The 72,089-nt window shown below is 43.9% G+C and overlaps 1 protein-coding gene across 1 annotated transcript; it reads left to right on the top strand.

Moving 5' to 3' along the window:
- The first annotated feature begins 51,548 nt into the window (after positions 1 to 51,548).
- On the top strand, positions 51,549 to 52,394 carry bhlhe22 (basic helix-loop-helix family, member e22). The gene has a single exon (XM_041190530.1). The coding sequence runs from the start codon at positions 51,549 to 51,551 to the stop codon at positions 52,392 to 52,394; it is 846 nt and encodes a 281-aa protein (XP_041046464.1).
- Positions 52,395 to 72,089: the final 19,695 nt, after the last annotated feature.

The raw sequence follows: 72,089 nt of genomic DNA, 5'->3' as shown, positions 1-72,089 counted from the left end.
CATGCAGGCGAGACACCATTTCATGCCAGATTGACTCAACAACTGGGAACAGTCTGCACATGACCAAAGCACTTGGCACCAAAGTCTCCACACTTCAGTACAGAAGCTGGAAGAGCTGTCTTCAGATTGCCACAGAAAAGTACCACTACAGAAAGGAGCATTCAGGCAGTAGCCCATGCATCATGAATAATGACCTATGATGCCCCCACTGCAACCAACAATGCCTTGCTTGACCTGGTCTGTACTCCCGCCTGTAGACTCACAACAGATGAGGAGTAGATATAATCATTGGCAATGATGCAGAGCCAAAGAAGAAGAAATGGAGAAACTGAATACATTGTATCCATATTTGGCATTCATAGTAAATTAACAAAGGCAATAAGTATAGTAAATAGTTTTGTGCCACAACAAAATGAGCTTTATATACTTATAGCCATTGTTAAATTTTAGCATGGTGACAGTAATAAAACCTAACCCAGTCTTTTCCCAAGGATTCTGATGATTGTTACCATAACTTCAGTGGAAGATTGGAGGAAGCAATGGTACAACAGATAAAATGGCAAAAAATGACTTTTTACACCATTTCTTCAGAGTTTCCACTAATCTTCAATCAAAGATACAATGGGAGATTGGGCAAGGGCTATAGAAATTGCAGGTGAATAGGATTGTTGGAAGAAAGTTCAACAAACTAACTGTTTGTAAAAGCCAGTGATTACAGAGAGAATCCTCCCTCCCTGACCAAACTGACATTTGAAACTTCTGCTTTCTTTTGGTTTGTAAACTATGCCAGAGAGAGATATATATATTAAAATGGATGTGTTAGAAAACTGCTTTGTCAACTCTGGAACATGGATTTGAAAACAAAGCAAGACTAATGGAAAGAAGCCTCCTCTGCTCATTCTAAGGATTCTACACAGTGTGACAACACATCCAATCTTGAGCAGATCAGTCAAGTTTGATGGTTGGCCACCTGGTAACTTGTATAACTGAAAAGTAAATAGCAAAACATCCAATTTCTATTATTGCATTTATAAAAGGTACTGTGCATACCTTTCTCATGGACATGTAGAGCATTTTTGAAAGCACAGGACATCATTCTGAGACCTGCCATCCATCCAGAGCCCTGTATTAGGCCTTACCCTAACCCAACATGAAATGAATTTCATCAATCTCCACTCAAGCCCTTGTAGAATTTGACTTAGAGCACAAAACTTGTCCTAATTTGGCATTAAGATTGGTAATTTCATTCCGAGAGCTCTCAAAGATGGAAGTGGGAGAAATTTAGACAAATATATTGGTGAAATCATGGTGCTCTTCTGCAATTGAAGCAATAGCTATAAATTGTTCCAGGGAACTTCATTCTGGAGCTGGTTGCATAATATCTGACCTGGGAATGTTCATCCCTACACCAGATGCTTGTTGTGTGCACGTCAGCTGAGGACAAGTGTTTTGCCCTTCATGTTAAATATTCTGTCTACATGCAGAACTAAGCCTCACACAGGAGTTTCCACTTAAATTGAAATATTAGGGGGCTGCCAGAATCAGAGAACATCTGCTCCAGCATTTGCCATTGCCTTCAGAAAGAAAGAAAGAACAGGAGAGTAATTAGCAAAAACAAAATGTCGATTTTAAACACAGTCAACACTAACACGCTTATCACATTCCTTTCAACAATAATTTATTGAACCATGAGATTGAAGACTCAATAACAAAGGCTTCATAAACAAACAATCACCGTCAGGCCCATACAGTCTCACCACACTCATAGTTGGATTCATTCCTGTATCCCCATGTCCTGGCTTAGGCAAAAGAAAATACAGAAATCTGCAGTCAGTTCACGGGGCAGAATATTCATCTCGCCGGGCAGGCGCACGACCAACCCACTCAAGCGTGATATGACAGGCGTTGACGTCAGGTGAGCATCCCGACATCAAAACGCAGTCAGATGATGGTTTGGTTGGCAGGCGCACGCAGGAATCGCCAGTGCGCCTGCCGACAATTAATAGGTCTGTTAAGGCCATTAAATTATCAATTAAGTTAAACTTTTCGCTGCCTGTCCAACCTTACGGTTGGTGGGCAGGTGAAAAGGCCAAGCAGCCTTTGCAATCTTTAGGAAACCTCATACAGAGGCGGGATGAGGTTTCCAAGAGCAAATCAAAATAAAGTAAGCAGTTAAAACTTAATTAATAACACGTCCCTGCTCATGACAGAGTCACATGAGGGGACATGTTTTATTATATTTTACATGCCTTTATTTAGCTTTCTGAAAAGTTTCATCTCCCTGAAGCAGCTCTGTGCCTCAGAAAGATTTGCAAATGCACACGGGCGTGCATGAACTTTGCGCTCGCACTCTCCCTCCGTCCACACAGGCAGTGCTGAGCGCTGCTGCTTGCATTTCACATTGGATAGGCCTTAACTGGCCGGCCAGCATGAAATTGCAGTCCAGCCTCGATCGCAGGTGGCAGTCAGCTTCCCAACCTCCCCTGCCCACCCCTGCCGAGCCCGCCCGACAAGGGCTAAACTCTGCCCGTGGAAATCTGTCAAAATTGCTTACGACCTCCTCAAAGGCATTCTGAGGCCCCAACCCATTGGTTATTATTCAAAATTTTACCTTTCTTGCGATCTTGTCATTTTTCAGAATTATATCTTCTTGAAGAACTGGAAGGGGTCAGAGCTCATTACCCCCTTTGATTGGTGTTCCACAAACCAATGATCTTCTGGGAAAAATAAAACATCCACCCACCCAACCCCAATATCTGCTTTCCCAAATTAAATCACCTCAAATAATCTATCCACCTGCATGCTGATTATTTTATCTTTATTCATGGGATGGAGATGTTGGCCGGGATTTTCACGCCCGCCAGCATCGGGCATGTTCGGTGGTGTGAGCGGACAACATGGCGCAATCGGTTTCACGACAGCGTGAAACCAGTTTGCGATCGTCCTCTCAGCCCACCAATTACAGGCCATGTTTCCCGCCATCAGACATCAGGAACTTCATTGTAGCACATCAGCTTATCATTATAAGGCCAGCCCACCAGAGTCATCCCTCCCGCTGGATCGTCCGCCCACCACCGACAACAGCACTTGGAGGGCTGCACTTCACTCAGGACTTCGAAGTTTGTTGGCCTACCTTGCTTCAGTCAGCACTCAGTCATCAGCACCAGGCTTCACAGACAGCACCACATCACCTGTAGGGGAGCTCTACCTACCAGATCAGCCATAAGCCGGGGCGGGGGGGGTGGGATTTTCAATGGTTGCAGGGCTAGGGCTTGATTGGCGAAGGGGGAGAAGTGGCCTCAGGCAAGGGAAGAGGCTGCAGGATGAGAACTGTACCGGAGAAGGAAGGTATCCCAGGGTATGCGTGTGGGCACATGTTGATCTGTGCAAGTGGTCTCAAGATGGTGATGCCTGAGGAGGCAGTCTCCAGAGGAGATGAGGCCAGATTGACATGTGAGGGTGTGTGTTTGAGAATGGGTGGTGATGTCCCTTGAGCTGGCAGTGAGTGAGATGCCAGTGAATGTGTGATGAGCTTGAGTGTGTGAGTTTAGAGTGATGAGATGGTTGCCATACCCTGGCTGCACGGATGAGATTATTCATCCTCTGTCTACAATGGATGGCCTACCTCTTCTGTACAGCATTGGCACTGTCCACCGCTGCCATTGCTTACCAAGCCAGGAGTGGTAATGCTGCTGCCTTTCCTACAGCCAGAGAGGGGGTAGAGGACATCACAGTGGGCCTCCAAGGTGTCCAAGAGGCACTCGAGGGCTGCAGTCTTCTTGCCTTTTGGGGGCCATGTCTTCTTTGCTGCAGTCCTGGGCTGGAAGCACTGACTGCGGCTGTACTTTAAACGTGGTGCCTGGCATGATGAAGCGGCGAGGTGACAGCGTGGCAGGCAAATAAGAGTCTGCCCGCCATGGAAACGGAGTGTTTCCCGGGAATGCATGAGTAATGCGGCGGGTTTGGGACGATACAGTGTGAAAACCCACGATTGCTGCTGGCAGGTAAAACATCGTTTTACCTGCCCGCTACCGCACTTAGTGCAAATCTGGGATGATTCCGCCCAATGAAAGACAAACATTTACTGCCCATCCCTAATTGCACTTCAGAAGGCGGTGGTGAGCTGTCTTCTTGGACTGCTGCAGTCCATGTGGTTTAGGTACACCCACTGTGCTGTTAGGGAGGAAGTTCCAGGGTTTTGACCCAGCGACAATGAAGGAATGGCTATATAGTTCCAAGGCAGGATGGCATGTGTCTGGGAGGGAAATTTGCCAATGATAGTGTTCCTATGCACCTGCTGCCTATGTTCTCCCAGGTGGTAGAAGTCACAGGTCTGGAAGATACTGTTGAAGAAGCCTTGACAAGTTGCAGCAGTGCATCTTGCAGATGGTACACATTGTTGCCAGTTGTACTGGTGATGAGGGAGTAAATGTTTAAGATGGTGGATGAGGTGCCAATTAAACAGGCTGCTTTGTCCTGCTGGCATCAAGTTTCTTGAATGTTGCTGGTGCACTCCTGAATTATGCCTTCTAGATGAGGGAAAGTCTTTGGCGAATCAGGAGGTGAATCACTCACCACAAAATGCTCAGTCTCTGTCCTGCCCTTGTAGCCACAGTACGTATGTCACTGGTCCAGTTGAATTTCCGGTCAATCATGACCCTGAGGATGTTGATGGTGAGGTTTCAGAGATGACAAAGCTGTTGAATGTCAAGGGGATATAGTTAGATTCTCCCTTGCTGGAGATGGTCATTGCATTGGTGGGGCATGATTGTTAGTTAGCACTTATCAGACCAAAAGTTAATGTTGTCCAGGTCTTGCTTTATGCAGGGACAGGCTGCCTCATGGTCTGAAGCATTATAAATAGACCTGAACATTGTGCAATCATCAGTGAACATCCCTACTTCTTACCTTATGATGGCAGGAAAGCCATTGATGTAGCAGTTGTAGATATTCAGGCCCAGGATACTACCCTGAGAAACTCATGCAGGAGTGTCCTGGGGCTAACATAATTTGCTTCCAACAACCACAGGAAGCTGAATAAATCTGGTGGAGCTTGGCATTACAGCCCAGCAAAAGTCTTCAGAATCAGTGTAGCTTGTTGCCCACTACATAACATTGCAATGAAGGTAAGTTTGTTGCTTCAAAGGCCAAGGAGATGATAACAAAGGCAAGAGGGAAGCACCTGAATCTTCAGGATAAGGTGGGTGAACTTGAAGGAGAAATGTGAAACAATAAAGCCAGCAACCGGAGAAAGGAGAAAATAGATAACTCATTGTAGTCTAGCTATATTCACAGAACAATATTCACCTAAACTTGCCCATAACTATCTCTTAACGCCATGTCTACTATTGTACTAACTTATTTGAGCCATGAGGTTACTGATTGTGATGGTATGCAGATGGGCCACTACGGATGGCCCAAAACGTCTTGTGGATGTCAAGGGCAGGATGTTTTCACTCAGCATGTGGAAACTCGCCTGACATGCCCGAGTATAAAGTAGCGTGCAGTTTATCCTAACACGATCGTGCACTTGCGCGATATTTCGGTCGGTGGGTACGTGCAAGAGTCAGCAGTGCTGGCTGACAATTAAAAGGTCTATTAAGGCCATTAACATCAACAAAATTACCTGGAAAAACTCAGCAGGTCTGGCAGCATCGGCGGAGAAGAAAAGAGTTGACGTTTCGAGTCCTCACGACCCTTCGACAGAACTTGAGTGACTCCGAGAAAGGGGTGAAAGGGTCTGTCAAAGGGTCATGAGGACTCGAAACATCAACTCTTTTCTTCTCCGCCGATGCTGCTAGACCTGCTGAGTTTTTCCAGGTAATTCTGTTTTTGTTTTGGATTTCCAGCATCCACAGTTTTTTTGTTTTTAAGGCCATTAACATGTTCATTAACATGGATTTTCCACTGATCATTCAACATTACAGTTGACTGGTGGGCAAATCAGCCAGGCAGCCTTTGGATTTTTGAGGAAACCTCATCCAAGGCTGGAGGCTGGGATGAGGTTACTGATATTAATTTGAAAAAATGTTTGGCAGACCTAAATGTTTAGGTGAGTGCATCTGATGTGTGGACATTTTTTTCTGCATTTTAAAATCTTTATTTGATGGTTTTAAGTTCTTCAGCTCCCTGAGGCAGCTCTCTGCCTTCAGGAAGCTTTCATTGTGCGCTTCCCCATGCCTGGTCTGACTTTAGCGCTCACCCTCCTCCTGCCCCCACTCCAGCAGTGCTGAGCCGTTTAGTGTGTGTTTCACACTGGCTGGCCATTAATTGGCCAGCCAGTGTGAAATCACAGTCGGGGGCTGATCACGGGCAGCGGGCCGTTTCCCAGCCGCTCCCAGGCCCACCCACCGCACTCGTCTAACCACCTCAAAATTCAGCTCCAAGAGTTTGTGGCTACTAGATCTGTTCTTAGTTTGTCCTACTGAGCACAAGGCTGTGTTGCACAATCCAATATATATGGGGGAAGCTCAGGGGGCTAAGTGACTTATGCCTGTTCTTATGTTCTTTTTGTGGAGATAAAACTTTGTCTTCACAAGGACCGTCCAGTGGTCACTCCAAAACTATTGTGGATATATGTCTGTGACAGGTATAAAAACAGAATTTGCTGGAAAAACTCAGCAGATCTGGCAGCATCTGTGGATAGAGAAACAGAGTTAATGTTTCAAGCCCATATGACTCTTCTTCAGAGCTAAAAAGAGGTAGAAAAGTGGTGGAATTTATAATGTTTAAGGGCATCTGGAGCAGGTGGAGCAAAATAGAAGGTCAGGGATAGGTGGGAGCTCTATGACAGGTTAGGACAATGCCATGTATATTTTTCCCTTAGGTGATAGTTTTCTTCGAGTGGCTGATTATGTCTAATTATGTACAGAAAATGAATCGTCCATGCAGGCATTGATTTAAGATAATAAATAAATTATAACATGCAAAAACATAAAATATATTGGTGTTTTTGCAGGACAAATTACTCAAGTTTTGCATTAGCATTCTGTGCAATTATTAAGTTACTCAATTTAATTGTGACCTTTATGTTAATTCTGTTGAGTATTTTTAATGCACAATATTTTGTTAGTATTTGTGAGTTTTGCATTGCACATTGGAAAAATATTAGACCAGATATTGCTGCAATGGCTTGGTGACAAATGACATTCATTGAATCTTTTACCTCACCATTCACAATGCAGTAATTTGTGCTGCAGATTGCTGGAATGTCAATCTGATAACACTGTTACTGTTACAACTGGCACCTTGTGAACACTGTGCCAAATGCTTATCGCCTTAACAAATGTAACAGAGATAGAGGGAAAAAGATGGAGAAAGAAATTTGGTGAATTAAAAATATAGGGGCAGAAAGAGGGTTAAAGAGGGGGAAAGAAAGGGAGTGCTTTAAGAGAGAGAGAAAAAAGTGATAAAAAGGAGAAGTAATTAAAAAAACAAACAAAGAGGGTGCTATAACCCAGTTGTGTTTGGAAATTATATTGATCTTTGAGAAGTTAATGAATGGTAGGCTAGGAGTAAGAAATGCATAAACATTCTCAACACATGAAGTATAGAACCAACAGCTCGATCCTTCATGATCAGGAAGAGTGGAACACTCAACAGGTACATCATTGCACTGCTTTCAAAGGAGCATGGAAATTGCTAGACAAGGTCCCTCTAGATCACCTTTTAACATTGTAGTAGCAGCATAATACAATGTCAATGAAGTTGTTCACTAATCATAGCAATCAATCTCTTTCAATACACCTATAGCCTATTCTTGCTCGGGAAAGGTGGGAAGAAAAGAAAGTAAGATGGGTGGCTGTATCGATTAAGGATAATATTACACTACTTCTGTGAGAGGATGCCTTGGAGGGGTCAACGTCTGAATCTAGAATTAAGGAACAATAGGCATGCCATGCTATTACTGGATGTATCCTACTGACCACCAACTAGAGGGAAAGCTAAAGAGGAGCAAATTTGCTGGGAAATTATAGAGAGGTGAAGTGATATTGGGGAATTTTAATTATGCTAACATAGACTAGGATTGTAATTGTGTAAAAGGCAGAAATGGAGAAGAGCTTCTGAGGCCTGTTCAGGAGAATTTTCTTGATCAGTATGTTTCCAAGCCAACAAGAAAGGCATTGCTGGATCTGGTTCTGGGGAATGAGGTGGGTCAAGAGGATCAAGTGTCAGGTGAGGAACATTTAGGGGACAGTGATCATAGTATCATAAGGCTCAGGTTAGCCATGGAAAAGAACAATAACTAATCTAAAGTTTAAAATATTAGATTGGAGGAAGCCAATTACAGTGCGGTGAGAACAGATCTGGCACAGGTAAATTGGAATCAAAGATTGGCAGACAAAACTGTAACAGAACAATGGGCTTCCTTTGAAGAGAAGATAGTGTGGGTAAAGATCAAGCTATGTTCCCATGAAGGGGAGAGGAAGGTCAAAACCAGAGCTCCCTGGCAAGAGAGATAGAGGGCTGGACTTTTATTCATTCATGAGTGTGTGCAAGGGGTCATGTGACCAATTTAACCTGGCCCCCCCCCCCCCCCCGCCTCCCCCAACCGGGTCAAAGTACTGGTTTCCTGATGCAAATCCAGCATGCTCTGAGATTAAAAGATTGCAATGGGGGCTGGAAGAGGCAACCCGCCTGCTTTATGCAAATGGCCACTTGCCAATTCATTAAAGGACCAGTTGCAGATTTTCTTTCTAAGGTGCGGTTTGACGCACTATCAGAACCAATACAGAAAGGAGGAGGCAGTAACACAGCACGGAGCTGGAACAGTGAGATAGCAGCAAGAGGCAGCATTGAAGAGGGAAGGCTCAAAGAAGGCCTCCGTTCACAGGCAACCAGTTGTGCTCGGTGAGAAGAATTATCTTTCACATCTCTGCACTCTTGACAAGGGCATTTAGGGAAGTTTGGGAGGTTTGGGAAGTTTGGAGGGGTAGGTGGGTTACAGGGGTGGTGTCCTACTAATGCATCTCACGGAATCAATGATGAAAGGTGAGGGGGTTCAGAAAGTGTCCATATTGACAATGAAGGAAGGCCATTAGAGTAAGAGGAATCAAGCTCTCTGGTCCAACCAGCAAGCACAGGCACAAAAGGGTGAGGAAGAAGAGACAGGAAGTTTCCCAGAGTCTCAGCCTTCCACAATCTTCTTCAGCATATGTCATTACTCTGCCAGCCCTCACCTCCCATTCTTCTAAGTTTCATCAATATGAAGTGGGACACACATGTCAACCTTAACACAACAACTTTCCCAATCTTTTATTGCTTAACATTTCACTATTATTTACATCAGAAACACCCAAGTGACCCACTAAGTGACATGACCAATGCGGTGGCCTGTGCTCACGGCCTTCCTGATAAGATGGTTCCCCCTGTGGCAGAGAATGGGGTGAAGGCAGACTGCCCACTAGTGCTTCTCTGGGACTGAGGTGCCCGTGGAAGTTGGCCTCAGCATGGAGGTGCCAGTGGGTGACCTCCAAAAGCTGCTGCATTGGCAGCATTGCAGGGGCAGTCTCCGATACAGGGCATGACTCCACAGTTGCTTCATTTGTCACAGGGATCCATCTCCCATACTCTTCATCTCTGCTCTGCTGAGCAGGATCCTCTGAGGGGGACTGGCTATGCCTCCCCTGAATCCTCTAGCTCTGAAGTGATGTGTACTTCAAGCTGCGTCACCCTCTCTAATAATGCATGAGGACCCACTGAGGTGTGAGTGTGTGCGCTGGTGGAGGGTAAGATGTGACGTTGCAGCCTCCAAATTGTCTTCCTCCTCTGACTCCTTGGCAATTTGTTGTTGCGTGTAGTCTTCACACTCTGCAGTTGACCCTGTGGAAGACATATGAAAAAATGGTGATGAGAGATCGGGACAATCACCAAGTGCTTCTGCTACTTAAAATAGTGAGATGACCACAATGACAGCTCATTGCATGGAAAACATTGTGATGCATTCCCTGAACCTGCAGATGTTCAAGATGTTTCACTCTGTCTACAGTGGACCTCCATTTTCCCAACCCCAGGGTTCCTGGTCAAATCAAACCCATCTCCTCAAATTATGTCAGTACTGTGAGCTGTGAAACCACACCATCCAGGCATGCCATTTTATTGTCCTTGGCGTTTAACTCCTGTAAGATCTGCAAGGTGAAGAAAGATGCAGTTAGGACAATTCCTCTCTCAAGATTGGTTGCTTTTCATTTGCATATAGTGACTGCTGGCAAGGAGGTATACAATCTGGGTCCTTCTATGGACTCATCTATCCAGACTAGAGAAGGCCATCGAAGCATTTCCAGCACTGCACTCAGTTCCACGTCACATTCCTCTGCTGCTGACTTGGTGAGCCACCTCCGGCCACGATTTTTTGATGAGCCTTGCAAGATTTCCATTGCCACTGGTAGGGAGCAGGATGCTTCTGCACTCAGTCACTGTCTCTAACAGCACCCTCGTGAGGCATAAAAAAAACAGGAGGGTTGCTCTGGCTAGGGGGCCCTCCCTACACATTGTCTTCTGCCTTCCATTTTCTGGATGAACACTACCTCAGCAATAGCTGCTGCTAATTGGTCGGCAAATGGACCAATTAAGTGATTTGAAAATTAAAGTTGCAACATGTGTGTTGCCGTAGCAGTGTGGAGCTGCGACCTGGAAGTCATCGCAACGTCAGGGTTTCGACTCTGGAATTGAAATCCTGCCCAAAGAGTTAGGTGAAGCAGAAAAAGGGGGCATGTGACAGAAATTAGATTAATAATAAGTACAGGTGAGAACCAGGCTGGATATCGAAATTTCAGGGGAAAAGTGTAAAAGGAAATCAGGGAGGTAAAAAAAGAGTATGAGGTGGGATTAATATAAAAAGTAAATCAAAAGTCCTCTCTAGGCATATAAGTAGGACGGTGAGGTGAGGTAGTAAGGTGAGGACTAGGGTCGATTAGGGATCAAAAAGAGGATATACACATAGTCACAGAGGACATAGCTGAGGTACTAAATGAGTACTTTACATCCATCTTTACCAAGGAAGAAGTTGCTGCCCAAATCGTGGTGAAAGAGGAAGTAATTGAGACACTGGATGCACTAAAATTTGATAAAGCAAAGCCGTTAGAAAGGCTGCTGTACTTAAAGAGGATAAGTTGCCAGGACTCGATGAGATGCATCAGAGGATGCTGGGAGGAAATTGTGGAGGTGCTGGCCATAATTGTCCAGTACTTCTTTAAATACAGAGATGGTGCCAGAGGATGGGAGAATTGCAAATGCATAAACCCTTATGCAACAAAAATAAAGTATAAGGATCAACTCAGCAATTACAGGTCAGTCCGTTTAACCTCGCTGAAGGGAAAAATTTTAGAGAAGCTAATCCAGGACAAAATTAACAGTTACTCAGATAAGGAAACCAGCATGGATTTGTTCAATGCAAATCATGCTTAACTAACCTGATTAAATGTTTTGATGTGATAACAGAGATGGTTGATGATGGTAATACAGTTGATGTGATGTAGATGGACTTCCAAAAGGAGTTTGATAAGGTGCCACTTGAAAGATTAGTCAGCAAATCTGAAGTCTTTGAAATAAAAGGGACAGTGGCAGCATGAATACAAAGTTGGCTAAGTGACAGGAAACAGAGTAGAGATGAAAGGTTGTTTTCAGACTGGAAGAAGGTACACAGTGGGGTTCCCCAAGGGTCACTGCTTTTCTCGATATATATTAATGACCCAGGTGTACATGGCACAATTTCAAAATTTGCAGATGACACAAAACTTGGGCATATTATGAACTGTGAGGAGGACAGTGACAGGCTTCAAGAGGACGTAGACAGGCTGGTGGAATACACACACTGCAGATGAAATTTCATGCAGAGAAGTGTCAAATGTTACATTTTGGTAGGAAGAATAAGCAGAGGCAAAATAAATAAAAGCACAATTCTAAAGGGGGTGAAGGAACAGGGAAACCTGGAGGTATGTGTGCATAAATTGTTTAAGGTGGAGAGCAACATGAGAACAAAGTTAAAAAGGCATACGGGGTTCAGAGCTTTATAAATCGAGGCACAGAGTATAAAGCAAGAAAGTTATGAAGAACTTTTATAAAACTCTGGTTTGACCTCAACAGAATGACCGTATCAACTTCTGGGCACAACATTTCAGGACAGTTTTAGAGACGGTGCCGAAAAGGTTACAAATATTGTTCTAGGGATAGGGAGTTCAGTTACATGTGGATCGATTGGAGAAGCTGGGCTTGTTCTGCTTAGAGAAGCAAAGGTTGAGAGTTGATTACGTGAGAGGTCTAGACAGAGCAGATAGAAATTGTTCCCACTGGCAGAAGGGCAGAGAACCATAGTACACTGATTTAAAGTGACTGGCAAAAGAACCAAGGGTGACATGTGGAAAAATGAGTGGTTAGGATCTGGAATGCACTGCTCGAGATTGTGGTGGATGCAGATTCGGTCAGGGCTTTTGAAAGGGAATTGGATAAACACTTGAAGAGGAAACATTTGCAGGGCCATGGGGAAAGGGAGAGAGAGTGGGAGTAACTGAGTTGCCCTTGCAGAGAACTGGCACAGACATGATGGGCTAAATGGTCTCCTGCTATGTTGTAATCATTCCAGGATTCAATAGTAATGGATCCAAAAATGACACCAAGAAAGCCCTGGTTGTGGAGAGCTTTGGAGACCATATGTCCAAAATCACCTTTTTCCTCCCAAACATGTTATGCTTATCACATAGTGTCATAAATTACTCATATATAGCATCCCAAAATGTTTCTTTCGTAAATAAATCTGTATAATTTGCATTTCTTTGAGTGACCCTCTTCTGAGTGTCAAACAGATTTGCACCCTAAAAATGAATGTCTTCTGACCCTATCAGAAGTAAGCATGGCACAAAATGACTGCTAAAACAGATCAAAAAGCATTTTTTTTTCCAATTCTCTAAATTCATAAACTGTTGTAGTGAGATTCCACAGCTTCAGTGGTTTCATTATGGGCCTCCAAGGTTGAGTGTCAAGACAGGACCATAAATCACATCAGTACCAGGTCCTGTGTGACATTAATTACCAGCCCTAAGTGGCTGCTGTAAGAATAATTCATAGTTATGTCTTAAATCCAGAATTTCAAAATTACCTTTAAATTCAGTTGGGAGCTTCACAATGAGAACAAACTTTTATCGACTTTGGCGAGGCTAACAGCGAAGTGGCGCAAATCATCCAGCAATTTGGAAAGTATCTCTTTTACTCAGCAAATTACTGGATTTTTCATGAATTAATAATGGCAGGCAGCATTAATGCATTGTTCTATTTGTTGCTTATAATTTCACACATTTTGTATTTTAATTCACGTGACAGAATTCTTCAAAATGATGCAATCAGTTCATAGACCTAAAGTGGGACTTCTTTTTGACTGAGCCTATTAAATGAGGTTTAAGGGAAAGTTAGATTAACTCTGTACTCAGCAATCAATCTGAGATGGCTAAGAGGCCACTTGTATGTCAGCGACCAGGATATCATTAGATAATGATACAAAAAGTTGCAAGAGCTAGTAAAATAAATGCACTAAATTGCAGGAATCTATTTTAAGAGTCATGAAACTCAAAATGGGAAAAATACATAAGTGAGAGGAAACGCAATTTTTAAAAATATTGAAGCTTGGAGTTTCCAAAAAGGTACAATCAGGAAAATGATCTAGAATGTGCCTTAGATTTGCCAAGATCAATTTTTGCTGGGGTTTCTGCTCAATTATTAGCATAAACACAAACGCAAAATCTCGCATGAATCAGTGGAGTCAAACAACATTGATTGATTGAAACATGGCGATTGAGGTCTCAAAACTATTGAAATAAACTGAAAATGTGCTCAAGTAATCATTGTAGCTGAAGAAACAAGCCAAATGGTGGTTTCCAAAGCAAAATACTGCAGATGCTGGAATTCTGAAATGAAAACAGAAAAAAATGGCAGTACTCAGCAGGACTGACAGCATCTGTGGAGAAAGAAACAGAGTTCATCTTTTAGTTCAGTGACCTCATCAATGCTTTCAGTTGACTGCTGATCACAGGTCATATGTGCCAAGGGCAGGACCATTAACTGAAAATGAACTCATTTCAACGTAAAGTATTTTTTAATTTATTCTTTCATGGAGTGTGGTCACCACTGGCTAGGCCAGCATTCATTGTCCATCCTAATTGCCTTTGACAAAGTAGTGGTGAGCTGCCTTCTTGAATCACTGCCATCCATGTGGTGTCGGTACATGCACAGTGCTGTGAGGAAGAAAGTTCCAGGATTCTGAGCTAGTGACAGTGAAAGGGCAGTGATACAGTTCCAGGTCAGAATGGGGCATGGCTTGGAGTGGAACTTCCAGCTGGTGGTGCTCTCATAAATCTGCTGCCCTTGACTTTCTAGGTGGAAGAGGTTGAGGTTTTGGAAGGTGCTGTTGAAGGAGCCTTGGTGAGTTCCTGGAGTGCAACTTGAATATGGTACACACTGCTGCCTCTGTGCATCAGTGGTGGGAGGAGTGAAGGTTTAAGGTGGTGAATGGGCTGTCAATAATCAAGCAGGCTGCTTTATCCTGGATGGTGTCGAACTTTTTGACTGTTGTTGGAGCTGAATTTATCAAGGCAAGTGGGGAGTATTCTATCATACCCCTGACTTGAGCCTTGGACAGGCTTTGGGGAGTCAGGAGGTGAGTCACTTGTAGCCACAGCATTTTTTATTATTGGTCCACTTCAGCTTCTGGTCAATGGTAACCTGCAAGTTGTTGATAGTGGAGGGCTCAATGATGGTCATGCCCTTGAATGTCAAGGGGAGTTGCTTAGATTATCACTTGTTGAAGATGGTCATTGCCTGCCACTTGTGTGCCGTGAATGTTACTTGCCACTTATCAGGCAAAGCCTAAGTGGTGCATGGACATGGACTGTGTCAGTATCTGAGGAGTCACAGATTGTGCTGAACATCCTCACTTCTGATCTTATGATGGAAGGAAGGTCATTGATGAAGCAGCTGAAGATGGTTGGGACTAGGACACTACCCTGAGGAACTCCTGCAGTGATGTCCTGGGACTGAGATGATTGACCACAACTGATACTGTCTTTCAGAAGTTAGGACATCAGATGTCAAGCAATGTGTTAACATTTGCAGAGGATGGCTGTGACTGTCAGTGTTTCCAAGGGGTACTCAGAGTGCTTCCAGAGGGTTCCCATCTGAAAAGTTTAAAGACTGAAAAGGGCAGTCTATCTTATTTACCAAAGCCTTAACCTTCCCTCTATTACCAAGAGGTGAAGGTCATAAAAGCAACATTTCATTTTTATTCTTAATAGATGTATACCCCAGGCAGTTCAGTCCATTGTGCCTAAATTATATCTAGACGATTTAATTTCATTTTCTGGATAGTCTTCATGTTTTAAGATAAAATCTTTGTTCTTTTAAAGAATTTTAAAATGTGCATAGCAAATCAGGATTTATTTAAATGTTAAGTTTCTGTGTTTTATTACATTTTTATGATGCTATCATCATTGTCTTATTTTTTAAACAAAAGTTATATTAACAAGTTACTAATTTTACAGAAACAGGCAACCAGAGTCATCATAGAAAATCTTACTTTTTTTCTGTTTGATCAATTTTCACCAAGTTTTCGTGGGGTTCCACTGGAGTAGATGCCAAATCTATTTGATCATTACCTATAGCAATCACCAAACCATAATCCCTAGTTGCATAATTTTTAAAAAATGTGATGAAATGGTTTCAAAGCCTGTAATTTTTGAGACTGTCCCTAACTGAAACAGAAACCAGGAACAGATTTCTGAGGAAAGGGGTTTACTATATGGAGTTCCTGGCTGTGACATCAGACTTCTGAGAAATTAACCTCTGGTAGATTGCTGGGAAACAGAAGTTAATTGGGAGATCCAATTTCAGCCTGTGGTCTAAAAAAGCACAGGAGCTGGAATTTTCCAGCCCCTCATGCCGACGGGAACTTCCAGTCCCACCGATGTAAAAGAAGATTTCAATGGCTAGCTGGCCTTGCCACAGGGAAACCAGCCATGGGGGTGGGTTGGAAAATTCCAACCAGGAGTTCTTAGTGAGGAAGTGGGACCGAGCTGAAAAGATGAAACATAAGAAGCTGTGTGAGTAGTCCAAGAGCACTGAAGAGCTGGATGGTTTTTACTAGAGCTGACCATTCTGGGGTATTATTGAGTGGCCGGATGGAGGGCACTCTGGGAAAGCTATGACATCAGGACTATCATGTCCCAAGTGAAAGAGGTTCTGCAGAAGTGTGCCTTGTTGGTGCTAATCGTATCCATAGAACTTGGATGGAGTAAAGCAGCTGTCGGAGGCTACTTGAGGATCAGATCATGCTTGACAAAGAGTGGTTGAACCCTACCAGAGGAAGATAGAGTTGCGAGAGACATTGGGATTGCATGTGGTGCCACATATGTGCTTTGGTGACATGTTTAAAATTGTTTGGTCTCCTCCTTTGCAGCCCCGCTAGCCCCCTTGCAGCCCCCTTCTCCCTTTTGCAGCCCCCTCTCCCCCTTGCAGCTCCTTCTCCATTTTGCAGCCTCCTTCTCCAATTTTTAGCCCGCTCTCCCCCTTGCAGCCCCCTTCTCCCACTTATACTCCCCTCTCCCCCATGCAGCCCCATCCCCATTGTACCACCCCACCCCCCTCCAAAAGAGCTAGAAGTGAAATCTGTGAGGTTCACCTTTGTTGTAACAGCTACTTAAAGTGTAATTTATGGTTTCTATTGAATTCAATTTGTCTGTTAGTCCATGCTAACTTTATGTTGATTTTCGTTTGATTGTTACAGTAAAGATTTTAAAATGTGAAATTGTATCCATCAGTTTCTTCCATTAGGTTCGTTTGAGAAGTTTGGTCATTTCATTCTCACTGCTCTCCATGGGGACTGTAACAAAATTTCTATGGAAAGAATATTTCTTATCCTTCAAGGTCTAGTACCAGAACAAATATTTGCACCTATCAAATCAGCAGTAATTTAGTAATCTGTTTTACTATAGCTCTACTTTACAGAGCCCTGAGTCAAGCATAAGTTTAAATTTCGTTCATACATACCTTTAAAAAAAAGTCAAATGAAGATTTGTACCTGTAATTCCCAATTTAACAAGTTTATATTGAATAATCCATGCAGTTAGGAAAATTCCAAATGAATGCATGATACTTTTCTTCAGGGTAGAGGAGAAATAGATGATCGAAGCATCTAAGGCTATTCTTGAAAATCTCCAAATGTTTATTTTATTACATGCACTGGCTTTAGCAGGAGAGTTATAAAGAGCAGTTCTCTTGAGATTACTTTTCATAGAGCAGGGTATTAAATAATTAAAGGGAAGCAAGAGTTATATTGATATAGTGCCTCTCATGACCAGTGAATGCCTCAAAGCACTTTACAGGCCAGTAAGAATTTTTGCCGTGTAAACCATAATAATAAAGGAAAGACAGCAGCCAGTTTGCACACAGGAAGCTCCCACAAACACCATTGTGCTATTGACCAGATATATGCTTTCATGATGTTAAGAGATAAATTGCTCAGGACACCATGGTAACTCCCTTGCTCTTCTTTGTGGTGACGTGGAATATTTTACTTCTACCTAAGAGGCCTGATTGGGCCTCCATTTAAAATTTCATCCAAAGACAGCACCTTTAACAGTGCAGTCAGTGCTAGAACATCAGCCTTGATTTTTGTGCTCAAGTCCTAGACTGCATCCTGAACCCATAGTCTTCTGACTTAGAGGTAAGAGTGCTACCAACTGAGCCACAGCTCACAACTTCAATTCATTAGCACTCTCCTCCTTCCTGCCTCCCCTAAAATAGGCTTTTGAAATTATGAAGAATTTTGATAGCACGACTATGAAGACTACAACATCTGGTTGGGGAGTTAGTGATGAAGGGGTCATCAGTTTAAAATTATCACTCAGGCTGAGGAGAGAAGGTTATTGGAGCATGGCTATATTTGCCACAGGGAATGGTTGGGACTGAGAGTTTGCTTCTAAGGAAAATTTGGATAGATATTTGGCATAACGAAAGATACAAAGCTATGGAATTAGATTTGGATTACTCTGCCAAGAATTAACACAACTACAATGGGCCAAATGGTGTCCTCCTGTGCAGAAAATTTCTGTGTTTCTGTCTATTTTAAAATGTTCTCATAGAATCTACAAGCCTACGTGACAGAGAATTTGAGTGACATTATGGCTATGTTACTGGATTAGTAATCAATGTTTCCTCAAATTTCTCTTTGCTGCGTACAGTCTGCTTGTTGCACTGCACAGCTCCTTTAAGATTACTGTGTGGCGATCTTAAAGGAAACATTGGTTGTGTATGGCCTATTTATGCCGTGTGTAGTACATTCTATGTGGCCGCACATTGCGAGCAACTCAGAAATAAGGGCTGGAAATCTGAAGACAAGTTTAAGCCCCACCATGGCAGCTGGGGAATCTAAACTCAGTTAATTAGCTAAATCTGGAATAAAAAGCTCATTTCAGTAATGGTGACCATGAAACTATCAGGTTGATGTAAAAATCCATCTGGTTCACTGATGTCCTTTAAAGAAGGTAAACTGCAGTCCTTAACTGGCCTGGCCTATACGTGCTCCCAAACCCACAGCACTCTGGTTGACATTTAGCTGTTTGCTGAAATAGCCTAGCAAGCACTCAATTGTATCAAAACTATTGTTAAAAAAAACTATAATCCACATGGATTACAGCAGTTAAGAAAGGCAGCTCACCATCTTGTCAAGGGCAATTAGGAATGGCCAATAAATGCTGCCCTTGCCAATGATTCCGACATCCCTTGAATGAATAAAAGTTTCAGTTCTTAAAGGTTACCTCGCCTACCTGCTCCACTAGTCTCTATCAACCAATGCTGTCCTAAGCAAGAGGAAAGTAGCAAACGTCATATCTGCACAAGAGGAAATTAAAGTCAGACTTGTATAACAACAAACTAGCATATACTCCAATTATTTGAAGAAACCACAGTGAATGAGAATCCAATGCAATATTTCAGTTGTCACATTGAGCAATAAGGTTTGTATATTAATAGAAGATGTACATTTTTGTGACAAAATGATGATAAAATTATTTAAATATGACTTAAATTACTTGTCACTCTGCTCTTGGCAAGCATGCATGCATAGATGTTTTCTTCATTTTTTTCAAAATGGAGAACACACATCAGCAGCATTTTAAATACATACTTTCCTCTGCTTTTAACGATCAATAATATTGCAACTACATTTAGTGACACGTTTAAACCACCAGAGTGTCAGTATGAGCTATGTAGCTTCTCTTGATTTAAAGATCAAACAAAAAGTAATAAAAACTATCTGCCGATAGATGGCGCTATGAGTCTGCCAATGGTAAACAAACGACAGAAATAGATTGGATTTTGAGGCAGCAAGGCATCTAACATTGCCTGCTGTTAATTAGGTTTTCCCTTGAACATTTAGGTTTTAAATTTTTTGAGTGGCAAGTTGCTGGCAATACGAGATGATAATGTTGCAGTGAGGGAAATTGGGCGGTTGGAACCCAAGTGAACAGGGCAAGCAACAGTGTATCTCCTTAACCAATCAGATTGAAGAATTGCAAAATTGTGTAAGGGCTGAGAAGGAGGTGTAAGTTAAACTGGGTGAATTCAATGTCAAATGAGGCATAGGAAGAGAAAAAAATAGAGGAAATAAGGTTGGATTACACAACAGAGAAAAAAATAGAAAGGAGAAGTGAAATCAAAGTTTTAATTTAAAGTATTAACTTTTAAAAATCAATTTGCGGTGCCAGAAAGGAAGCAATGAGCACATCATATTGTTAAAAAAGGGAATTTAGACAGAAATGGATAAAACTAAACGCTCTGTGGTGTGATTGGATCGCATGAATTGTGCAAGTACAACTTCACTTCATTCAATGCATTTCGATTGTGAAGCAGATAGCAAGATACCATTTTCACTAAGTTACTGATGGAGAGGTGCACTCAGACAGTAACTTATGGATATTTCAGTCTGCTCATTGTCTGAAGTTGCTGCATTATTTATGCATAACTTAGATGAAGAGATTAAAAGTAATGTATCTAGGTTAATGTATCTGATGTTACAATGCTAGGTTGGAATGCAAGCTGTGAGGAAGGCACAAAGAGGTTGCAAAGAGATATAGACAGGCCACAAGGTGACAGATGGAGTATAATTTGAGGAGGTGTGAGGTTATTCACTTTGGTAGAAAGAATAAAAAAGCAGGATTTTTTTAAAAGGCATGAAACTTCTAAGTGTTGATGTTCAGAGGGACTTTACAGAGAACACAGAGGAGAAAATTTTCCCCCAGTTGGGGGTGGGGTTGGGGGCGAGGATGGGGTGGGCGTAGGCCTGATCGGCGCCCCCGATTGGGTCCATGCCGCCATTTCATGACACACACCTGGAAGGGTTGTACGCTTCCTGTGCGGACGAAGGGGGATGGTGTTCCCTGAGTCAGGAGTGCGCTCTTGCGCGCATGCGCGTGAAAGAACACAGAAATCTCCCTGAGGCACATCTGTTTTAAAGTTTTACGTTTTCAAAATTTTAAGAAAGAAAAAAAAATTTAAGACATGTCGCCTCATGTGACAGTGTCACAGGAGCTGGGACACGTCAATGAACTTTAATGGAAAAATGTATTTAATTTATAAACCCTTCATGAAACCTCATCCTGCCCGTGGGTGAGGTTCCATGAAAAATGTGAAGGCCGCCTGGGATCTTCACCTGCCCACCAACCTTAAGGTTGGACAGGCAGCTTTCTCAATAGGCTTAATTAGTTCATTAATGGCCTTAACGGGCCCTTGACAGTTCGGCGGGTGCACAGCCAACTCGGCTGCGCGCCCGCCGTACTGAAAATCCAAATGACGTGTGGTGACATTGGGACGCACGCCCAACGTCAGCCCATGCATTTCATGCCTCGGCGAGCGGGCCCCACCCCCGCTCGTGGACCTGAAGATTCTCGCCAGAAAGTCAGCATGCAGGTACAGCAACTGACTAGGAAGGCAAACAGCGATTATTGTAAGGGGATTGGAGTACAAGAATAAAGAAGTCTTGTTGTAATTGTACAGGGCTTTGTTGAGATCCATGCTCTTTCCTCATAGTTAATGTATTGTTTTCCCTTCAAGTATTGATCCAATTATCTTTTGTAAGGTATGATTGAATCTGCTCCACCACCCATCTGACAGTGCATTCAAGATCATGACAACTCACTGTGTAAAAAAAATGTTTCCTCATGTCATCTCTGGTTCTTTCACTAGTCAGGTTAAATCTGTGTCCTTTGATAACAGAACTTTCTGTCTGTGGAAACCATTTCACTTTATTTACTTTACCAAAATCAGTTTAACACCCCAGTCGAATTTGCTCTTAACTTTCTGTGCTCTAACAACAACAACCCTAGTTCTCCAGCAGCTTCACATAACTGGAAACCCTCATCCTTAGTACCAACCCTATAAATCCCCTCTGTCCCCTCTCCAAGGCTTTAACATCGTTTCTAAAAATGTGATGCCCAGAATTAAACACAATATTCTAATTGAGATCTAACCAATGTTATACAAAGGTTTAGAATAACTTCTGTGCTTTTATATTCCATCCTTCTATTAATGCAGCCAAGGATTCTGAATGCTTTTTTTTAAAAGAGCTTTCTCAATTTGTCCTGCCACATTTGAAGATTTGTGTTCATCCTCCGATCTCTGTTCCATCGCCCTCTTTAAAATGGTACCCTTTAATTCGTATTGCTTCTCCTCATTCTTCCCACCAAAACGTATCACTTCACACTTCTCTGCATTTAATTTGACATATTTTAATTTGAGCAGTAACAAATTTCATGAAAAAGCAAAAGTTTAACAAATGTGTCCAACAGCAGGTGAACCTGTTGACTCTTTCATTAATGAGCTGTACAGAATGGCTGAAGCCTGTGACTACAGTGAGCTGAAATCAGAGCTAATCAGGGACAGAATTGTTATCGGAGTGGTGGATGATGTACTTTCAGACATGCTTCAAGCTTTGGAAGATGTGACCCTTGAAAAGACCATTCAGATTGTCAGATAATCCAAAACCATTTACAGCACCGATCCATCTTAAAGGGTGAAAACAAGTCATGGTGCAAAGAAAACTCCAGGGTGGAATTTTCCCAAATTTGCACTAAGTGTGGTAGCAGGTGGGCAAAATGGCATCCTACCTGCTGGCATGATGGCGGGTTTTCACATTCTATCGTCCCAAGCCCACCACATTATTTATGCATTCCCGGGAAACACTCCGTTTTCATGGCGGGTGGGGTCTCATTCGCCCTCCCGCCATCACACCAACGTTGCATCATGTCAGTCACCATCTTTAAAAGGCAGGCGCCAGCACACCACTCACTGCTACCAGCTCACCACCACTGCCCAGGAGACATGGCCAGCAAAGGAAAAAACGATGAAGCCTCCCCAGTTTAATGATGGGTCCCTTGAGCGACTGCTGGACACTGTGAAGGCCTGCCAGGATGTCCTATACCCGTGCTTTGGACGCAGGATGGGTAGCAACATGACCAATCCATTTTAAGAGGCAGTGGCAGTGGTGGTCAGCGCCAATGCCCTTCAGAAGAGGACAGCCACCCAGTGCCACAAGAGGATGAATGATCTCCTCTGTTCCGCCAAGGTAAGTCACTCTTCTCATCACTCTCAACTCACACACGCACAAACCCAGCACACACCCGCAGGGCCCTCACTCACTGCCAGTTCAAGGGATATCACCATTTACTCGCTCATTGTCCTCAGCCTATCCATGGGACCACTCACCACCCACACAGGCCAGGCACATTTATCATCTGGCCTGGCAGGCATCTGCTTACACTCTCTCCATCTCTATCCATGCAGGACAAGCTGGCACACAACAAGAGGGAGAGGTCACAGACTGGTGAAGGAATGCCTGAAATCAAGGTCCTCACGGATTTTGAAAACAGATCCATCCAGCTGGCTGGCGAGGATCTGGACCAGTCCTGTGCTGATGGTGAGGTCGATGGTACTGTACCAAATAAGAATCCAGCAGTGCAACATCCATCAGACAACCATGCCGTGAGTGATGTGTCCTGTTTCACAGGCCACCTCCATGCACTAATTATTTTTCCTTGTTTTCACAGGTACATCAGCCTACAGAGTCCATGACCCAGGGCCTCCAATCAAGCCCCGAAGGAACCTCTGAAGAGGAATCTGAAGGCACCCTCCCTGAAGTCCTGTCACAGAGCTCACCCACACCCTCCACCAGCGCAGAGACACACACCTCGGTGGGACCTATCTCTAGAGTAGCCTTGGGATCACAATCTGCTGAGCACATCGCACTCTCTGATCCACAGCAGGTGACAACAGGGACTTCCCAGGTCCTCGGCATTTGGAGGTTTGCTGGAGGCCAGAAATTTGCTAAGTCCGAGTCAGATGACGAGACTCTGGACTCAGTCATGTCACAGTTGTTGGAGCTGCAAAGGCAAGCTCGGGAACATCAGGAAGGGATGTCCGCTTCTCTCCTCTGATTGCAAGACAAGATGGAAGAGTCCATCTGTCTTCAGGTCGAGGTGATAGCACCGGCATTGCAACGTACCGAGGTCAACACTAGCAGGATGGCGGCCGCCATGAAGACCTTGTTCCAGGACATCACTCCTGCACGGGCTGATGCCATAGATGGCCTACAACAGTGTTTTTGCGAAAGCGGCACTGGGCAGCTCGGTCTCACTCCAGCTACCCCTTCCCCTCAAGGAGTCAGCTTGGGGCCCCTGGGCACCCATAGGGAGGAGGATCAGCAGGTGCACACTCTGGGCCCATCTACCCAGGTGACTCCCTGAGTGTCCGGCCCATCCGTATCCCCTCTTCCTGTGACCTCAACAATTGCAGCTCCACAGGCCGAGGAGGGTGCCACAGCCACACAGCTGGACCCCGAAAGCAGGCTGGGGCCCTCCAAGTCTCAGCCCTCCAGAGGACACCCGCCAAAGTCATCACAGACAGGGTATCACAGACAGCCGTCTGCCTCCACCTCTGCTGTGGATGTCCGGGGAGAACCAAGGTGTAGTGGCAGGGTTAGGAAAGTTGAGGAGAATTAGTTGCACAGCCTGGGCATGGGTGTTAATCACTTGTACATACTATTCACTGTTGTCAATAAACTCCCAAGAATATCTCCCTGCCTATGGCTCCTTGTTCTGATGAGCTGTATTCTTGTCACTCAGATGTGAAACCTTTCTGCACAAGATAAAGGCAGATGTCTCAGTCCAGCACCTCCTCCCTGTGCTTTGTGCAGCCTTCAGACCAAAGTGATGGTCCGACCTCACACTCCCTGGAGACATTGCTGATCCTGCACCTCAGTGGTGCTTGTCATTGCTGCCAGAATGTAATGGGCAGGTGCCACAGAGTTCTCTCATTCTTTCTATGTGTTCTCAGCACCTTTAAGAAGGTGCTAGCCCCCATCTCTTTAGCATCTGTGATCACTGATGCTGTGCACCAGCTCCTGAAGGGCTCAAGTGCTGAAGGCAGACAAAGCTTTAGATGCTTCTAAAGTTTCCTGGCTGCATCTCTATGATATAACCCTGATCACAGAGTGCAAGCAAGCTCCCCTCAGCCAGACATTCTCAGAGGCTGTGTGACGATCTATGGAGTGTCCTCACTGCATGTCACCATCATCCTCCTGGAATCTAGCGACTATTAGGGCCTCCACTGCATCTCCAAAACAGGAGCATTCTCACAGAGAGTATGTGCACTGCCATAAGCCAGACTAGGGTCAAACATTCACAAATGGAATGTGAGGATCTGCGGGGTCACCTCACTGCATGTCGTCATCATTCTCCATAAATCTGGCAGCTATGCGGGCCTCCCAAGCACGCCTGCCTCATCTAGCCTGTGCAAGTGCCTCATACCCATCATCGTCGCTTCTGAGGACCTCCTCATCCTCATCCCTGTCAGTGTCCTCCTTATCGGAGGAGACCTCCAACTCCTCCACCACCTCCTCAACCATGTCATCTCCAGTTCCAGGTTGTAAAGTGTGCAGCAGGCGACGATGATGTGTGACACCCTCTGTGGATTGTATTGCAGGGCTCCACCAGACCGGTCCAGGCACCGGAACCTCATCTTCAGCATCCCAATGGTCTGCTCCACCCAGTTGCGATCTGCAGCATGAGCCTCATTATAGAGTCGTTCTGCTGCAGTCTGTTGCGTGTCATCAGCCATGGCCTCTGCAGGTAGCTCTTGTCCCCAGAGAGCCATCCCTGCAGCTTCTGTGGACCCTGGAAGACTGCAGGGATCTGTGACCAACTGAGGATGTGGGTTTTGTGCACACTCCCTGGAAACCGTGCGCATACCTGCAGGTTGCACACCTACCAGCTGCACGTTCATTGAGTGGAAGCCCTTGCAGTTGATGAAGTCCACCGTGTGTAGCGATGGAGACCTGAGCGCCACATGAGTGCAGTCAATCCCACCCTGCACCTGTGGGAATCCTGAGATCAGGGCGAATCGAATGACCCTTGCATCCTGGCTGTCCCGGTCTCAGGCGAAATGCACCAAGTTGTGTGCCGTGGAGAAGATGGTATCTGTGACCTCATGGTAGCAGATTGTGAAATCCCTCAGTGGTCACCAGTGGAGCCCTGAAAGGAGCCACTGGCATAGAAATTGAGAGCTGCAGCCACTTTCGCAGCCACTGGCACTAGATGCCTTCCATGTCCCCTTGGTGCCAAGTGGCAGATGTGAGCCACCAGGTCCCTAGACATGCGCAGTCATCAGCGATACTGATTCTCAGTCATCTGCAGCAATAGCAGGCAGTGTCTATAGACCCTGGGTGTCACTAGATGCCGACCAGCCATGGCTCACTGTCGCTCCTGGGCAGCGTGTGTAGGAGCCCCTGCTGCCCCTTCTTCATGACATTGCTGCCAGGAGCCTCAGCCGTGCTCTCCTCAGTCTTCTTCCCTCTCTGTAGGCCATCAGGCGTACAGCCAGGTCACCAGGCTCCATGCTCCTGACGTGGTCCTCCTGCAGCATGAAAGAGACATGGTTAGCATGGCTGTACTTAGCACCTTTCCTGGCCCTGTGTGAAGGGCCCTTAGCACTTCCCGAAGTGTGCTGACCACCCCTCAGATGGCTACAGATGAGTGCACTGCATGGCTGCCGTCAGCCTGCGACATGGGGGATACTGCTTTTAACTGTGATGCTGAGATTGCAAGGGGCTGTGAGCACCTCCAGCAGTGACTGCTACATGGCCAGCGTTGGTGAGGAGATTGTACAACGTGTGCAGTCCAACTGCTCCACAGTCCAATAAAGTGGTGGCGGACTTGCAGCCTGTGCCAGGGCAGGGTGGGGGGGTGGGGGCATTGCGGTAAGGTATGGAGCACTTGGTGGCCCTTTGGTGCAAGTGCATTGCTTGCGAGGTGCGTGGGCGGGCGGTCTAGGAGCCCGACCCCAGTCGTATCACTGTGGCTGCCCCTGATCTGTCTCAGTTGCAGAGGCATGGTCAGTTTATGCAGGTGTCCCTATTGCGTGGCCACTTACCTCGCTACCCTGCCCCCTTCAACTCAATTCCTTGAGCGCCGGATACAGGGCAGAACTTGGCCCTTATTTCCCTGACAACAGCAACAAACGCTTCCGAGGCTAGGCAGCAGTTGCCCCCCCCACCACCAACAACAGCAACAGTCACCTCTGAGGCTGGGCAGCTCTTCACCCAGGCCCCCCAGCACCCCTGAAGGCTGCAAAGCAACAGGCGACCCTGGCGAGCTGTGAAAAATGATGCTGTTCACTCAACTCAGTTCCCCAAAAGTGAAGGTCGCCAAGTGCATGTCCCCCGTGTGCTGTTGTGAAACACATCGACGTGCTTTCCCACCAACGTGGACTGATGATCTGGCGGGGTCCAAAAGCCTGGCAGGATGGCCTTTTAATGATACGCTGATGGATTATAATTAGCTCCCCGAAACCATTGGCGGGAAACGTGACCCGCCATTGGCAGGCTGAATGGAAGATCATGACCTGCCTTCCGACCATCATGAAACCGATTGTGCCATATTGTCCGCACACGCCACCTATCACACCCGCGACCAGTGGGCATGGAAAATTCGCCCTCACTGTCCAGCTAGTAAAACAGCAGCAGAGCAAGGACACCCCAGGCCAACAGAGGAAATGACCACTGCCAGCACTGTGGAGCCAAGTGACCCCACAGGCGTGATGAATGTCCGGCAGTCCCAGCACAGTGTTTCGGTTGCAACTGCATAGGACACTTCAGAAAGCTATGCAAAGCTAAAACAACCAGATGCATAGAGGATCCCAGGATGATTCACGAGGTCGAGGTACCACACCAAGAGGAAACACAAACATGCTTCTAGGGTGAGGTCAAAGATCAAGTATTTTTGTCCTGGAATGCAGACATTTCAGTTAATGGTCATCTCACAAAATTCAAATTGGACATGGGAACCAGTGTTATGGTCCTCTAGGACAAGGAACTATGGCTGAGAAACCTCTGGCTGCGAATGACATGCACACCATTCTATGGGCCCAGGGGAATCCACCTTCCGGTTATAGGCATGATTCTGGAACCATCAAGGTATGGCGGAAAACAAACCTTTGAACTCTAGCATATCATCTGTAACCAGTCTTTTTCTCTCCAGAGCAGAGGTGCCACTGTTGCCCTGAATCTTCTTAAAATGACAGAAGATGTCAAAACACCCTCTATTGTCAATTACACAGAACTGCAAGTTCCTCAGAGTCCCAACAGAAAAGATACTCTCGACTGGGGCTTCAGCTCTGATTGTCTTCACTCTTTGCAAAGCCGATTTGTCCATTTTCTTTGCAGGTGCCAGAAGCTCCTCATTGGTCAGGCTAGCCAACCACTCAGATGGCTACCACAACACCTCGAGTGGAGGACAGCAAAGAGATGAAGCAGCAGCAAGAAAAACCTCAACATCAGGCTCCGACACCTGTTGTTAAGATACTTCAAGACACCACAACACAGACGCTGCAACCTCCAGCCAGTACAGCCATTAGCCAGACAATGCTGGAACAGAGAAGCAGCCATCACCCGACCTCAGTGAGGCAAGGAAGCAAACCAATGAGAACATCATTGCACAGAAAGCTAAACTGCAAGGAGAGCCTGTTGATAAGTCACGCCCACACAATGGTCTTGTACTGGGCAGAGACGTGTGTAGAGGCAAGCATGGAGACAGCTTCTGGCTTAGACCCACACATCTTCCATCCCAACGTGAATCACAACGAAGCATGCGTAGGAAGAAAAACAGAATGAGGACTATAGATGAGCTGCGAGTTCGTTCTCCCTGTAAGGAACAGGATAAACCAATGACCATTGATAACACTAGATGGAGAGTTGAGAAGGAGAGGTTCAATTCCAAAGAATGAAAAAACAGAATTAAGATCAACCAACCAAATGCCAGAATGGCCACATTCAAAGCAACTTCCTATTCAACACGGTTTGCCCAGTAAAACAGAGTCTACCACTTCTCCAACTGCTATAAGGACAAGATCTGGAAGAAATACAAAGTCTCTAGACTACCTGAACCTGTAAACTCAGAGACTTGAGGGGAGGGAGAAGGGGTAGTAGAAGTAATGTAAATATATTGCGTAAACAGGAATATGTTGGATAAAGACTTGGGAGGAGGTGTTGTATAAGGGTCTGGCATAGAAAATGTTAACGTGACACTGTGTACAGCACCACCCATGGTTTGATGTAAAGGAACACATGACCTGAATCTAGGGGGCAGTCTTGTACTGGACAGAGATATGTGTAGAGGCAAGCATGGAGACAGCTTCTGGCTTAGACCTCACACTCTATGTATGTATATAGTTACTAATAGTTAATAAATACATCCTGGTCAGAGTTTTATGGCCCCTCCCACCTGGCAGGATGTTACGGACCCGCTGAGCTGAATGGAGACTTAAGTGGTTCGCTACATCTGCCAGGGGGAGACGTGCCACGGCAGGGCCATAAAACCCTGGCCACTGTTAAATGACGGGCCAGGTCCTTTTAAATGGTGAATCACCAGCTCCCTTTGAGGTCTCAAGTGGAGTGAAGCAGGGATGCATTCTAGCACCAGTCCTCTTTAACCTGTTCTTTACCTTTATCCTTAACCATGTTGTCAAGGATCTCGAAGCGGGAGTATATCTCCAATAACGTCTTGGCAGCTCACTCTTTGACCTATGGTGCCTCAGTGCAAAAACCAAAACTTCTGGGAAACCCATCCAGTAAGTCCTTTTCACCGATAATTGTGCCTTAATTGCTCACAAAACAAGAGATTTGCAGATCATGGTTGACAGATTTTCAGAGGCTTCCAAGTTATTTGGATTGACCATCAGTCTTGGAAAGACTGAGGTTCTATACCAGCCCTTGGCAATTTCCAGCATTGTCCATCTCCACCGGTGATACAAAGATGAAGACTGTTGATAGTTTCAAATACCTCAGGACCAATATCTCCAACGAAGGTTCGCTTGATAATGAGATATCAGCTAGGATCAGCAAAGTGAGCCAGGCACTAGGAAGGCTTTGCACCAGAGCAATAAACGACCACAGAATTTGACTGTCCACGAAGGTCAAGATCTACAATGCTCATGTCATTACTTCTCTCCTCTATGACTGAGAGTCCTGGACTTTACACCACAAACACACAAGGCATTTGGAACAATTTCACATGAGCATTCTTTGCTCCAATTTAGGTATCCATTGGCAAGACCCGATCACAAACCTCAAAACCTTACAGCGAGTCCAGACAAGGATTGAGGCAATGCTCCCAAGAGCCCAACAGCGCTGGGTAGGGTATGTAATTAGAAAGGAGGATCACTGCATTCAGAGACAGCTGCTGTTGGAGAGCTAGCGTTAGCCAAAAGAAATCAAGATCAGCCACGCAAGTGCTACAAAGACATGTTTATGGGAAATCTGAAGTGACTTGTCATCAAGCCTATTGAGCTGGGAGAATCAGGGCGAGAAGGAAGTCACTGGAGAGCCTGATCCATAAGAACTTCTGTTACCTTTCAAAAGTATTGATGTCAACGTCTTATTGCTGCCTGTGAACAAAGTCATAGAGCAGCATCTGTCCATGTCACAACATATGAGTTCCAATGCCCAACCATTTCTGACTCTATGGGCAGGATCTTCTGGTCGGCGAGTGGGAGTGAGGCCCGCTTGCTGATGCGTTAAATGATGCGGGATGACGTTGGTTGGAACTCCCGGCATCACCCCGCATCATTACCATTTTCAGGTCGGCGGGGGCGCAGCCAAATGAGCTGTGCATCCGCCGACCTGTCAACAGCCTATTGAGGCCATTGAGACACTAATTAAAATCATTAATGGACCTGCCCAACCTTAAGGTTGGCAGGCAGGCCAGGAACCCTGGTGGGCTTCAGAAAAAGCATGAAACCTCATCCACAGGAGGGATGAGGTTTAATGGGGTAATTTAAATTTTTAATAAATGTTTCAGTTAAAGTTATGGACATGGCCCAACTCATGTGACAGTGTCACTTGAGGGGACATGTCAGGGAAATTTTGCTATCATTTTTATTGCAAATTTTAATTCAGAGCCGATCTCCCTGAGGCAGCACTTAGCCTCCAAGAGATCTGTGAGCTCTTTTGTGTGCATGCACGAAAGAGCGCACTCCCGGTGAGGGAATCTCCCCCCGCGCGCCTACACTTCCTTGTGGATGTCACGCTGGATGGGCCTTAATTGACCTGACAACGTAAAATGGCGGCACGTCCCCAATCAGGGGCGCCGATCAGAGGCACGCCCACTCCCGCACTTCCCCCCCAACGGGGGCGTAAATTTTTCCCTATGTGTCCAGACTGGGATTACATAACCATCTCCGTGTTCATCATCGATGTGTCTGCACATCCATCGTCTTGGAATTTGAAGGACAATCATCATCATCACTGTTAAACTATACAACACTCAGGCCTTTTCATGAGACCTTCAAACTACAGACAACCTCTTACAACAGAGAGAAGATGGCAACATGAAGGCAGGTTCTAGCCATGTATTGTAGCTGTATCTTGAATCTGAGAGTCTATTGATCAGGAAAACTGATGGTAGATCTTACAGAATCAGACATGCCGTCCTCAGAATCAGGTTACCATTGTCCTTTCCATATGATCCCTCAAAGTCTAAAGATCAATGGTAAAAGTATCCACTTTGGATGCACTGACTGGTCTGGGGACCTGTCTGTCAGAAGGGACAGATGCAGCTGTCTATGCTACTACTATCTGCTCCACCTTGGCATTGTATTGTATTGTATTGAACTCTACTCACATCCTGGCACTTAAGATGGCATTATATTTGGTGCTTAGTCCTGCAATCAGTCTCAGATCATCCAAGATGGTCCTCGGTGTCCCTCTGTATTCCTCCTCAAGCATTGTTCTTTCTAGACCAGAGGTCTGAGGCAACAGACTTGGTAGCCAATCTCAGGCTTCTACAGAACATCAACTCCCCACTGTTTGGTCCAGCTTCCACTTCTGGCTCTTCCAGCACTCTAGAGTATCACAGATATAAAGAGACATGGTAGTGTAGGGAGGTTACATTGGCTGCTCTGGTGAGAAAATTAAACTTAGTCATGCATTGAAATGAAGTCCTGGGGTTCCAGGAGATGGCAGACATTGCAATAGCAACCTCTCTTCACTAAGTGCCTACTTCATGCTTGGCTGATCTCTGACTCCTTACTCCAAACAATCTATCCTTCCTGCTCTGCATCGCCATAAGAGGGAGGTCCAAGCCGGTCTCTTTGAAGTTTGTACTCCTTTCTCTAACTGTTATCCATCTCAACCAGGTTGTCTACTTCCTTCAGTGTTCTCATTTCCTATTTAAGTAGTAGTCAGAATGAATGCTTTCATGATTCATAACTGAGCAGAATAGTTGTCAGTAAGTTATATATGTCAACCTCCTCAATCACAACAAAGCTTATATTACAGCTCCCTGATCATTATAATACTATAATAGATTGCTTGGTATTTATTTTCAATTATAGTACACACTGCGCTCTCACCACCTGCCCTGTCACCCATCTCTGATAGGACTGGTAACGGGTCTGAATCAAATTCGTAGTTCATTTTCCTTTTGAGTTCATTCAGCAATCTCCAATTTGCTCGAATAGCAGTGTTAAATAGCTCACCAATAGTGGTACATAAGAACATAAGAAATAGGAACAGAAATAGACCATTCAGCCCCTCAAGCCTGCTCCGCCATTTAGGAAGATCATAGCTGATCTTCTTGTATTTTAATTTCCACATTCCCATTTACCCCCGATAACCTTTAACTCCCTTGCCTAAGAAGAATCTATCTACCTCTGCCTTAAAAATATTCAATGATCCCACCTCCACCGCCTTCTGAGGCAAAGAGTTCCAAGTGGTGAGGTGGAGCAGGAAATCCAGGGGGTCCCATGTGGAGGCAAACTGGACGTTAACCATTATGAAAGGCACAAATAGAAGGAGGAGTGGATGAAAGGGTTAATGCTCCACCTGATCCCACTAAAATCAATGTCATTGAGGTTCTTATCCCATTTTTGAGGCAGTCTATAGCGGCACCTTTAAACACCACTAGTTAGGCCTCTGTACATCTGGTATCCTGAGTGGAGCATGCACAGCCCATACTCAGCCTATTGGTACCTGAAAGTTGTGTGAGAGTCTCACAAACGGTTTAGAGCCATAATTCAATTTTTACACCAGGTTTGTGCCTGCTTCAGGTAAGAGTTGGAATCAGCTGTTTTGAGACCTGCTTCAAAGTCAAGGTGGTGGGCCTCAGGTGGCCAGCTTGTGGTAGATTATAACTAAGTTTTCACCAGCCATCTGTCCCGTTTTTCAGGGTAGCAGGCAAATGAAAATTGCTCGTTCTTCATTTAATTTCAGCTAGATTAGCAGTTATTTATGTATTTTTTTTAAATGACTGTAACTTGAGTAATATTGTAACATCGTAATCGAACTGCACAGCAACTGAATTATCATGAGTGGTATTTCACCTCCATCATGCTTTTGCTCAAGGTAGAAAGATATTTATTACTAATTGTGAAGTTTGTAATAACTGGCCACTGAAAGGCTTTAATCCTATAGATTAAGTAAAATGTATCTTTTACTACATAAACTATACCAAGGCCTTCCTTCAGCATTTTAAACACCATACTTCTAAGCAATTTTTGAGTTAATTGATTTTTGGTTCTGATTCTTTTCTGAGACCTTCACACATTTTAAAAGTTGATTTTAACCTCCCTACCAAATGGAGAGTTAAGAGCAGTTAAAAACAAATCGGTGCTTACCCACTCGAAATTAAACTGTTTCCCTCCATTTCCCATTTTGACCTGTAATGTTCTGTAGGTGGATGAAGATATCGGCCTAAAGTCAACACTTTAGTGAGGGGGTGAGGGTGAGGGGTATGAGGGTGTAGGGGATGAGGGGTGAGGGTGAGGGGAACTTTAAAGTGTTCAGAAGGTTCATGTTTATATAGATGAGTTCCAATTGTATCAGGTACACCTGGCCGAGGTTTTTGGAAATGGAGGTGAGCCTTCTATCCTGCCTATGGACTTGACCCGCCTCCATTTCCTCCATTTAAGACTTGAAGCCCCAGAAGATTCTGCCTCTGGGCAATAGAGAGACTGAAGCGGGAATGTGCTCGGCAATACTAATCAAATCTCCCGATTCCCACCTCTGACATGAGAATCCGGCTGAGCAGGACTCTGCCAATTGTCCATCCTACAAGAGGGGCTTCCCACAGTTGCCTCTGCCTCTCTCACCCTCCTTGTGGTTACTCATGACCTACTCATCACCCTGTGCCAAACTGATTATTCGCATATGAGACCTACCAAAGTGATTATGTGAGTTGGCGGAGTGTGTGTTTGTAACAGAGATTGCTCTGATGTCCCTGCTGACAGGACTCTGTCCTTCTCTGTGATGTTTGAACCTGTGGGAGACATAGGCCCAGGATTTTCCGGTCGTCTGGCGGGCTTGGTGGGTGGACCCGGGAGTAGCCGGGAAGCTGACCGCCGTCCACGATCAGGCCCCAACCGCGATTTGATGCTGGCTGGCCAGCCAGCATAAATTACATGCCACAGCACTCAGCACTGCTGAGATGGGGGGTGAGGAGGGCAAGTGTGGAAGTTCACGCATGCATAGTGGGGTGCACAGTAAAAGCTCCCTGAGGCACAAAGCTGCTTCAGGGAGCTGAAGATTTTTAAAATAAAAAATAAAGATGTTAAAAATAATGAAAACATGTCCCCTCATGTGACTCTGTAACATGAGCAGGGACAGGTTAAATATGGGTGTTAAAAGTTTTCATTTTAATCACTGGTCAAAACCTCATCCGGCCCATGGGTGAGGCTTCACCAAACACGCAAAGGCTGCTTGGCCTATCCACCTACCAAATGAACGGCTGGACTGGCAGTGAAAAACTCTAGTCAATTAATTGATTAAGGGCCTTAATAAACCACTTAATTGTCGGCGGGCACACTGCCAACTCCTGTGCATGCCCGCAGACAGAAAAATAGTGCGAGTGCTTAATGACGTTGGGACACTCACTCAACATCATCGCACGAGATTGGACACTTGTTCAGGTTGGGCATACGCCCGCCTGATGAGAGAAAAATTCTGCCCATAAGAAAAGATGATGAGAATTAGCTTTTGCAGTGCTGAGGCTTCTCAATTCAGCGGAGTTTTTGGTATGCTCTTAGACAGGCTGGACTCAATGCATCCCCTTAGTCTACACGTTGCGGTTTTTATTCATCCTGTCCTTCAGCAGTGCCCATCTCACCTTCCTGTCTTGTTTATCCTCAGCCATCCTGGCAATCTGCATTGTGTGGGATGGGAACCCCCTGCCCCAATCTGCACCCTTTTGGGGGCATTATGAGCCACTTTCTCCTGCAAGGACAAATGAGAGAGAGTTAAGGCTCTGCTGACCTCTATGGCCAATGCTAACAGCTCATTGACCAAGAAGCTAAATGTATCAGTGTGGGCAGTTCCTCAGCAGCACTCTGGCACTGAGCCTTGCTGAGGGGTCAGTAAGTACTCTGGGCTCACATTCCTCCTATGTTCGGGAGCAGCATGCACCCTCAGACTGCTGAAGTAAAAGCAGAAAATGTTGGAAAAACTCAGCAGGTCTGGCAGCATCTGTGGGGAGAGAAACAGAGTTAATGTTTCAGGTCGATGATCTTTCACCATACCTGTAGTGTCTTTTTTTCTATTCCTTCATGAGATGTGTGTTGCTGGCTAGGCCAGCATTTATTGCCCATCCCTAACTGCCCTTGAGAAGGTGGTGGTGAGCTGACTTCTTGAACCGCTGCAGTCCATGTGGTGTAGGCACACCCACAGTGCTGGAGGTTTAATACCCAGGCACCTGCCATGAGGACCTGGCGTTGCACTCAGAGCGACAAATGTCATTGGACCCTCCCTGGCAATTCACCTTGTTCTCCTGACCGCATCACCCACCGCTGACTGTCTCAACCACCTCAATCCACGCCCGCTTTGTTTGAAAGGGTGGCCTTCTCTTGTCGCCCTCCTGGAAGAGGACGTCCCTCCCCTTCTTCGCTGCCTCTAGGAAGATGCCAGGTATGCCTCAGCAAAGTGAGGACAGCCCTGCCCGAATTCCAGCCCTCTGCCTTTCCTGCTCCATCAGTGACACAGTCATTGATTCAACAAAACAGCAACCATGCGGTAATGGTCTGTTTAAGTCAGGCTCTCCCTCTTTCAGTCCCACCTCCATTCCCAATCCCCACAGCTGCTGGTTGGTCACCCAATGCTCGAGCCAATTAACAGGCCCCACCCCTGTGAAAATCAGGGCCTGAGACATTGCCCCCATCCCATGAGTGAGATCGGGACAGAAAATCAACCCTGACATCCATTTTCCAACCCTGGAAGCAAAATCAAAAAGATCTTGATTGCATTTTAACTGGGACCGGAGCAAACGAGCCATTGCAGATTTCCTGTCAGGCTAAAGCACATCTGCAGCTCGTCTGAGGCAAAAGAGATCCTCCAGGGCAAGAGAAAATCTTTCCTTTATGGGGCTTAAAGGAGCAAGATAGTCCTAGAGGCCCCACAAGAAAAGTTGTGACATCCTCTGTCCTGGACTCCTCCCTCCTTTCCTCCCAACAATCCCACCCTTTAACTTACCATTTTTCTGCTGAGCCTTTCCTTAGACCAGCTAGTGGTCTCTGGTCACCAGAGCTTCCTCTCCTGCCCACAGGTCAGCTGTTCCTTTCCACATCTTTCAGACGGGCAGATTGGCATGTAGGTGAGGCCAAGAGTTAAAATATCCAGAGCCTCAAAATTAGGCCCATGAGTGTATTTTGCATTCACCACACCTCCTGCCCACCCAAAATTTGTTCAGGGTTGAAACCGGCCTGCAAGAGGTTCCATTCTTAATATTTTTTACTATCAACAAGCAACGCTATCCTAAAATAATGGTTCCTTTCATAAAAAATCAATACAATAAATTGTACCATGTTATACAGCAAGTTAAAACAAAAACAGAATTACCTGGAAAAACTCAGCAGGTCTGGCAGCATCGGCGGAGAAGGAAAATGCTGCAGGACCTGCTGAGTTTTTCCAGGTAATTCTGTTTTTGTTTTTGTTTTGGATTTCCAGCATCCACAGTTTTTTTGTTTTTATACAGCAAGTTGTTTTTTTTCCTAAGGATTTGGAGGTTGTAATGGTTGGGGCTTACAGGTCCGAGCAACTCTTAGATGAAGAGGCCAAAGATGATTAATGACTTTAGAATATTCAATTTGACGAGTAGCTCACCTCCTGATTCCCCAAAGCAAGTCCACCATCTACAAGGCACAAGTCAGGAGTGTGATGGAATACTCTCCACTTGCCTGCAGCTCCCACAACACTGAAGAAGCTAGACACTATCCAGGACAAAGCAGTCCGCTCAATTGGCACCACATCCACAAACATTCACTCCCTCCGCCACCAATGCACAGTAGCAGCAGTGTGTACCATCGACAAGATTCACTGCGGGAATTCACCAAGGCTCCTTAGACAGCATCTTCCAAACCCATGACCACTACCACCTAGAAGGACAAGGGCAGCAGACAGATGGGAACACCACCACCTGGAGGTTTCTTTCCAAGTCACTCACCATCCTGACTTGAAAATATATCGCCGTCCTTTCACTGTCACTGGGTCAAAATCCTGGAATTCCCTTCCTTTCAGCACTGTTAGTGTACTTACACCACGTGGACTGCAACTGTTCAAGAAGGCAACTCACCACCACCTTCTCAAGTGCAACTAGGGATGGGCAATAAATGCTGGCCCAGCCAGCGAAGCCCACATCCCATGAATGAATAAATTTTTAAAAATAGCCTATTTTCTTGTGCTTAAAGTACATTATATCTACATTTGTATGTTAAAGACATAAAGTATGAGACATGAGAGCAATTTCTGTGCTCTGATAAATGTCATGGTTGAAAACTAGTTCACAGGAACACAAATGGGGCAGTAGATTAGTGGCTAACTTTTCACCTCTGTCACCTAGGTTCAAACCCATCAAACTGATGGGACTAAAGTCTTTTTATCCTGTGTGAAATAAGCTTGGGCAGTTTTAATCAAATTCATACTGGGCTTGGGTCTACAGTACAAAACTGTCCCCAATTCAGCACTAGTTGGCCATCTCGCACAGAGACGAACGGAAGGCTGGTGTGGGATTGGATGAAAGGTCATTCTGATCAGTAAGGAATACTTTTCTGAGACATGTTTTTGGGGGCAGAGTTAAGGGGGATTTATTTTGGTAGTGCTTGATGCTGATGCTGAAACTAGGTAGGGATTCGTTCCTCAGCATTGATGAGCACAAAAAACAACTGCTCCACAATAATAAAATAGCATCACAGTTTTGAGGTACCATTATTAGAGGATTACAGAATTATATCCTGGTGCAGATTTTGAGAGCTATAGGAAGTACATTTCTGCATGTTGGCTAATCAATGCAAAGGAAAATTGGGTGGAGTCATTAAAGGTGACCAATCCAAAACCACAGCCAGCAAAGGTGAAAGTTGTGTCTACTGCAACACTAAAGCATATAATCTTTCTATTCGTTACTTTGTTAAGGTACAGCACAGCCACCTCGACATTTTACTGCATTATTATTTAAACCATGAAATGTGTGTTTGGCTCAGTTGGGATCACGCTTGCCTTTGAGTTAACAGGTTGTTATTTCAAGCCATGTTACTGGATATGAGCATATATTCTATGCTAATTTATCAGTGAAAGTGATGCTCTGCCACGAAGTATGCAGAGACTGGATGATCTGAACACTGATACCTGAAGTTATTTAAATGTAAGCCAGATTGAGAAAATTTGGGTTCTCTTTGATGAAGTCACATTCCAGGATATGGGAACATAATCGATGGTAATCTTCCACTGCAGTGACAAGCAAGTATTGAGTTGTCCTTTAGTTGAGGTCATTAAACTGAGAATTTACCTACCTGTCCAGCTGTAGGTTAAAGATCCCATGATAGCATTTGTAAAAGCCCTGGGAGTTCTCAAGGTATGTTCATTAGTATTTTTCCTCAACCAAAATCACTACAACATAAAATGACGCATGGTGGCGTTGGGCGTGCATCCCGGAGTCGGCGGTGCGCCCACTGAACTGTCAAAGGCCTATTAAGTCCATTAATCATCTAATTGAAGTAGTTGTCAGGGCTGCCAGTCCAACCTTAAGGTTGACGGGCAGGCGAAGAACCCAGGCGGCCTTCGCATTTTTCATGGATCCTCATCCACGGGCGAGATGGGGTTTCATGAAGGGTTTATAACTTTAATCAAAAAATGTTATTACAATTAATTGACATGTCCCAGCTCATGTGACACTGTCACATGAGGGAACATGCCTGAATATTTTTAAAATTCTTTTCTTCAAGTTTTCATAATGAAATTAATCTCCCTGAGCCAGCTCCGTGCCTCAGGGAGATTTCTGGGCTCTATCACACACAAGCGCGAAAGAGTGCAGGCTCCGACTCTCCCTCCTCCCTCCGCCTGCACAGGGAGCGCTCAACGCTTCCGGGTGCACGTCATGCTGCGCGGGCCTTAATTGGCCCGCCCACGTAAAATGGCGGCACACAGCTGATCACGGGCAGCAATCAGCTGTGCGCCCACACCCGTGCCCATGCCCACACCTGGCCAGCCTGCCCAATGGGGAGAAAATTCTCCCCATGGTTTTCTGTGAGGGAAATTGTGTTTGACAAACCTAATAGAATTTTTGAGGATGTAATTAGCAGGGTAAATAAAGGGATGTAGGGTATTTGGAGTTTCAAAAGGCATTCAATAAAGTGTCACATGAAAAGTTGTTCGTTGCACAAGACAAGGGCTCGTTAATCTATTTGTAAGGATAGAGGATTGGCTAAAGGACAGAAAACAAAAGAATAGGAGGAAAACAGTAATTTTCGGATTGGCAGGCTGTTACTAATGTGGGTTGTGGGGTTGGGGAGGGGCTGGGGGGGTGACACAAAGATATACTAGCCTCAGTTATTTACAATCTATATTAATGACTCAGCCAGTAATGTTTCCAAGTTTGCTGATGATACAAGATAGGAAAGCAAACCATGTGGAGAACTCAAAGATTCTGCAAAAGCATATAAATTGGTATTGCAGAAAAAAGAGACATGCTGACAATACTTTTCATCTTGGACTCATCAGGACAGACGCAAGAATGTCAAATTTCAAAGAAAGCAACAATTTATACTGCATGAGAAAAGGGTGTTGATTGGTTGGCAAGTCAACTCTGATCAGTTGAGCTGTTGCCATGGAGAAAGCACCAAGGAACTACTGTCCCCCATGGTTTTACTTCATTCAAAAAAGGCACAATGCCTGGACATGTTATTTTTGCTTGCAAAGGACAGGTCCCTGCTATGCTTAAAGGGGGCATGGGTCAGATAATTGGCACTACAGCATTTTACATTTATCCCCAACCTACACACCCTTGAAAATGTGGAATCAGTGGATTTTATCCTCATTCTCTATTTAGGGAAATCGGAGTTTTGCAAGTTTGGCTTTATTTTTAAGTTAGAGAAGAGTGAGCTATCCTGTCTTCTCTCTTTTAACATACGAAATATGAAGACAGTTCAGAAGACTACCTTAACAAGTTGGTGTCCCACTAATTTCAGTTATACTGTTGCCCTGTGTGCAGCCAGAACAATGTCTGTCTTCAAGGTCTAACTCTTCAGGTTGTCCAACACCTGTAGTTAATTTCCAAATTTATGGCGATTTGATGATAGCAACACTGCAAATTTTGAAAAGCTAAAACTATTTTTCAGTAATATAAAAATGTTCAATATAAATGTTATAATTAGAATTTCTAGGTAATAATGCCCAAGGTAATGAATGCCTTAACAATACCAGAAAAGGTGGAATAAGAAAATTTGATTCTTCTCCACCGATGCTGCCAGACCTGCTGAGTTTTTCCAGGTAATTCTGTTTTTGTTTTGGATTTCCAGCATCCGCAGTTTTTTTGTTTTTATCTCAAGTATCAATTCATAATGTATGTTATCAACTCACTTTATAATATTCATCGTGTTCTGACTTTTTTAGCTTATTCACGATTAAATCCACCATTTGCCATTGTTTCAATATAATCCGAGGTGCTGGGAAGACACCAGATGGCATCATTATTACAACTGTGCAAAGTCAATATGGGCTGTATCAGTGAAATCACAATGTGGGTGTAGTGAACTGGTTAATAAAATGTGTTAAAACATTCTTCCAAGGCATGTCTGCCTGTGTATTAATTGAAAATATTTTCTATTAGCCAGTTGATTCCTTTCATTTGCTGTTAATTTGTTATGAATAAACCTTTGCAAGAAGAAGCAAGTTCCGCTTCTACCTCCTACCCAAAATCCACAAACAGGACTGTCCCAGCAGACCGATCGTGTCAGCCTGCTTCTGCCCCACGGAACTCATTTCTTGCTATCTTGACTACATTCTCTCTTCCCACCTACATCCGTGATTCCTCTGACACCCTACGTCATGTCAACAATTTCCAGTTCCCTGGCCCCAACCACCTCCTCTTCATCATGGACGTCCAATCCTTCTACACGTCCATCCCCCACCGGGATGGTCTGATGGCTCTCCGCTTCTTCCTCGAACAGAGGCCCAAGTGATCCCCATCCACCACTACTCTCCTCTGTCTGGGTGAACTTATTCTCACACTGAACAATTTCTCCTTAAACTCTTCTCACTTTGTCCAAATAAGAAGTATGGCTCTGGGTATCCAAATGGGCCCCAATTATGCCTGTCTCTTTATGGGGTATGTGGAACATTCCTTGTTCCAGTCCTGCTCTGGCCCCCTCCCACAACTCTTTCTCCGGTACATCGATGATTACTTCGGTGCTGCTTCATGTTCTCGTCTGGTCCTGGAAAAAATTATTAATTTTGCTTCCAATTTCCATCCCTCCATCATTTTCACATGGTCCATCTCTGACACTTCCCTTCCTTGACCTCTCTGTCTCAACTTCTGGTGATAGACTGTCCTCCAATATCCATTCATACAGACTTGAAACATTAACTCTGCTTCTCTCTCCACAGATGCTGAGCTTTTCCAGCATTTTCGCTTTTTATTCCATATTTCCAGCATCCCCAGTATTTTGCTCTTACCTGTTGTGTGTTTGGGCAGGTTGTACCAAATATTCCTTTAAATGCGATACATTCCGAACAGAATTAGCAACTCAAGACTGGATAACCATGAGGTTCTGTGGACCCTCATCAGCAGCAGAATTGTGTTCACCATAATCTGCAACCTTATGGCCCGGCATATCCCCCACTCTACCATTACCACCAAGCCAGGGGATCAAAGAAGAGTTCAGGAGGGCATGCCAGGAGCAGCACCAGGCATACCTAAAAATGAGGTGTCAGCCTGGTGAAGCGCAACACAGGGCTACTTGCATGCTGAACAGCATAAGCAGCAACTGATAGTCAAAGCTAAGCAATTCCACAACCAACAGATCACATCTACGCTCTGCAGTCCTGCCACATCCAGTCATGAACAGTGGTGGGAAATTAAACAACCCATTGAAGGAGGAGACTCCACAAATATTCTCATCCTCAATAATGGAGGAGCCATTAGTAAAGTGATGGAAGGGGTCATCAACAGTGCTATCAAGTGGCACTTGCTTAGCAATAACCTGCTCAGTTTGAGTTCTGCCAGGGTTACTCAGCTTCTGACCTCATTACAGCCTTTGTCCAAACATGGACAAAAGAGCTGAACGCCAGAGGCGAGGTCAGAGTGACTGCCCTTGACATCAAGGCAGCATTTGACAGAGTGCGGCATCAAGGAGCCTTAGCAAAACTGGAGTCAGTGGGAATCAGGGGGAAAATTCTCCACTCGTTGGAGTCATACCTAGCACAAAGGAAGACGGTTGTGGTTGTTGGAGGTCAATCATCTCAGATCCAGGACATCATTGCAGGAGTTCCTCGGGTTGGTGTCCTAGGCCCAGCCATCTTCAGCTGCTTCATCAATGACTTTCCTTCCATCATAAGGTCAGAAATGGGGATGTTCGCTGAGGGATGCACAATGTTCAGCACCATTCGCAACTCCTCAGATACTAAAGCAGCCCATGTCCAAATGCAGAAAGACTGGACAGTATCCAGGCTTGAGCTGACAAGTGGCAAGTAACATTCACATCACACAAGTGCCAGGCAATGACACAAGAGAGAATCCAACCATCACCTCTTGATATTCAATGGCATTACCGTCACTGAATCTCCTGCCATCAACATCCTGGGGGTTACCATTGGCCAGGTACTGAACTTGACTAGCCACATAAATGCTTTTTTAAAATTCATTAATGGGATGTGAGCCTCACTGGCTAGGCCAGCGTTTATTGCCCTTGTTCAGGGCACATCTAAGAGTCAACCACACTGAAGTGGGCCTGGAGTCACATGTGGCCAGACCACATAAGGGCAGCAGATTTCCTTCCCTAAAGGGTATTAGTGAACCAGATGGATTTTTAACAACAATTAACAATGGTGTCAAGGTCATGATAAGACTTTTAATTCCAGATTTTTATTGAATTCAAATTCCACTATCTACCATGGTGGGATTTAAAGCCAGGTCCCCAGAGCATTATGCTGGATTACTTGCCCAGCGACAATACCACTACGCCATCACCTCCCAAAGTACAAGTACAGATCAGAGGCTAGGAATCCTGCTGCAAGTAACTCACCTCCTGACTCCCCAAAGCCTGTCCACCATCTACAAGGCACAAGTCAGGAGTGTGATGGAATACTCTCCGCTTGCCTGGATGAATGTAGCTCCAACAACACCAAGAAACTTGATACTATCCATGACAAGGCAGTCCACTTGATTGGCACCCCTTCCACAAATATTCACTCCCGCTACCAGGGACGCACAGTAGCAGCAGTGCGTACTGCAGAAACTTACCATGGCTCCTTAGGCAACACCTTCCAAATCCACGACCACTACCATCCAGAAGGACAAGGGCAACAGACACATGGGAACACCACCACCTGGAAGTTCCCCTCCAAACCACTCACCATCCTGAATTGGAAATATATCATCATTCCTTCACTGTTGCTGGGTCAAAATCCTGGAACTCCCTTCCTAATAACACAGTGGGTGTACCTACACCACAGAGACTGCAGCGGTTCAAGAAATCAACTCACCACCACCTTCTCAAGGACAAGTAGGGATGGGCAATAAATGCTGGTCTAACCAGCGATGCCAACATCCCATAAAATGAATTTTTAAAAAAACATTTTTTTCCATACAAAACTGTGGGCAAGCAGTTTACTGTCAGGCGTTGTCAAAACTGCAGTTAGTCAGTCACTGGGAGACATGTGGAAGCTGTTTATTGGAGACTCTCAACATCCAATTTTCCTTTTGTTTTTTAAGTGAGGCATTTGGCCTCTGTTTAATGCTTCTCTGCAGCTGTTTTACTGAAATTAGGACAGCAGAGAAATGAAAGATTAAACTTTCACCCACTAGTCCATACTACTATGCCTTCATTCTCCAACAATTACCGTGTGCTTCCCTCTTTCCTGGTTTTTACCCAGCTTTATATTTAATAGACATCGATTCTGATATACAATGTTAAGTATATGATGGCAGGCTGCGTAAATACCATAGAAATTAAACAGAGAATAGTGTTTCATACTCAAAACAAAAAGCTCTTCACTGATTCTTGTTTTAAATGAACAGTTTCACTTATGTTTATTTGTTGTTATTGTTGCAGAAGCTGTTTATCCAGATGAGCAGTTCTGTGTTAAATAACAAAAATTATGGGATCAGCAGCTTCAATATATAAAAACAGAAAAGACTGGAAATCCATAACATCTGTAACTTACAGCTTTTGATCCAGATAGAAACTTTATTATAAATCATGGACAACTGAACTGCAAAAATATAATGGGCCAGAATTTACTCTAGCTGGTGAATGAACATTGCCCACTATTTGTTAGGCTTGCCCATACCCAATTAATTTGTATGATCTTTGCCCCAGAAGTTGCAATATGTTAGATATCCAAATGGCATAGTGCCCTCTGCAGGGTATCTGGGCTCTGTGTGAACAGGGCAGGCAGCTGTACATCGCCATAGCCAATCAAATTGAAGAATTGTTAATAAACAGCTGAGTATGAACCAGGAAGTTTAGGTCAGAATAGTGAATTTAATATCAAATCGTTGCAGAAAGCAAAATAAAGAGAGGGAAAGCAAGACCAGACTAAGAGCAAGAGAAAGAAGAGACAGAAAGGAAAAGATAATTTCCAATTTTTCTTTTAAATCTTCAGCAACAATCAAAATCTAAGCAATGATACCCCACACTTGTAAAAGTTAATTTTTGGCATCAGTTGTTTGGCAGTAATTAAGATTTATAATACAATTCATGAGCATACTTTCACTGAAATGGGCAACCCTACTTTGTTCTGGCACTGCAGCAAAGCCTTTGACAAAGTCCCACATTGGAGACTTATAAAGAAGACAAATGCACATGGGATACTGGGTAATTTGATAAGATGGATTCAAAATTGGCTTAGTTGTAGGAGGCAGAGGGTGATGACTGAAGGATGCTTTAGTGGCTGGAAGCCAGTGTCCAGTGGCGTTACACAGGGATCTGTGCTGGATCCCCTATTATTCATCATTTGTATAAACAACATAGATGACAATGTGGGGGGCAGGATTAGTAAGTTTGCGGATGACACAAAGATTGGTCAGGTGGTTAGCAGTGAGGTTGAGTACCTTGGGCTGCACAAAAATATAGACGGGATGGTCAAATGGGCAGATAAGTGGCAGATGGAATGTAACCCTGAAAAGTGTGAGTTGATATACTGTGGAAGAAGTAATTTGACAAGGAAGTATTTAATGAATGGCATGTCACTAGGAAGTTCTGAGGAACAAAGGGACCTTGGCGTGTGTGTCCATAGATCTCTGAAGGCAGAGGGACACATTAGTGGGGCAGTGAAAAAGGCATATGGGACACTTGCCTTTATCAGTCGAGGCATAGATTGCAAAAGTAGGGAGGTTATGTTGGAGTTGTATAGAACCTTGGTAAGGCCACAGCTGGAGTACTGTGTGCAGTTCTGGTCACCACATTATAGGAAGGATGTGATTGCACTGGAGAGGGTGCAGAGGATATTCACTAGGATATTGCCTGGGATGAAACATTTAAGTTATGAAGAGAGGTTGGATAGACTTGGGTTGTTTTCGTTGGTGCAGAGAAGACTGAGGGGCAACCTGATCGAGGTGTGCAAGATTATGAGGGTCATGGACAGGATGGATAGGGAGCAGCTGTTCCCCTTCATTGAAGGCTCAGTCACAAGGGAGCATAAGCTTAAGTTGAGGGGCGGGAGGTTTAGGGGGGATGTGAGGAGAAACTTTTTTACCCAGAGGGTGGTGACTATCTGGCATGCACTGCCTGGGAGGGTGGTGGAGGTGTGTTGCCTCACATCCTTGAAAAAGTACCTGGATGAACACTCGGTATGTCATAACATTCAAGGCTATGGGCCAAGTGCTGGTAAATAGGATTAGGTAGGTATTTCTCAGGTGTTTCTCACTTGTCGGTGCGGACTCGATGGGCCGAAGGGCCTCTTCTGCGCTGTGATTCTGTGATATGTGATGTGATTCTAGCCCATTATTTCTTTTGAATTAATACTTCTGCAATTGGTATAAAAATAGGTTGTGTATTGGCAATTCTCTAGGTCCTGAATGTTAAATATATAGAATACAACTCGTAAAATTTTCTAATCCAACAGTTTGTACATTTTTCTATAATTAATTTGCATTTACTTAGGGAGTCATAATTCACAATAATGTATAATGCTCCTTGAAGTTTAACAGGGTGAGAGACTTTATGGAAAGCAGAAATGAGAATTGGCAGAAGCCTTGGTGTGGATAAAAAGGAACAAGAAACAACAAAAGAAATTAAGTAAAATTCTTACTGGAAGCTGAAAATATAGAGTACTCATGGAAAGTAATCCTTAAAAAGATCAATAAGCAAAGGATGCTGTGTGTTCCAAATATTTCAGCACATGATTTAAGCCATTAATAATGATTGTTAGCTGGTAATAAATTGCTTCTCTCTGGCTGTCAAGAATCTATGTTTGTCTCCATGAAAGTGCCATTTAGCAGTATAAAAACTGCCTGCTCATTTTTTATTTTGTTCCTGGGCATGCCTTACCCTCATCCCAAGTTGCCAGATGAGCTTCCTGTAATATCTTATAGCTTGATATGGCTTGATCATGTCCCTAACTTTGATCATACCCATTCTTCTTCAATGGCAATTTCACCTATCTCTTTCATCCGTTCAGAAACATTTGAATCACAAGGAGTAGGGCCATCCTTCTTTGACCTGTTGGGCCACACAAAAGTGCTGAAAATGGAAGTAACTTTTTGGCTAATTTGGAGCTGTCACCACACTCCACTTAACACTCATCAGATTTAGCACACTTATTAACAACATTGCACACATAGCCCTAGGTTGTCTTCATAAGCACATTGATCTCTACGGGACATCAGCATGGTATTATAACATGTAACTATATTCACACTTCTGTGTTCAAGCTCCTTGGAGCACATCTTATGTTGGGCCAAATTTGTCTCATCTCTTTGCAGGTATTACATATTTGAGTATTGCTGAAAAAAGAGACACACTATCTAAGCTTTTCGTCTTGCATGTATCTGAACAGATTGCAAGGTTACCAATGGCTTTGGTACAGTTTTTCAAACTGTATTGTGGTTCATTAAACATGAACAAAATTAAAAATACTGGAAAACACAAGCAGATCCATTGACATCTGCAAAATGCAAAATAGATTTGTGTACCCGGTGGAGACTTCAAAAATCTCTGAACTCCACTTGAAACTTTAATCTGCCTTTTCTCTTCTCAAAAGCTGACAGCCCTGTTGGACATATCCAGCATTTGCTGTCTTTATTTCTGACTTCCAGTATTCATAGTCCTTTCTTTTGTCACAATCATAAGAGTCTTGTGACCAATACCATACAAGCTAAACAAATCAACAAATAAAGTATTCACATCCCTCCAGCTTTTGCTCAGCCTCAAATATATGGGCTTGAAAATATAATAGCAACAAAATATCAATTAAACAAATTCTTCTTACATGTGTGTGCATTAAATACCTACTTTGTTGTTACTCTTTAATACCAGCTGATCTAATCCAATAAGGGGTTTTCCTTGGAGACAGTTAGTGATCCGATTAGTAGATCCCTGAGGATCAACTCAATATTTCTACTTTGATGGAAAATTAGATTTTGCTTCCCATCAGCAGTTCAAAATTCAGGCAAAGCACTCCTCTGACCCAGCAAACCCTAATCTTAAGATTCTAAAATAATCGATTTGGATCTATGACACACCTTTAACAGGGATTACAACATTTATTAAACATTAAGTTCCAAGCTCATTGCTGATTTAACAGTGCTTTGATAGAAATTGTGGTATTACTGGATGTTATTGTGTACTGAGTGTCTTCAGTTGTGTGGAGATGAATATAGAAATGCAACAAAAACATAGAATCCCACTGAGGTGACATTAGTGGCAGCTTCACTGTACCACAGGGAGTCCATTGCTGAGGGGGATTGGTTTTTACTCAATAGATTAATATGAGTGTGGCATGATTTTCTACAGACCTGGGCTAATGATCACGTTTCTTTATATGGCACACAGGGTAAAGGCAACATCTTAATTTAAGGACACGTAGGCAAAATAAGAGTCCCCCCCATGAAAATAGAGCCAGGCTAGTTAGTGCGCCGCCAAACTTCACAGGGGCATGTTTAAACCCAATCTTTCCTGCAGTAAATGCTACCAGATTCTTAATGCTAATGCTATTGTACAAATCTACTTCCGTTTTATGACAGGCTGGAGATTGTCATTCGATCTCTGTTTAGGCAACATGTGTCCATATTAGCCGAATATTACCCAGAGGGCAGATAAACAGGGCAGAGTAAGGGGTCTGGAATTTATAAACAGATAAACATTCGCGATATTTGCATCTAGTAAATATTTTATGGTGGAATAGCATTTTCCGTTTTCAACATTTTATACCTATGCGTATAAATTTAGGAAAAGTTTCCCGTGTTATAACGGATGTACTGCAGTTGAGGTCAGTCAGTCCTTCTGCAAGTTTTACCATTTCATCTGTAATCCTCCCAGGTCATGAAGCAATGTAGAAGTGCCTTTATTTTATAGATCACTTCACTATCAGACACAGGTTATCGGTTGTGACGCCTTTCACGAGTTCCAGTCTACTTTCCAGCTTCGGATATCGTAATCCCAAAGGAGAAATGTCAAGTCACTTGACTTTCAATTACAGCAATTGATTATAACTTTAAAACGCTGTCATGTTATTTTTAAAGTACTGACTAGGCACAAGGAAATAAATATTAACAATTGTTGCTGCTATTATATGCAAGGAAATAAGGAAAATGCAAAATAACCTTTTAAAACACCCGGAACATCCAGGGTGCTAGCTAATATTATAGAATTCGCTAGTATTCATAGCAGATTTTAATAATAACGAAGTTTAAATTAATCACTAACAACTTTCATTCATGGTCACCACTGTCACTAAAATGTGTAAACTCGATCACTAGCAACTGGTTAGTTTATGTTAAAATCGAAGCTAACCAGCTGGCAATCGTTAATAGAAAATATGTCCTGTTGTAAATGACACTCTTATTTAGCTTTATTCACCAGATCTCCACATGTTCAGTTCCATACGGTAATAGGGGAAACAGATATACGCTGAAAAGTTATTGCTGATACCTGTTGTTCCGAACATAAATTGCCACTGGGTCCCAAGCATAAATCAAAATTGCAATCTCAATTGTCGCGCTTATATTGAATTGTGCCACGCTTTTGCAGATTTGTATAAGTCACGGGCACAGGTTAATAGCGAAGGACAAGTTAATCAAACAACAAGGTAAAAAAAAATTCTGCAAGGGCCGGAAACCTGGATGAAAATCAGAGCAAAGGTCCTGGAGAAAAATATCAAACTGCTTTCGCTCTACCGATCCTGGCTGACCTGACAAGTTAAGCAAAGCTACTTCCATAAAAGAAAGGAAATTAAAAGAAACTAGGAAACCCTGAGAAATAGTTTGGATTTTTTTTTGCTTCCAAATGCAGTAAATCCGTCCAACTTTTTAAAAAGTTGCCACAACAATCTTTCCAATTACTTCACAACATGGAGTGTAGATTGTCGCTTTTATTTCTTGGTATTTTTCCTGTTTTGTTTCTTTTTCTGTTTGCTTTTTCCTCCCTAACTCTCATTATGAGTATTTTATTGATTAATTAGCCAACTGACATGGAGGAAGCATTAAAATTAATAAAAGATTCTCGTTTGATTAATCCTGAACAATTTTAACTCGGTTTTTTGTGTGTGGAAATTCTGCTGGCAATGCCCTGCACAAAGTCTGGAACCATTTTCTCCCTTTCACTTTTCTTTATAACAAAATGTGGGGAGATGTTATCTCCAGATGCCCTTTTTATTCATTCAGTCGCATCAAGGCTCATGATGATTGTGGAGATTAAGCTGCCTACGTCTCTCTGGCACCGCGAATACCTCCGCTTTTAGGAATCGGACAGTGAAATCCAGAAACAACAACAGACAAACTCATCTTTCGGACAGTAAAACAGGAATAGCAATAGATTCAGCTCTGCGATTCCGGGTATTAGTTGTTCGTCCTATAGGGTGGGTTTCAAATGTTTCAATAGCTATAAATGGTGACGTGATACTTTGGTAAAGAATAGCAAGTCCCTATATATGAAGACAATTAAATAAACTCCTTCATGGGTAGGCAGATGGATAGTGAATGACTTCTGAACCATCCTCGTCTCATATTCAAACATGCAAATATTATATTTGCCTCTGTTTTGAACTCATACAGGTTACATTATTCATTTGCAACTTCTAATGAAAAACTTGCTATATTCCTGCTGGTTAACTGAGATCATGCATACATCAAATAGATTCAACTGTTACCGTATCTTCTAACAACAGACAAGAGTTCTGCGGTGTGGAATAGATTAAGAAGATTAATAAATTCTCTCTCTTTTCCACCAATTCTCAGCGGAAAAATTTAACCATATGGAAGGCGAGAATTAGAATTTCATCACATTACAGCAAAATGTAATGAAAAGAGTCGAACACCTGGGGCCAACTCTGAAAGACACAATTAAAAGGGTTTTAATGAAACCGAGGGAACAAATACATTCGTACCTCCAGTTATTCTGACACATAGATTGATTTGCTGGAGGTGTTGTGGAATATTACTTGAGATTGATGTCACAAGAATGAAAAGCTGCTACTAAACGTTCGGTGCCATCAAGGAAGATTAAAATCAAACAGAATAGTCAGAAACGTGAAATGAGTTTGTACTGTTTGAGCCCAGCTCCGGGAAAAACACATACAGATACCTCGGCAGTTTTGCTGCTCTGGTTTGGTATTTGCCAGCTATATGTGATCGGGTCTAAGAGATGGTGGGGGGGGGGAGTGGGGGGGCGCGTGGGGGGTACAGACTTGTAGGGCTGGAGCATTAAGTGTGCTCATTGATGGGTGAAAGTCGCCACACATGTCAGCGGAAGGCATTTGTTCGGTTTCTAACGGGACAAAAAGCCTGGAAAACATATGCGTTAAGTTGTGTATACAGATGGCTGGAGGAATAATGGACCGAGCGCCACCTCTGTAAGCTGTAGCTGTGTTTTCTTATATGTATAAAGTGCATGTGTACATTCTGCAATCGAGGGCTGGGGAGCTCCTCAGCACTCAGACAGTGCAGTGAGGGAGAGGGGTAGATCTCGCCGGCTGGATTGTTAGTTACCGTTTTAATCCTATTAATTAAAACGTTAACCTGATTGGTGGAAGCACGGTCCCAACAGGCAACCCTTCATAATAACCTGCTCGGAGATAATGATGTAAAAGACTCCCGTCTGCTGATCGCCACGGAAATATCTTGAAGGTGAATCCAAGCAGATAAGCGTTACGAGGTGCTCATCATCATCAGTAACAACAGCAGCAGCACATCGGGACAGATCACAGGGTTAAAAAAAGTGCAGGCATCACCATCAAGTGGTGAAAAGATCAAAGCGAGGACAAGTTGAGATATTAAAAGAGTAGTTTATGCAACAACAACAAAATCCCAGCCAACGGACTTGATCTGGCGAGAATGGAAAGGAGCCTCCACCTCAATGCACCACAAGAGGATCTTTTCCACCAAACTCTCAGCGCCTCGGCCAAAAGGCTGGAGAGCACATTCCGCCCGGCCGCCACTATTGAACTCTCCCTGCCTGAGCCCCAGTCCCCTATGGTGTGTTTCGAGCAAGCGGACCCTGAACCGGTCCCTCAGCAGCCGGGGGGAGAGGGCGGAGGGGGGCTGCGGGCTGGCAGCGGCAAGTACAGCGATCAGCATGTCACCTCCTGCCGGGAGAGCAGCGGCGGAGACCAGAGCCTGGACGATGACAGCGACGAGCGCTGCGAGTTGATGCTGGTGAGGCAGGGCGGCTCGGAGCGGCCGGGATCGCTGGCGGCGATGGCCAAAGTGGACGGAGGAGCGGCCACCAAGAAGAACAAGGAGCAGCGAGCCCTGCGGCTCAGCATCAACGCCCGGGAGAGGAGACGGATGCACGACTTAAACGATGCGCTGGACGAGCTGAGGTCGGTGATCCCTTACGCGCACAGCCCGTCCGTCAGGAAGCTCTCCAAAATCGCCACCCTGCTGCTGGCCAAGAACTACATCCTCATGCAGGCTCAGGCGCTGGAGGAGATGAGGAGGCTGGTAGCGTACCTCAACCAGGGCCAGAGCTTGCCGGCCGCGCTGCCGTCCTCCGCCGCTGCCCTCACCCCGAGCTTGGGAGCCTACGAGCAAGCGGCGGCCGGCGGCTACCCGTTCACAGCCAGCGGCTTGGCGGTGGCAGCGGCGGCGGCCAGCTGTCCGGACAAGTGCGCCGCCACCACCACTCTTTACAACAATGTCACATCCAGTCTTTGCAAACAGTGCAGCGACAAGCCTTAAATCAATCAATAAACACACACACGCACACACACACACAAAAGAGGACAATTTGCATCGCGTGGGGCAAAAAAAACAAAATGCAAAATCAACAACAAAAACGAGACTAAAAGTCACCGGAACGGACTTTGTTGTTGCTTGGAGATTGTGTCTAGAATTGACTATGTGTACATAAATATTGTCGGAAAAGTTTGGGCGAGGAACTGGGGAGAGAGGATCAACAAAAAAAAAGTTTTTGTTTGGAGCGGTGTATCTGTCGGTTTTGAATGGTTGATTTGGACAATTCTCCGCGTTTAAAACTGCCCAGCCTCAGCAATATTTGTTGGTTCAAAGGTTCCATCAGTATTAGTAGCTACTATGGATTATTTGTATTAGCTTCATCCAATGCTTTCTAAACAAAATCTGTCTGCTATGATTACGGCTGCGATACAGCTAAATTCCAGGCTGCATTCGTTAACTGTGCTCTTAAAACTGTCCTCCGAGTAGAGCTAGAGCCACAAACGGCCATAAGACTTGTGTTCCTTTTTTTTTGTGTTTTCTAGATATAATCATCACAATGGGAAAGGTAATGAAGGGAAGCTCAGAAACCAATTATTTATTGTGACAAAGGAATTAGATGTCAATTTATTTCTTAACTGTGAACGAGTTGGGTTTTATAGGAAAAGAGGTTTATGATACTGTAACATTACACGGTTTTATTTGTGTTTCAGGTCTCTGTACAGATTAAGATGTGTTAAAATATTTTTGTTACGTTTCTTATGACAAAAACGCTATTTACCCAAAGTGAGCTTTTTGTTTGCATGACGGCACAGTGCCTGTCCATCTGCAATATATAAATATATAAATATCATATAAAGTATGTATAAAAAGGACTTGCGATGTTTTTACTGCTGTCGTGTGTTTGATTTGCAGTTTGTGCGAACTCTGGTTGACAAGTTGGTACCACTGCCTCCCTGAAAGGGTCTGTTGGCAGCTCATGATGTATGAGTGATGATGTACAAGTCTGGCCCTGATTATAATATATAACCATTTGTATGTGTTATCCGTGTTGGAAGACAAATTTATTAAACATATTTTGAACAAACGACATCTATCCAATTTTTGCTTCATAAGCAATTTTAAAAGTAGCACGAGTGGCCCAGGTTAGGTAATGCATCATGTGAAGGCTCAGACGTGTGGTATAATACCATAGCAATGGCTTTTTTTAAGTGAAATAATCGTTGCACGAGGGAAATCAGTAAATGATCATCACTAGTACCAAAGCAAGGACTTGCGAGGAATTCTGATAGATTAAGATTCTCTCCCTCCTTTCAAATCTATCATTTCGAAGAAAAAAGAAACATTTTCAAAAGGAAAAATGTTGGAAGGCGTGACTGAACATAATCTTGAATAACGACATATGGCGTGGATCTGAATTGTTCTCTTCCAATTGATAGGAATTTGCATAATTCCCCTTTTCCCAGTTATTTCTTGAGTCACGTATGAATGCTTAGAACCAGTTCCGTTAGAAATGCTCCAACCCTTTAAACTATCCTGCTGCTGTATCCGAGCCGCACAAAGAATTGGAGAGTATACTCCAGATACCAGGGTCTGGTTGACCGGGTTTAAAGGCAGAGTTGTCCATACTGGTTTAATATTCAACATAGCTGTTTGTGCTCAGTCCCAAACCATATGCCTTAGACGACGCTAAACGTGGTAGAACGGGAATGAATATTTTCTGCTCCACTTACTATCAAAAGATTAATCAGAACCTGTAACTTTTCAGGAAACATAACTGTGCCACAAAGCAATAGCACGCCAGCCGACGCAGAAGGGTTCACTAGCCCGAGGCCAAATGAAATGTCTCTCAGCATTAGATTACAAAGCCTCGGTGCACCTAATTATGATTATTAAAACAATTTCCATGACGATGTCTAATATTATGTTAATTTGAAAACAACTGTGTATGAAAACTGTCGACTATAATACCTAAATTCATTTAATGAAACACATCGTTAAGGCAATTAAACCTCCTGGATGTGATTAAGGAACATAATTGCGACACTGTTCATTGCCATAATTGGGTGTCTTTAATCAAGGGGTATAGTGAGGAGCAACACTGCCATTACTTTGTATTGTCCTCACTCTGCTGTCCATCACTCTGATTATGAATTATTCCCAGCCACAGGACTTTTTGCATAATAAAGTAATTGGATAATGTTGAAGCAAGATTTGCTGCCTAGTATTTTATTGCTGTACCCTGCTCTGAATAATTGTCGTTCTATTAATGTTACTCTACCTAGGTAAAACTGGACAAATCCTCGAAAGGGGGTCCATTTTTTTTGATTAAAAAATCCCTTGCCAGTTAAGCTTCAGCGTTATCATAACTATCACTATTATTCACAATGGGAGTGACAAGTTTTCAATATTTTTTAAATCAATACAGATTGTCCACGTTAAATCGTTCATGTATGTTACAGGTTTGAACGCTGCTGATTGGGCTGATAAAGCGCGAGTGATACCAGATCCTTGTGTTTAACCGCAGTCTTGACATACACATTCGGCGGATACCGCAGGGAATCGCCACAACAAAGTAACACTGGGACAAAAATATACCAAACATTCTACTACAACATGAAAACTGCAACAACCTTTATAAGTGAAGCAATTATTTACCTCAAGTGTTAGCATTGCCATGCTTACACTTTGAAACATCATACACTTTGATAAAGTAGAATTCAAACTGGAATAAAACGCAAATTTCATACCATGTTGTAAATGTCGATATGTTTTCATTTGCGACCTATTATAATCTTTGTCTTTTTTTCTATGTGCTAGGATCGCAAGTACTAGTTTCACTGCTTCATCGAGGCACCAACACCATGTATAGTCTCCAAATGCATGCTTAAGAGACGCAACTGGGCTATCGGATCATTACACCATAGATGGCTGTATCTAAATGTGGCTTAGCCAATATTTATTTTTCTACTGTTGTGCTTTATTACTTTCACGTTGATCTTTTTGGTTTAATTTAAATCGCGAAAATATTTAAGCCTATTATTCCTTCGAGGATACAACTGAGATCCTGGTCGAAGAGCGACTCGAATCCTATGGTTGTCCCGGCATGAGTGACATTGACTTTCATAATGTAATGACTTATGAAAGATATAATCATGTGTTAAATTGAATCCTCCGTTTAACTGTTAATGGTGTGCTCAGGGCACATTTACGTATTAGATGCTATGGTAACTAATTACTGTACTGCTGGAAAAAGAGAGGCGATAATGCATTTTCAGACTTTGAGAAATAATTACCAGGATTCACGTTCTGACGAGCCACAGTTAACATCACTAGCGTTAGATTTGTAGAACTGGAGAATAGCATAATGGATGTCAACGTTACTCTACCTCCTTGAGACTATACTTTAGCGCTGTGACAATGAAGGAGCGATTGGCTTCATGACCTCGAGACGCAGGCAGAGGCGTGGTTTGTTACTATTATTAAAGGTATAAACTATATATACAAGGCACTGTTCACTTCAAAGGGCATACTATACAGTGCGAAAGAATACATTTCCGCCTGATTGTCGAATGTGATACAATCTTATAAAAGGCGCGCACAGACTTGGATATACAACCTCACGTGCGCAATTCTTTATGATAAAGCTAGTTCTAAATAATTGTTGTATTGACTATTCCACTGCGTAGTATAGAACGAGCGGCTCTCAATGTATTTTCGGCTTGCTCAAGGACAGATTTGCTTAAAACTTGATACAACATTTCATTCTACCAAGCGAATATCTTCCCGCCACCAAACCCTATTTTTTGGCAAAGCGGTATACCTGAGTTTTGTAAAAAAAAAAAATGGCTGGAGAGAACTCTACAGCATTAATGGGCTGGTTTTTTCATAAGAAGACATCTTAAGCATGAGCTTGGAAAGTGAACTAGTTTGTCATTACAACTGTTACAGCAACTATTGAAAACAGGACAGCAGCGTGGGCAAGAAACAGATTCTGCTAAGATCGTGTCATTTTGAGCGGAAGGCTAAGGAATATATCTTTAATGTTAGATGAACAGATATTTTACCAATTTAACTTTACAATTGATTATGTTTTCACAGTAAGTCACATACCGGGAGAGGCACTGTATATGATTTGCCACCCGGTCGACGCTTACAAATAGAATTGATTGAGAGATTACGGTGGTTGATGTCATTATGGCTGCATGCCTTGATACAATTTGTCTATTTCGCCCAGTTCCATTTCAATATTACCCACTATCATTAATGCATTGTTAGCCCGCTATAATACACTCAGATGCACCCATTCAGTCTAAAGTCTGTTAATTATTTTTTATTAATAGCCAATCAGAAAGGCTGACACGTTATGGGAAATAAAAAGCTGAAGTTTATGATCTGTGGCAAACATTTTATTATGACATTTTGAAAATTACATACTTGATAATCAAACACTGGTCTGTAAAATACAAAATGTAATACAAATGATGGAAGATATTTGGATAATGCATTCGAAGCAACATTATAAGGATATTTTAATTCAGTTTATTAATAGAGTCAGCATTAACAAATTATCAACTTATACACAAAATAACTACTTCTCTTCATCTCCAGTTTCCTGAGCTAGTCACCTGGATAATCAAATTCCTGTAACAATTTCTAAAACTATTGGTATACTGAAGCGTAAAATGAATCATTACAGCTATAGATCTTTGACCAATTATCAAGAACAGTTAAGTACTAGGTTCAAACTGGCTAAACTATTTTACAAGAGTGGGTTGTATGGTATCAGACACCGCATATAATGACAAGTAATGGTTGGCAATCCTGTAACAATTTTTAAAAAGGAGAATAATATAATTGTTCAACAATTAAAGCTTTACAAACTAGTTCCAAGACATATTTTGAATATTTCACATTTTTAACAAAGAATTTTGATCCATCCCAATTTATAAATAATTTTACAATTTCAAACAATGGTTAACTTCCTTTATCTCCTTCAAACACAACACAACTTTATCATATTGACACACAATTAAAATATCTATTGTACAATAGAAATACTTAAATATGTTGTAGCAGGGGAAGTCTGGCATAACTGGTTTTAAAAACTCCTTTGAGTTTTCCATCTGAGGTCAGTTGCTGCTATTCAAGGAAGATTGTGGTAAAATGTTTCCTGATCCATTCTAGCTGATTAAAATTGGTCCATAAGAACTCTCTTTCCTTACAATTTTTAAAATATCCATTAATTCCATGCTTTAAAATTGTTCACTGAGTACAGTTTGCATGTATTCCACGTGTATTATTTCATTCTTCAGGAGGTACACACTTTGGAAATGTAGCTTTGGACTCTGGAATACTTTGTAGACAAAGATGGGATATCTTCCAAATTAACCCTGATCAAAAATATTTTGATTAATTCAATGTTATTCTGCTGCAAATGTACTGATAGATGTCAAAATGAAGAAATCAAATTGCAGATTCTTAAACCAAAGTTGTTTTTGTTAATGTGGTTATTCTTTAGTGAATTGTATGAATGTTTACTAATATGATAACACCAGGTAAATGTGATTTTAGAAAATAATGATTCATAATTATACATTGTATTTCCAAATAGCCAAAGTAAAGCAGTTGGGATTGTAATACAGATCTTGACACTATTCTGGATCGAACTCACCTGCTTCAGAATTCATCTTGAAATCAATATGATCATTTGGAAGCTTTATTCCATTTTCATATCTATTTACATTATTTTGCACAGTTGAACATTTGAAACAAGTCTGAGTTAACAACCATAATGTAAACAAAGCTTAATCAAAAAGGCAGATAATTGCATGCAGCTTGAATTATTTCAACTTTAAGCAGATGAACTATGAGAAGAGGATATAGGAACTTTAGTCTTTTGCACTAACCTGATATATGGTACTTGCAGAAAGCCACTACCCTGCTTAAAAGTCTCAAACTACTGATGAAACCACTCAAACAGTTTCTGTTTGCCTGCTACCTAGTGGCCAGGCTATTTCAGAAGGGAACTTGGGTGCAGGTTGGCAAGGATCAAGTGACTCCCTAGGTATGTGTAATGGTGCCCTAGTGCTTAACTAACAGCACATTTTACCAGGATGGAGCACTGGTGCATGATCCTTGCTTGTCCAGCTACATACAGTCACTTCATTTCAAAAGGAATTAAATTTATGAAGCACTATGATATGGCAATCTATAAATATAAAAAATATTTAATTAGGGTTGCATTACCCATTAAAAACTGTCTTGCAGGGCAATCTGAGCAAAATGGCAAGAACTCCGGTTCCAGGGATAGATCAACACTTCAATCAATGTGCCACTTTAACTGGTCAATCATGAACATCATCAGGTATGTCATTTTGGAACCTGCTCAACCCCAAAGAACAGTCCTAACCATTCATTCAAGGGGATCAGTCATTAGTTGGTTATTAGACAACTGACAGCCACAGGTTTGAGCTCATTAGGAGGATGTTAGGTACCACGAGCTATTGACAAGTGGTGTGGTGCAGACCACAACGCAAACTGTCAGTGCATTTCTAACAGCCATCTGATTCCAGTATGAACAAGAACCATATTCACTGGGCAGTGTTTCCACCAATTGGAAGCTTGCAGTTTCAATAGAAATTGCTCATTTCTCTGCAACCCATAAAGCTAACCACCAAACTCTGGTTACATGCTTCAACTGTCTGGAATAATACCAGCTTTTTACACGCCATTTCATCAGCATTACATTCACTGTAAGTTATTTAAAAAATTGATGTGGGTTCAGAATTTTCTCAGAGCTTCTCCCACTTCACTGCTGAAGTGAATCCTAACAGGGTTTCTGTCTTTCTTTCCATGGAGTTAAAGGATGAAGTGATGCAATGCAGAGTAAATTTGATGCACTTTCATCTACTTTAAAAATACAATTACTTCCCTATCTGTTTTATGTTCGATTAAAAAAATCTTCATTCAAGATGGAAGATAAGTGATTTCCAGGTCTCCACAGATATAACCCAGGTGCTCTGAGGCACACAATGTTATAGAAGTATGCACCCATAAAGATAAAACGTTTGAATATTCTTGTTTACGTACCTTTATCTTGCTAAACATAGAGTCAGTAATCCATACCTGCAATATGTAAAGTTTACTGCCTATAAAATGAGTCTTAATACTTAAATAAGAATAATGTCACATGATTATTCCTTATATAGGAATAAAGGTCCACAGTTATGCTGTTCCTCTGCAGCTGATTGGAAGTAAATGCTATATCAACACAGGAGGCCCAGATATATGAGTACAAAATATGTTGATCATTAATTAAGTTGAGAAGAGTGAATAATTTAGTTAAGTTAATTAAGTTTACAATTAGCATTAGTTACCTTCAAGACTGTCCCCAAGTATCACAACTTTGAAGATCTCATTGGGTTTACCTTACTGATAACTTCTTTGTAAACAGTTGGTTCAATCAGAATTTTAAAAGTAGCTTTGCAGAGGATTGGTAATCAGTACCACAGCCCAAAATCTCTTCAAATGTTCATGGGAAGAAAATGGGAGCAGTATGGTCTGATAAATGACACAACATTACTATTGAATCTTGGTGGACCACAGCCACATCTGATCATTATTATTTTTTGGAACATCCCAGGTCTCATAAGGATGCTGAATTATGAATGTAACCTACAAGTGATGTTATGTTTTTGATATGTTTAGAACAATTAATGTGTCAAAGAACATGTATAATCTTAGTATGAGACTTGTGTAACTGAAACTTCTTTATAAGATATTGTAAATTCTCCAAGAAAGAAACTGATATGGTGGTAGTGGGAACAAGGGATTTGGGGGGGGGCGGGGGCGGGGTGTTAGTGGTGGGCAATGTTGCTTTTCCAACAAGTGCTAAAATAAAATGCATATGTCACTACAATTGAATGGCATGCTATATTTTCACTTCAAATGCTGAAGTTTGAACATTGCTGAGACCAAAGTTATAATGTCTTCTCTGTCTTGTGAAATGTCCTTTGGCAGTTTCAACTCAGTTCCTCGTCATTGGTGGATAGAATAGAAAAGGTCTATTTTCCTTAACAGAGAGATCAATAATCAGGAGCATGGATTTAAAGTAATTGGCAGAAGATCAGAAGGGAGGTGAAGAAAAATTCTTTCACCTGGATGGTGGATGGGTGGATGGGACGATCCGAACAAACTTCCTGAAAGCTTGTGAAGGGATAGAAACTCTTCAAATTAAAACATTTCTGAAGTGCCATTACCTACAGGGCTAGGGACCAAGAATTGGAAAATTAAGATTAGGCTGGGTAGTTTTTTAGTTTGGGCAGCACAGACACAATAGATTGAAGGGCCTCCTGCTATTATAGGGTTCAATAATTAGCACAAATTTACTCATGGTGAAATGTCAAAGTCTGGTGTTCTTCTGAGGTCAGGGTGAGTTACATTATTTGCAGTGGAACAGATTAAACTTAGCTTTGCATGTGGCCCTGCTACTCATGACCTGAGATGAGCTGAGTGTAATGCCAAATGTAAAATAAAAGATTCCATTCTCCAGCAACAATACACATAGAGATATGTTTTTTTTTCAAATCCTGCCCACTTATCATGCAAAAAGCCACAAGTTATATCTGAAAATGTGTATACTTTGTAGTGAAATATATTTCATATTAGAAATGCACATGCAGTTATATACCTAACTACTTATTTTGATAGAGAAGAGGGCTGATGGTTATGTTATTGAATTAGTAATCCTGAGATTTAGGTTAGTTAATCCATAAAATAATTAAAACAAGTTTAAGAAAAATCTGAAAATAAAAACTCATATTAGTAAAAGTGAACATGGAGTTGTTTGATTGTCATAAAACGTCCATTGGTTCACTAAGGGTTTGGCCTACGTATGACTTGCTTCCCATACCCATGTAGCTGATCCTTTACTGCCTTATGAAGTGGCCTCAAAAGCCATGCAGTTGTGTCACCATCTTCTCAGAGCAACGAGCGATGCGCAGTACGTGCTAAGCTGCAATGACACCTACATCCTGAGAATGTGTAGACAGAGAAGTGCTATTAATGCCACAATGCTAGGAAATGAGAGAGTTAAAGCAATTCACTGTATACAGCAAATGTTTAAAATAATGTTTGAAGATATTCCAGTCTATGAAATTCATGATATAAATGAACATTATTGATTTCTCCAAATGGATAACTGTTGTAGATTAGTGCTTAAGCATCTTGTGTCACAGTTGCCAAGATAATTGAGTGATTCAGCGAACTTGGTAGTTTTTAGGCACAGATTCACATGCTGCCTAGAAAATATTGATGACATATATATGACTTTTATATCTGAATTCTAACAATTGCACAACACAAAAGAAATAATTTACGTTATTAGAAGGTCCTGAACAAATAGCAGCTTTTGTGTGAATCTGCAATGTAATGGTTCACTGCACAAGGTGATAAACGTTAAGTGAAGTGGATAGGTTTTCCATAAATTGATAATATGCGCTGTTAGTGTGCCCATATTATTGGCTGTTCAGAAAGATGAGTGTAGAATGGCAATTACCATCAGAATGTATTTTACTTTGTAAAATAACATCTTAGGAATATCTCAATTATGAACATGTAAGTTTCTAACTATATTTGTAAGATGAAATATATAATCAGTAAAAATAGTCAAACTTTATTCTGGGATGAACATAAAAACAGTCTTGCAGGAATTGTTTCTGCAGCCCCATGCACAATGTACTTGTGCAATTCATCTCCTGCTTACTAACTTGTCTGTTTCTCCAAGATAATTTCTCCTATTTTGTATTAAATTGAAAAACTATTTTTTTATGTTGAAGGAACAGTATTAGGAATTAATGAGTTTAATTTTATCCCACATAGAAGTGCAATACTCAAGTCACTTTAATATTCCAGTTTCCTACTACTGTTAAAAATAAGTTCAAATGTGGAATAATAACAGAAAGTGCTGGAAATGCTCAGCAGGTCTGGCAGCGTCTGTGGAGAGAACAACAGAGTTAATGGTTTGAGTTGAACATGGCTCTTCTTCACCTAAAGAAGTCATATGTGACTCGAAACATTGGGTGGAATTCTCTGAGCCTGCTGGCGGTGGGCGTGATATGTGATGTGCACTGAATACATGGCGTAACCTACTTCATGATGGCATGAAGGCAGATCGCGATCGTCCACTCAACCCGCGAATGGTGGGCCGCGTTTCCCGCCATCAGTCGGCGGGGAGCTAATTGTAATACATTCACATGTAATTAAAAGGCCATCCTGCCAGGCTCTTGGAACCCTGCCGTATCATCCATCCACGTCGGTGGGAAAACACAGCGACGTGTTTCACAACAGCACGCAGGCCACGTGCACTTGGCGACCTTCACTTTGGAGGAACTGAGGTGAGTGAGCAGCAGCATTTTTCACAGCTCGCCTGTTGTTTACAGGCCTCAGGGGCACAAGGGGGTGGGGGCAACTGATGCCTGGCCCCACAGGCTACAGCTGAAGGGGGGTGGGGGTGGGAGAATGGTGTCCTGGGCCAAGTGCTGGCCAGCCTCGGAGGCAACTGCTCAAGGTGGGGGAGGGGTCAAGTGCTGTCCTGGTGCTGCATCCCACGTACAGACAATTGAGCTGGGGAACAGGGTGGGTGAGGGGAGCGGCCACGCATCAGGGACACCTGTATAAACTGACCATGCCTCTGCAACTGAGACAGATCAGGCGCCGCCACAGTGATATGATTAGAGTCAGGCCTGCCCATTCAAGCAACATGGAGGCACCAAAGAGCCACCAAGCACTCCATACCTTACCCGCCCCTCGCATCCCCCACCCCGCAGCATAGACTTCGAGTCCGCCACCACTTTACTGGACCGTGGAGCAGTTGAACTGCACACATTGTACAATCTCCTCGCCAACACTGGCCATGTAGCAGTCACTGCTGGAGGTGCTCACAGCCCCTTGCAATCTCAGCATCCTGGTTTGGACCAGTGTCCCCCATGTTGCAGGTTGACAGGACAGCCATGCAGTGCACTCATCTCTCGCCATCGAAGGGGTGACCAGCCCTCTCCAGGAAGCATTAAGGGGCAGTTACACAGGGCCAGGAAAGGTGCTAAGTACAGCCATGATAACCACGTCTCTGTCTCTTTCATGCTGCAGGAGGACCACGTCAGGATCATGGATCCTGGTGACCTGGCTGTATGCCTGATGGCCTACAGAGGCCATAGAAGACGGAGGAGAGAGCGACTGAGGCTCCTGGCCGGGGCAGGAGCAACCACCTCATGGAGGAGGGGCAGCAGGGGCTCCCGCACACGCTGTCCAGGAGCAACAGCGAGCCATGGCTGATCGGCACCTTGCAACACCCAGGATCTATAGATGCCGCTTGCCATTCTTGCAGATGACTGAGAACCAGTATCACCGATGACTGCCCATGTCTAGGGACCTGATGGCTCACGTCTGCCACTTACTGCAGGACTTGCCGCCAAGGGGACATGGAGGGCATCACTGCCAGTGGCTGTGAAAGTGACCATGGTGCTCAATTTCTATTCCAGTGTCTCCTTTCAGGGCTCCACAGGTGACCTCTGTGGGATTTCACAATCCGCCACCCACAAAAGCATCCATGAGGTCACGGATGCCATCTTTTCCATGGCACACAGCTTTGTGCATTTTGCCCGGGACCAGGACAGCCAGGATGCAAGGGCCATTGGATTCACCCTGATCTTGTTACTCCCATAGGTGCTCAGGCCTCCATCGCTACACTCAGTGGACTTCATCAACCACAAGGGCTTTCACTCACTGAACGTGCAGCTGGTATGTGACCACCAGGAATGCATCCTGCAGGTCTGCACATGGTTTCCAGGGAGTGTAAACGCCACCTACATTCTGAGTCGCTTGCAGATCCCTACAGTCTTCCAGGGTCCACTGAGGCTGCAGGGTTGGCTCCTTGGAGACAAGGGCTATCCACAGAGACAATGGCTGATGACACCCATACTGCAGCCTTAGAGTGCAGCAGAGCAACGGTATAATGAGGCTCATGCAGCAGCTTGCAACTTGGTGAAGCAGACCATTGGGATGCTGAAGATAAGGTTCCAATGCCTGGACCAGTCTGGTGGAGCCCTGCAATACAGTCCGCAGAGGGTGTCACGCATCGTCTTCGCCTGCTGCGCCCTTTACAACCTGGCACTGCAACTGGGAGAGGAATTGGCTGAGGAGGAGGTGGAGGAGCTGCATGTCTCCTTTGATGAAGAGGACACCAATGGGGATGAGGGTGAGGGGGTCCTCGGTGGTGATGACGATGGGGCTGTAGCTCTCACACTGGCTAGATGAGGCAGGTGCACTTGGGAGGCCCTCACAGCTGCCAGATTTTTGGAGGATGATGATGACATGCAGTGAGGTGACTCCATAGATCCTCACATAGCCTCTGAGAATGTCTGGCCGAAGGCAGCTCGCTTGCACTCTATGATCAGGGCCCTCTCATAGATGCAGCCATTAAACTTTAGATGCATTTGATGCTGCTGTGATGGGGCCAGTCCCACCTTAAAAGTGCTGAGAGCACACAGAGAGTATGAGAGAACTCTGTGGCGCCAGCCCACTACATTCTGGCAGCAATGACCAGCACTGCTGAGGTGCAGGCATCAGTAATGTTTTCAGGGAATGTGAGGCTGGACCATCACTGTGGTCTGAAGGCTGTGTAGAGCACAGGGAAGAGGTGCTGGACTGAGACACCTGCCTTTTATCTTGTGCAGCAAGGTTTCACATCTGAGTGACAAGAATACAGCTCACTAGAACAAAGAGCCACAGGCTGGGAGACATTCTTGGGAGTTTATTGACAATAATGAACAGTATGTACAAGCAATCAACACCCATGGCCAAGCTGTGCAACTACTTTTACCTAACTTTCCTAACCCTGCTGCTACGTCTAGGTGCTCCTCAGACATCCGCAGCAGAGGTGGAGTCCCTGACTGTGGTGACCTTGGCAGGCATCCTCTGGAGGGCTGAGACTTGGAGGACCCCCGTCTGCTTTTGGGGTTCAGCTGTGTGGCAGTGGCACCCTCCTCGGCCTGTGAAGCTGGTGCTGCAGAGGTCACAGGAAGATAGGATTTGAATGGGCTGATCACTCCCAGAGTCACCTGGGTGGATGGCCCTAGGGTGTGCACCTGCTGACCCTCCTCCCTATTGCTGCTGAAGGCCCCTGGCTGACTCCATGAGAGTGAGATCGAGCTGCCTGGCACCCCTCTCGCGTACATATTTTTGGAGACCAACTATGGCATCAGTGATGGAGTTAAGCCCGCGCAGCAGTGCAGGAGTGACATCCTGGACCAAGGTCTTCATGGCGGTCACCATCCTGCTGGTGTTGACCTCGATGCGTTGCAATGCCAGCACTACCGCCTCAGCCGGAAGATGGACGGACTTCTCTATTGTGCCTTGCAATCTGAGGAGTGCAGCCGACATCCCTTCCTGTTATTCCCTAGCTTGCCTTTGCAGCTCCAGCAACTGTGACATGACCGAGTCCAGAGGCTCGGCATCTGACTCGGAACCAGCAACGTTCTGGCCTCCAGCAATCCTCCGAGTGACGGGGACCTGGGAAGTCCCTGTCTCCACCTGCTGTGGATCAGAAAGTGTGATGTGCTCACCAGATTGTGATCCCGAAGCTACCCTAAAGCAAGGTCCCATCGAGGTGTGGGTGAGCGCTGTGACAGTACTTCAGGGAGGGTGCCTTCAGATTCCTCTTCAGAGGTTCCTTCGGAGCTTGATTGGAGACCCTGGGTCATGGACTCTGTCGGCTGTTTGGCAGATGTGCCTGCGAAAGCAAAGAGATAATTAGTGCATGGCAGTGGCCTGTGAAAGAGGACAAAACACTCACAGCATGGTTGTCTGATGGGTGTTGCACTGCTGGATCCTCACTTGGTAGAGCAGCACCAACCTCACCATCAGCACAGGACCCATCCCGGTCAGTGCCGGCCAGCTAGAAGGCTCTGTTTTCGAATTCTGTCCGAGCTTTGATTTCTGGCATCCCTCTAGCTGTCTGTGACCTTTCCTTCCTGTTGTGAGGCAGTTTGTTCTGCATGGATAGAGATGGGGGTAGTGTATCAGGACGCCTGCCAGGCCAGGTGACAAGTATGCCTGGCCTGTGTGGGTGGTGAGTGGTCCCATGGACGGGATGAGGACAATGATGGTGTGTGTGAAAGAGCGGATGGTGATGTCCCTTGCACTGGCAGTGAGTGAGGGCTCTGTGGATGTGTGATGGGTTTGTGAGTAAGAGAGTTGGGAATGATGAAAGGAGTGACTGATTCTGGCTGAACAGAGGAGATCATTCATCCTTTTTCGGCACTGAGTGGCTGTCCTCCTCTGCAGGGCGTTCATGCTGACCACCACTGCCACCACCTCCCAACTGGGTTGGTGACATTGCTATCCATCCTATAGCCAGAGCTGGGGTAGACCAAATCCTGTCGGGCCTCCCCAGCATCCAGCAGTCACTCGAGGAACCCATCGTTGAAGAGGGGTGCTGCAGTCTTTTTGCCTTTGCTGGCCATGTCTCCTGGACAGCGGTAGTGAGCTGGTGGCGATGAGCGCTTTGCTGGTGGCTACCTTTTAAAGGTGGCAGCTGGTGTGATGCAACAGCGGGATGATGGTGAAAGGATGAATGAGAGCTCGCCCACCATGGAAATGGCATGTTTCCTGGGAATGCATAAATAATGAGGACGGCTCAGGAAGACATGGCGTGAAAACCCGCCATTTTCGTCAGCGGGTAGGACTTCATTTTAATATAAAAACAAAATACTGTGGATGCTGGAAATCTGAAGCAAAAACAAAAATAGCTGGAAAAACTCAGCAAGTCAGAACTGATGAAGAGTCACACGGACTTGAAAAGTTAACTGTGCTCCTCTCCACAGATGCTCTCAGACCTGCTGAGTTTTTCCAGCTATTTTTGTTTTTGTTTCAGAATTCCACTTTACCTGTACACTACCATACTTAGTTCAATTCTGGGTAAATTCCACCCCTTAACTCTGTTTCTTTCCCCATATATACTGCCAGACCTACTGAGTATTTCCAGCACTTTGTTTTTATTTTGGATTTCCAACATCCTCAGTATTTTGCTTTTGTTAAGTTAAAATATGGAATGTCCATCCCGGACTGGGAGAAAAATGCACAGGAAAGAACTACCTGCGGAGTGATCTCAAGTAGTGGTGTTGCTTCCTTTGAACAGCAAAGAATACAGGCAGCTAAGGACAAAAGGCAAGCTAGGAATAATGGACAGTCCCAATAAAATCAGACAATTCATCCTTGTACATACTGTGAAAGGCTATGCAGGTCTGCAGTCAGGTTGCACAGCCATGTTAGAAAGCACAACAGATGACTATACTCACACAGGAAATGGTCATCTTCAATAATGAATGGAAAACGACGATGGCAAAATTAAAAAGTAAGTATTCAAAAGGGAGAATGGACAAGTTTCCTTTCCGAGAGTGACCAACATAACTGAACAAACAAGGTGGAAACTTCCCAGAATCTTTTTATAAATTGGCTTAAGCTTCCCTCCATTCATTTTGCTTCCTCCAGGAGATTGTATAGTTGCTGATTGGAAGGGGAGAATTAAAGTGATGAGTTGTTGATGTTATACCATAATAGTAAGGATGGCTGGTTTTATTTGTCTTTTTCAATGTATGAACACCCATAGTAAACAGTATGAACTGAATGTATTTGTTTATGTGCATTTTTTGTGCTTATTGAGTACTATTTATATATATATATATATATATATATATATGAACATATGAATTAGGAGTAGGAGTAGACTATTCAGCCCTTCGAGACTGTTCCAGCATTTAATAAGATTACGGTAATCTGATTATGGCCTCAATTCTACTTTCCTGCCTACTCACTATACCCTTTCTCTCTTATGTTAGTCAAGAATCTATTTAACTCTGCTTTAAAATTATTCAATAACCCTGCCTCCACTGCTCTCTGGGGAAGAGAATTCCACAGACCCATGACCCTCAGAGAAAACATTTCTTCACATCTCCTTCTTAAATGGGAGACCCCTTATTTTTAAACAGTGTCCCTGAGTTCTAGTCTCTCCCACAAGAGGAAATATCCTTTCAACATCCACCTGCCAGGTCCCCTCAGGATCTTCTATGTTTCAATAAGATCACCTCTCAACCAGTGGATACAGGCCCAACCTTTCCTCATAAGATAACAGCTTCATTCCAGGAATCAGTTGAGTTAACCTTCTGTGAACTGCTGATCATACAATTATGTCGTTTCTAAAATAAGGAGATCAAAACTGTACACAGTACTCTAGATGTGGTCCACCAATGTCCTGTGCAGTTGTAGCAAAACATCTTTACTTTTAGATTTCATTCCCCTTGCAGTAAACAACAACACTCCATTTGCCTTCCAAATCACTTACTGTACCTGTATACTAACTTTTTGTGACTTATGTACCAGAACACCCAGAATCCTCTGTAATCTCACTCAGTTTAAACAATATACTGCTTTGCTATTCTTCCTGCCAAAGTGAACAAATTCACATTTTCCCACATTATACTCCATCAGTCAAATTTTTGCCCAGCCACTTCATCTGTCTATATCCTCTTTAAGCCCTCTTCGCAACTTACTCACCCACCTATCTTCATGTCATCAGCAAATTTAGCAACCATACATTAGGTCCCTTATCCAGGTCATTGATACAGATTATAAACAGTGGATGCTCCAGCACTGATTCCTGTGGCACTCCAATTGGTACACCTTGCCTACCCAAAAATGACCAATTTATGCCTATTCTCTGTTTCTTGTTAACTAACCAATCCTCCATCCATGATAATATGTTACCCCCTACATCATGAGCTCTTATTTTGTGTAGTAACCTTTGATGTGGCACCTTGTCAAATGCCTTTTGGAAATGCAAGTACACCACATCTACATCTTTTATCCACGTTGCTTGTTAGTTCCTCAAGGAATTCTAAAATTAGTCAAGTACAATTTTGTTTTCATAAAACCACGTTTACTCTGCCTGATTACGTTGAGATTTTCTAAGTGCTCTTCTTTAACCTCCTTAATAGTAAATACCAACAATTTCTACATGACATATGTTAGGCTAAATGACCTGTAGTTTCCCGCTTTCTGTCTCCCTCCTTGCTTGCAATTTGATGGGACCTTTTCAGTATCTAGGGAATTTTGGAAAATTAAAAACAATGCATCCACAATCTAAGCAGTCACTTCTTTTAAGATCCTAGGATGAAGTCCTTTAGGACGTGGGGACTTGTCAATCTGTCAAGCTAATAATTTTCTCAGTACCCTTTCCCTGGTGATTGTAATTGTTTTTAGTTCCTCTCTCTCTTTCACCTCTTGATTTGCAATTATTTCTGGAATGTTATTTATATCATCTACATTGAACACAGATGCAAAATATTTATTCAATTCATCCGCCATTTCCCTATTTTATATTAATAATTCCCCAGATTCTCTCTCTAGAAGGCCAATGCTCAATTTAGTTACTCTTTTCGTTATCAAATACCCGTGGATCTCTTACTATTTGTTTTTATATTTCTAGATAGCTTTCGCTCATAAGGCAGAATCGTTTCAGATTTACCATAGCGGCCGGGAAAATGGACATTTTATCCACAATAGCGGCTTTTCACGCCGCATCATCCCAATCCCACCTCATTAATTATGTATTCCTGGGAAACAAGCCGTTTTGATGGCAGGCAAGCTGTCATTCGCCCGCCATGCCATCACCTTGCCACTTCATTACACCGTGTGCCATATTTAAAGTGCAGTCACATGTACACCTCTCAGTGCTTCCAGCCAGTACTGCTGCACAGAAGACATGGCCCTGAAAGGCAAAAGATTGCAGCCCCCCAATTTAATGACATGTCCCTCGAGCACCTTCTAGACACAGTGGAGGCTTGTAGTGATGTCCTCTACCTCTGGTCTGGGCAAAGACCAACAACCAAGGTCACCAATCCAGCATGGGAGGTGGTGGTAGTGATGGTCAGTGCCAATGCCCTGCAAAAGAGGGCAACCATCCACTGCTGCAACAGGATGAATGGTCTCATCTGTTACATCAGGGTAAGTCATTCTTCTCATCACTGTCAACTCACACACATACAAACCCATTACACACCCACAGGAATCTCACACCTCAAGGGACAACCCCACTAACTCTAACACACACCCTCAAATCTCCATCAGGCTTATACCCTCTGGAGCTCACGTCCTCCTCGCACCCATGACTCCACTCACCACAAAAACATGCAGTGCCATGTGTCCTGCTCACACTCTCTCCTGCTCACACTATCTCCATCTGTTTTCATGCAGGAGGAACTGGCTCACATCATCAGGGAGAGGTCCCAGACCGGGCTTGGAATGGCTCACATTAGGCCCCTCACTCACTTTGAGGAGCATGTGATCCTGCTGACTGGTGAGGACGTGGACCGTGCCTGTGGTGATGATGAGGTCAACAGTGAACACCCTCATAAGGATCCTGCATGATATAAACCCTCTCTCAATGCAAGCGTGAGTTCTCTCTCTCCTGCTTTTGACTCTGCAGCCATGCATTAATTATCTCTACTTCGGTTCACAGGGAGCTCTGCCAAGCAACTGACACCCTTCAGCTCCATCCAGGTCTTCAACTCCAGCAGAGGACACCTTCTCCATTGAAAAGCTGGAAATAAGCAGCCTGGAAGACCCATCACAGCGCTTACCCACACTCTGCACCAGTGCAGATATACAGCTTGGTGGGACTTAGATTTAGAGAAGGCTCGGATTCACAATCTGGTTGTCACCACATGGGCAAGTGCACGCAGCAGGAGGAGGCAGGTTCAGCCGAGCTCCCTGGCACTCAGAGGACTGCTGGGGAAGAGGCACCTGTGAAACCCAAGTCAGATGACGAGCCTCTCGATTTGGCCTTCCAACTCATCCTGGAGAGTCAGCAGAAGGCGGGGGAACATCACGCAGAGCTATTGGAAGCCCTCAACAGAGTGGCACATGAGTCAGAGGAGGGTGTCCACCTGCTCTCTGATGAAGTGGTGGCCCACATGTGCACATATGGAGGTCTCCATGGGGAGGATGGCGGACGCCATGGAGGCCCTGGTCCAGCAGCATGTGGAGGAGTGTGCAGACTTGCACTCCATTGCGGCAGCCATGGATGAGTTCCAGAAGTCGGCAATGTATGAAGGAAATGGTGCACCTTGATGTCCCCCCAGGTCCTCCTTCTTTTAAGGAGTTAGGCTGAGGCCCCTAGCACCTGAAGGGAGGAGGAGCGGCAGCTAGACACCCCTGGGTCATCCACTCAGGAATCTCAAAAGCTGTCCAGTCCCTCTGAGTCCCCTTTGCCTGTGAACCCTTCAACCTCATCCTCTGTCACTGCAGAGGGAGCAGTTGGCCCACTGGAGGACAGTCAAAGCAAGCCGGGGCCCCCAAGGCCTCAGCTCTCCATAGGACCCATGCTGAAGTCATCAGAGACAATGGGGCCAACCATTGCACAGGCTGTTTCCACCCCTGCTGCAGATGTCAGGGCGGTAAGTAGAAGGCTAAGGTGCTCAAAAGTTAAGAAATTCTGATCAAAGCTGTTTGCACGGGTGAACACATTTTGTCACTTTATAATCTGAAAATATATTCACTTTCACTGACTAATGTGTAATGTTGTCTTTCACTTTCATTGACAGGCTTCACAAGTCTTCCCACTGCATCCCTCCAACCACCTCCACA

Source organism: Carcharodon carcharias, chromosome 6 (assembly GCF_017639515.1).
Source record: "Carcharodon carcharias isolate sCarCar2 chromosome 6, sCarCar2.pri, whole genome shotgun sequence".
NCBI classification, from domain to species: domain Eukaryota; kingdom Metazoa; phylum Chordata; class Chondrichthyes; order Lamniformes; family Lamnidae; genus Carcharodon; species Carcharodon carcharias.
Note: the sequence above shows the minus strand (reverse complement) of the source record. Positions and strands in the feature narration are given on the sequence as shown.

Coding starts and splice junctions, on each gene's coding strand:
- bhlhe22 (XM_041190530.1), top strand. CDS start 51,549: ATGGAAAGGAGCCTCCACCTCAATGCACCACAAGAGGATCTTTTCCAC.